Source organism: Primulina eburnea, chromosome 12 (assembly GCF_022965805.1).
Source record: "Primulina eburnea isolate SZY01 chromosome 12, ASM2296580v1, whole genome shotgun sequence".
NCBI lineage: Eukaryota > Viridiplantae > Streptophyta > Magnoliopsida > Lamiales > Gesneriaceae > Primulina > Primulina eburnea.
Window position 1 is genome coordinate 12,222,031 of NC_133112.1, and position 72,089 is coordinate 12,294,119.

The 72,089-nt window shown below is 37.9% G+C and overlaps 3 protein-coding genes across 4 annotated transcripts; 2 read left to right on the forward strand and 1 right to left on the reverse strand.

The window, feature by feature from the left end:
- Window positions 1–24,378: 24,378 nt before the first annotated feature.
- Window positions 24,379–40,763, forward strand: LOC140806666 (uncharacterized). The gene is made up of 9 exons (XM_073163217.1): window positions 24,379–24,501; window positions 34,148–34,189; window positions 34,711–34,788; window positions 34,881–34,937; window positions 35,198–36,967; window positions 37,334–38,165; window positions 38,283–38,462; window positions 38,736–39,214; window positions 40,689–40,763. The coding sequence occupies exons 1-9, from the start codon at window positions 24,379–24,381 to the stop codon at window positions 40,761–40,763; spliced, it is 3,636 nt and encodes a 1,211-aa protein (XP_073019318.1).
- Window positions 40,764–51,810: 11,047 nt separating this feature from the next.
- LOC140807567 (uncharacterized) lies at window positions 51,811–57,277 on the forward strand. Of its 2 annotated transcripts, none has more exons than XM_073164480.1 (10): window positions 51,811–52,375; window positions 52,614–52,700; window positions 53,039–54,042; window positions 54,412–54,500; window positions 54,609–54,712; window positions 54,815–54,914; window positions 55,368–55,443; window positions 55,544–55,658; window positions 55,744–56,275; window positions 56,529–57,277. In XM_073164480.1, exons 1-10 carry the CDS (start codon window positions 52,069–52,071, stop codon window positions 57,019–57,021), a joined length of 2,907 nt encoding a protein of 968 aa, XP_073020581.1. In that variant the 5' UTR covers window positions 51,811–52,068; the 3' UTR covers window positions 57,022–57,277. The 2 variants fall into 2 exon arrangements, with proteins under 2 accessions (XP_073020581.1, XP_073020582.1); XM_073164481.1 differs by having other exon boundaries at window positions 52,159–52,375; window positions 52,603–52,700.
- A 250-nt stretch (window positions 57,278–57,527) lies between these two features.
- LOC140807568 (large ribosomal subunit protein eL36y-like) lies at window positions 57,528–59,109 on the reverse strand. The gene is made up of 4 exons (XM_073164482.1): window positions 58,970–59,109; window positions 58,593–58,697; window positions 57,975–58,174; window positions 57,528–57,740 (listed from the first exon to the last, which is right to left on the reverse strand). Exons 2-4 carry the CDS (start codon window positions 58,692–58,694, stop codon window positions 57,710–57,712), a joined length of 333 nt encoding a protein of 110 aa, XP_073020583.1. The 5' UTR covers window positions 58,695–58,697; window positions 58,970–59,109; the 3' UTR covers window positions 57,528–57,709.
- Between the last annotated feature and the right edge of the window lie 12,980 nt (window positions 59,110–72,089).

Consider the following 72,089-nt stretch of genomic DNA (forward strand, 5'->3'; position numbering starts at 1 on the left):
TGTTCGTCGCATCGAGGCGGTTCTAGATCGGGTCTTCGATCGAAGACACGGTGCCGGAAGCTGCCGGAATCGGCGAAAAAATGCGGCGGCACTCTAAGGGCCTGTTTGGCCGGAATTCCCGAATTTTATTTTTATTTTTTTGAAATTCGATTTTTTTTTCTCCACTCGAATTATGAACCTGGCGGCTCTGATACCACTTAAATGTCACGCACCGAGACCGGGGTTAGTTGACACCGACGTTGTTTAACAATCACACAATTGAAACAACAAGCCTTTCGTAGCACAGTATAAACCGAAAACCAGTTTATAAATCATAATCTCAGATAAAATAACGATTGTCTTTACAATATCGAAATCCAACGAAATAGTAAATAATGCGGAAGCGTCTTACAATTCTTTAAATCAGAAATTCGAAATAAAGCCTACTACTATTCTTGCGAATCACCAACCCCAAAACTGCTCGGACTCTTCTTCTTCAACCTGTTCTTCGTTTTTATCTGGGGAGGGTCGTAAGGGGGGTGAGTATTTTGGAAATACTCAGTAAATGGGGGACTTTGAACACAACATAAAAGTTTTATAACATTTTCGAATCATAACATAAACGTAAAGCATGCTTTTTATAATCGTAACGTAAATTCCATAACATAATAACACTGCGATTTTTCACCTTTAACGGTTTACTGACGTCAGTCCCTAAGTTTTTATCCTCTAAGGGGGCGAGGCCATAAAACGGTTCTATCCCACTGTTAAGGGCCATATGTTGGAATTCCACCCATTTTCAGGGAATCCTCACAGTGCCAAACATAACGTAACAACTTTCGTAAAAACGTATAGACAAAACGACGGTACTCGACCGTATTTTTAATCCACAAAACCGAGATTTCATATGCGCAAAACCAAAATTTAAAACAGCCCACTTACAGTATATTTTCTTGCTAAAAACGTGGATGATTGGCTTCGGGAGGTGGGTCGTATCCTTGCTCCTCACTCGGTGGGACTTCGGCTTAAATTCTTGGACGATTTTGTGCAGAGTTTCGGCTAGGACAAGGTTGCTGAATTTCGAAAATATATAGCAAGGGAATTTTCGAAAATTAGTGTAGGAATGCTAGGCTTTGATGTGGTATTTATAGATGAATGAGATGAGGCTCAACAAGGTAATCAAATCATGCCCATACCTTGCCTCCAAATCACACGGTTGACTCCCCATATTTTATTCCAATCAAAGCTTATTTGGCTACCAAACTTGTGGGATTTAAACTTGATTCTTTCCCTTCTTGCTTGGCTCGAAATCATGATGCTAGGTCAAGGGATTTTTGAGCCAACTTTGATGATATAGTTTCCAATATACTAGTATCATTCCATCACAAAGTTTGGGCAACTAATCTAGGGGGATTTCGAAATTTCTTGTCATATACATTCTCAATTCCTTTTATTTGGTGTGATAGTAAATCTTGTAAATAATCTCCCCCAAATTTTCGAAATCTGCATGGTGTATGGCTATTGACTTGGCAAAACTATTTCTAAAAATTAATATCCCAAGGTGCATATCTTATTGTTATTATTTATACAAAGAATCAAATCCTAAAAATTTTCTTACAATTTTATTAAATAACTTAATGAAAATATTCGGTTCTCATAGTCGGGCTGACGACGTTAAACCAAGCGCTTATTGGGAGGCAACCCAAATTTTTGGTTTCTTTATTGCATTTCGTCTTTGGTTTTGCTTTTACTTTTGTATTCTTATTTTAAGTTGTGTATTTTTGGTATAATGTGTTTTTATATCTTACCAAATCCTATGAATCCCAATTGTGTTTTTTAGGATTAAAACTGGAGGAGAAAACAAATAAATTTTCCAGTAGCCATACCGCACCCGCAGTAGTTTATGGCGCGCACCCGTAGTGGATGTTGAAGCAAAAACAGAAAAATTCCAGTAACCAGAGCGCAACCACGGTCAGTTTTGTAGTGCACCCGCGATATATTTCCAGAAACATTGCCGCACCCGCGATCTCTGAAGATTGAAGAATCAAAAAATTCGAGTAGCCACACCGCACCCGCGGTAAGCTTATCGTCGCACCCGCGGTCGCTGGAGGTCGAAAAATTAAAAAATTCTATTAGCTTTATCGCACCCGTGGTTGATGGTTTTAAAGTCTGAAACAGGCACACATTGGACATAACGAAGAACAATTCTACTCCACCTCTCCTTCACTTTGAAATACTCATTCAAGAACACATTCCACACTCGATTTTTTTCCCAAATACACATTTCCCACTCCACACATTCATACCTTCAATCATTTCATCCAATATCCATCTTCATTTCACAAAACAAATCAACACCAAACCTATGGTTTCAAAGGGGGCTCGAAAATTTCACCAAGAATTGATTTGGGGCTTCGATTTTGTTCTTCCAAGAGCCAATTCAACACTCAAGGTTAGCAAATCCATACTATATTGGCTTTGAAATTCAGAAATTATTGGTGCCATTGGTTATTAAAGAAATATCAAATTTAGTGGAGTATATTCTTGACATTGTTGATTGGAGTTGATTGGATTGGTGTGTATATTGTTGAGTTGTAGTTTTGGTGATTAGTAAGTTTGGGGGAGTGAAGAATCATCAAGATTCGTGCAATTTGATTGAAGGGGAATTTGGTGAGTTGAAAGTGTTCGACAAAATGCCTCCAAGAGAGAAACAATCAAAGGGTGCATCCTCGTCTTCAAATTATGATGCACACAAGTTTTGGGATGAGATGGCGGAGGAGAATTATGCTAAAATTCTAAACAAGAACATTGTGAAAGAGAGGGGATTTGACTTGAGCTTCCCACGAACTGAAATCGGATTCATGCTTACTGCTAGGCATTGGGAGGAGTTTGGCAAGCCACCATCGGATGCGGTTATTTCATTGGTAAGAGAATTTTATGCTAACCTTAAGGTTAAGCATGATCACTTGAAAGTTTTGGTGCGAGGCAAAATGGTAGCTTTTGATGCTCATACCATCAACACAATGTATGGTATCCCTCCAATCATGCATGATGAATATGAAGAATATCGGACCGAAGAAGTTGATTATAATAATATTCTTCAGACTATTTGCGTCGAGGAAGCGGAATGGTGGATGAGAGACAATGTGCATTTAAGCCTGGCCAAATCTGATCTGACAAATGTTGCCAAAGATTGGTATTCATTCATTTTGGCTAGGATTAAGCCTACTGACCATACTACTACCGTCATCAAGGAGAGGAAAATCCTGACTTTTTGCATATTAACTGGAAAGACGATTGATTTAGGTCAATTGCTTCAGAACTCAATGTTAGATTATGCAAAAGGTAACTCTCCTAGTGGACTCCTCCACCCTTCTCTTATCACAGACCTATGAAGAATTGTTGAAACTAAAAAATGCCATTGTGGTAATTCAACCACATAGGTCACTGACATCTGATCAACAAGATACACGTCAAGCTCAGAGAGAATTCAATAGAAGAGCTGCTGAAAGACGTGCCCATGCTCAGGCCCAACAACAACAAACACAACCGCAAAAATAGGCGAGATAGATTAACTCATTTGGAAGCAGAGATGCGCCAACAACGACAAGACATGGACGAATATCGATTTAGGACCGATACATTCATGAATTATATGATAGATTTCACGTCAGTCTTGGCTCAACAATTTCCATCGGCTTCCACATCTGGTAATCAATTTCAACAACCTCCGCAATGGCCGCCCGCATATGATCCGCCGGAGTACCACCAACCACAAGAAGGAGAAGATGATGAGGATGGCAATGACCACCGCCGGTCATTGCCTGAGGTATGTGTATCCCCTTAACTTTCATGATCAATTACATCGAGGACGATGCACATGTTCAAGTTTGGGGGAGTTGTTATTATTTTATTTTGTTTGTACATTTATTTATTTAGTTTTATTTGAGTGTTTTATTTACTTTGAGTTATTTGCTTGTGTGTTTGTAGTGTCATAGTCATGAAAATTTTTGAAATGGCCAATGATGAACAAGATTTGTGTATTGAAAATAAAGGTTATGTATTTCATTAAGGTTCATCAATCAATTGGAAAAATTTAGAGAACAATCATGAAATTTGGTAAGTTTGAGACTTATAATTTCTAAACAACTCTGTGATTTTCATTTGAAATTGAAATAAATTTTTGCAAACACATATATGATTGAGGCAATCTTTGATTTTATTTGGGCCTATTTATATTGTTCATAAATATTCAATTGAAGCCCTCTTGAGCCTATATGAGAAAAGAATTGTGTTCTTGAAATTTCTTGGAAGCCAAGCACTTTTCTTTTGAATATATATGTATTTGGTTGATGCATTGAGACACTATTTTTCACGATGATTAGATTCTACTTTGTGTTGGTGAATTGAGATTTTGTCTAAAACTATCCAAACAACACTCGAGGTGAAATACGGACAAACTATGATTTAGGAATGATTTAAGTGATTTTTTGGATCGATTGAGCCTTTCAAGCTACCAAATAAAAATAATTTATCATTTGTCACCTCTTTGAATTTGAATGGCACACGTATATATGTGTAAACGACCCGCATTCGATATCCTTTTAAATATCCCACATTTACCAACCCTTTGAGTATCTTATATATTTATTTCCTACCTTCTCAAGGGAGTAAGAATTCAAAAGATCAAAGAAATTGAAATTCTCCTACAAAAGGAAAAAAAAATAAATGATGTTTCATTGAAGAAGTTGGAGAAAAATGGGAGAAAAAGATAAGAAAGGAATAAAAAAATGGAGATAAAAGAAAACGTGGAGTATGCAAAAGAGATAAAAAAAATTCAATTTACTCCCTTATTTGAATTCCTAATCTTCATTTGTAGCCATAAGCCAAGGCCTAACATTACAAACATTGCAAATCCTATTGATCTAGTCATAGTTGTCTAATATACTAGTGGAGAGGGATTGGGAGGATCAAGCCTATGGACAATCGATAAATATTTCCATTGAGAATGAATCTTGATCAATTTTACACACACCTCATTGCATCAAATATTTATTGGGTACTCCTTTCTTGAATGAATATTGCTTTGAACCCAATTTTTACCGGAAAAGACCTCTTGATTTTTGTTTGTAAAAAAAATTGAAATCAATTGAGAATGTTTTGAGACATGAGTTGAAGAAATTAGAAGTTAAGAAAATTAACCGATTGCATGATTATATCCGGATGAAAAATTGGTTGGATTAATTTGAATTGGGAATGCATGAAGAGTTGGTTAAATTATCTGAGGCCAAGTTCTTTAAAATATTTCATGACTTGTTTATTCGTGTTGATTTGTTTTGCTCGGGACTAGCAAAATCTTAAGTTTGGGGAAGTTTGATAAGTGCAACTTATTGTACTTTTATTAATTGTTTTTAACTTGGAATTTTATGATTCTTGAGCAGGTTTTATGTGATTTGTCGTTGTTTTGTTGTTGTAGTTTGGAAGCTTAGAATGAGAGTTTGGAGTAGTAAAGTGTTGAGTTGGAAAGTGCAAAAGATCAAAATTACAGAAGCTACAGCGCACCCGTGCTTAAACATACACCGCACCTGCGGTAAAGCAGCTCACCCGCACTTATGCATTTACCACACCTGCGCACGCTCACCAGAACCAACACCGCACCCGCGCTCCTTGCAAGACAGAATCCGGAAAATCTGTAATTTGCTGTGTTGCGCATGGAAGTTCAAGATATTGGTGTGCTGCGGATTGAGGCTTGTCTGGACTATAAAAAGGAATCATTTACTTACCATCTAGGGCATTGGGGAGCCAAGGGAAGAGTGGAGGCTGCTGCTAGGAGATTGAAGACTCAAGTTCACCAAGTTCTTTTGAGAAATCTGCAACACAACACCGGGGACGGAATCAGCACTTCAAACTCTTGTTCTAAGTTCTTCTTTCTTTTATTTTTTATTTGATATGTCTTGTTTTAAAACCATGTTTTGTTGTTTTGATTGTGTTATTATGAACTAATTTTTATTTCTAGAGGAAATATGGAACAAAACTAGAAACCATGTGTTATAAGTTATGAACTAAGCTATTTAAGTTCTTTATATTGTTCATTTGTATTGTTCTACTCTTAATGCTTTCATTTTATTGTCCATATTTTGAATGATTTATATGTTTTTTATCACTTGGAAGAGGAAAATATAAACAAGAAAAGGGAAAAATACATCAATGGTATTTATAGAGTTCGGGAGGCCTATAATGCTATTGAAGCCTATAGAAAATCTAGTGCTTGATGTGTTATTTAATTGTAGATTGTTGATGGGAACGTCATAATTCATTTTTAGATAACTAATATCTACTTAATACTCGGAAGAGGGAGTAGATAATAATAGGATTCTTGGCTAATGAATAAGAAGGATTTTTATAACATAGCTAATAGAAATTACACATGGTGGACAGTTGCGTGAAATATGACCTCTAGATCTTTTATTCTATTGTTAATTGCTATAAATTGGGGTTACATTTAAATCCATTTTCAATTTAGTTATTCTTGCAAAAAAATCTTTTAATTGATTATTCTAAATAAAGTCGAGACTATTTTAATCACAAGCACTAATATACATTTATATACATACTCCTCGTGGGGTCGACACTTGTACTAAAAAATACATTTTATTATAATTTAACGTCGTGCGCTTGCGAGCAATCAAGAAAACACGCAACAGCGACAATAGAATACATTGGAGTAGCGGGGATGAGTGAGCAGATGGAGATTCTGTGATGACAATGGATTTTGTTTAGACCAGAGGATGGAGTTATGAGTAGGGGCAGACCGTGGTGACTCGTGATTGCAGCTTGGGCGACGACCTCGGTTGGATACTGGAGCGGAAGAACTATGACATATTGTCAAAAGCATCGGCACATACACGACATGTGCGTGATGGCGTCACAAGAAAGCTTCACGATTGGAACAAGTTTGGGTCTTGCAAATGTTTTTATGTATTTTCACTTGGACAAATTCACAAACACCATTAAAGCCTAATGATGAGCAAAGTGAATTCTTGGTTGAAACAACTAACATAAGATGCAGTCATTATGTAACGTCCCAAAAATTTGAAGGTCCACGTGTACCACATGCATGCAAGTTGCTAAATTTCTTCTGTATTTTAAATAAATGGTTTTAATTGCATGTATTAAATATGTTGTGCATATTTACATGTTTAAAATGTATTTTTCTACTTGAATGCTTAAAAATGTATTTTTAAAGGTTATTCGAGTTGCGATCGAGAAACAAAGATCGATGGCTGAAAAATGGAAATGTTTTTATTAAATAATTATTTTTAATTATTTAGAATATGGTTGATGTTTTTTCTTATTTTTGAAAATAAGAGGTTTTGGGGTGATTTTATACGCCGAGAAATAATTTTTATCGGTATTTGATTTTCAACAAAATACGAACGGTTTGACAATCCGGCTAATAATTTCACAAAATTTCCTAAACGAAATATTTTATTAAAGCAATAATGGGCTTAATGGGCCTAACTAATCATGTTAATGGGCCTAAGCTATTATTGGTGTTTTGATTAAATATAAAATACTAAAACCCACCCCATATTGGAATGATATACACGCCCCTTCCGCCTAAAGTTTTACACGGACTCTTTTTCTCCCAAATCACACGGCACACGCAATTTCAAGAGAGAAAAGCTTCGATATTTCGAGGGTTTTCAGCCAAGGTTCTCTCGTCGTCGTTCTTCGCATCGTCAACAGATTTTCGTGCATTATACACTCAAAGGCACGCCATATTTTTTTTGATTTTCTCATCTATCACACCCTAATATGTATTTGATATGAATTTCATGAAAAAAACAAGTTACCTTTTTTATTAGTTTCGTTTTATGCAAAGCATGGGTTTTAAAGTATGATATTTGGTCCAAAGCTTGATATATTGTTGGAAACTGAATTCTGGTGTTTGACAAAAAGATAAACCAACTGAACTAAGCAACTGAATTCAACTAACTGATCGAAGCAACTAAATTCAGCTAACTGATCGACGCAACTGAATTATAACTGAACAGCTAGCTGCTCTTTCAGCTGAACATCTCTTCAGTCATTCTCGTCAACTGACTCTTTACCAGCTGATCTCTCAGCTGTACACGTCATCAGTTGAAAGCGACAACCGACAAATAGTACAACTACCTGCAACTGGTAGTGGAACGCCGCATTTCAGAATGAGCATTGTACGACTGTCAGAGTATATCGACGTGACAATCAATGGTTAGAATATTCAAATATCCTTTAATGTTACCGTTGAGAGAGAAGCCTATAAATAATCGAAGATAGCAGCCGAAGAAACAACGACTGATTTCAGCTATTACATTCTACTTGCTGTTACGCTGCAAAAATATCTACTCACATTCAGAAGTTAAAAGCTCACACTTACTGGTTATATCAGTAGCATTCAAGGCTACATTCTTGAGCTTAAATAGCACTGTGTAATCTTTGATAAGTTTTTCTAAGTTGTGCTAAGATCAGTTACCATCTGTAAAAGTGTTGTATACTAAGAGTTTCAGTTGTGGCAAAGTGATAAGTCCAAACTGAAGTGGGTCAGTGCAGTATCTTGTTGTGAGACCTCGAGACTAAAATAGCTTTGATGGCATTTTGGTAAATAAGTTGAAAAAATTCGATTTATTTTGATGGCATTTTCGTAAATAAGTTGAAAAATAATGAATTAATTTTAAGGGCAAAATGGTAAATAGTAGCATATCTTTGTCATATGAAGTCCAAATGATTTGAGATTTCGATATGACGTAGAAAACTCAAAGATAGAGAAGTTTCATGTTTTGAGTTTTGGAAAATTGGATCGTTTGACTGGTCCAAAGACTTATACCGGCGATAAAATTTTAAATAGTATATATTATATTATATTATATTATTTTATTAATATAATATAATATAATATTAAAAAAATAAAAAAAAATTAAAAAAAGAGATAACCTTTACACTTACGTTCATTCTTCCAATTTCAACATACAGGAACGAGAGAGGCGAGAGAAATAGGAGAAGAGGGTTTTCGAATTTTTTTTTTCGATCGTGCGACTTATCGGTTTATCCAATCGACGAACCGACTTCAGATCTGGGATCGTTGACATGAGGTCTTCGATTTGAGGTATAAATTTCATAGTTTTGGTGATGTTTGAAATTCGTCGATTTTTGGAATAAATCCGATAAATTATTAAATCATACTGGAGTTGAAGATTGTTGAATAGTGTATGATTTTAACGAATAAGAGATGATTATAGTGATGTTATTTTGAATTATTCCTAATTTATTATAATTAGAGAATTTTAATAATTGGATTGAGATTGAAGAATTATGTGTCGGTTATATATGCGGTAGAATAACCGACAATAAACTCGTATTCGAAGTCGAAATTGAATTATGATATGATTATGATTTGATATGAATTTTTGAAGTTTCAAATGATATTTGAAAATCATATTAATGATTTTGGAGTATGTTATTGATTGAAATGAGTATGTAATTGATGTAGATAAAGCGTTATATCAATATCTTCATGCTACATCAATTGGAAACGAAGAATTGAGGTATGTTGCGATCGGGTAACATACGACAGGTATCTGTATTATATGATATATGATTGGATTGATTTGATTGGATTGGATTGGAATATGTGTCTATATGCCTATTTGTTGATTTGAGGTGGCATACATGACATTATGATTTGAATATCGATGTATAAAATAAATGTTTTGTTAACACACATCATTTTATGCATACATCGATACATGACATGCACGTTGAGCTATGATCCTTGGATACCCTGATATGATTTGATTGGATTCCGGGGTTTGTGAACACAATCGCTATGCCGGTATTATATGACCCGTAAAGCATAGACAATTGTGGCCCCATATGATTGGATATGAGATGTGGGATTTGATGGCGCTTCGTCGACGCTATCATACGTGTATTCCCATATCGGCCGGTGTGCCAGCTCGAGCATTGATTTGATTTGATAGCGATTCGATTAATTCTGACATGTGCTCAGTGGATGGGCATTTGACCTGATACCTCCACGACATACATGCATTGCATACCATATATCATTGTTTAGATATCTGTGGTATATATGATTGGTTGTTCCATACGGAGCTTTGCTCACACCCAAGGGGGGCTGTTGTTGTCTTTGTGTGTGGACAATGATAGGTACTCCAGGATATCAGGAGGCCAGAGAGGGCACTTCTGGAGGAAGCCACAGCTTGGGCTGAGGTTTTTGTTTATGTCTTGTTCCCAGTATATATGTATATGTATCTATATACCGGGGCATGTCCCGAGGATATGTGTTGTTTGTATATGATTGGTTTTGATTTCGTGGGCATGTTTTATGATTTGAGATTAAATACTATTTTTAGTATTATAAATCTAGAAGAGATGTTTTGGGCTCGTCGTAAAAGAAATTTTAAACCCGTTTTCCGCTGTGATTACTTAAATCCTAATCTGATTGCATTGTAATAACGATTAGGAGCTAAAGGCCCCACACAGAGTGGTATCAGAGCATAGCTGGGAATGCTCTATTGAGTCTTGTGTACACTTGAATAGGCACAAATGAATTGTGCGTATGTGTTTGACTTATTTGTATTACTTGCTCTTATGTGATTTGATTTGAGTAAGTATCTGATGAGATTGATGATATGAGATAATGATATGAGACGATGAGATTATGAAATTGATATGAAATTGTGATATTCATCTTTTGATTTGTAGATGGATCACACAAATGAAACTGCGAGTAGCAGTACTGAGAGGATTGTTGGGCAATTTGAAGGATTGTCCATGGATGTTGTGATGGCTCGATTCCAGGATCTGAAACCACCGAGGTTCTTTGGCACTGAGAGTGCTGAATGAGCTGAGGCCTGGTTGAAGGACATCGAGCACTTGTTTAATATTGTTGAGTATTCCAAGGCTCGGAGACTGAAACTTGCTTTGTATCAGTTGAAGGACCGAGCTAAATCTTGGTGGGAAGCCGCTGAGATTGGATTGAAAGAGGCCGGGACTGAAGTCACCTGGGATGTCTTCAAGGCCCAATTTCTGGAGCAGTATTCCCCTCCTTCTTATTATACTGCTCAGGAGAATGAATTCAATAATCTGCAGCAGGGAACGATGACTGTTGCAGAGTATGCTTCGAAATTTTCGACGTTACTGAAGTATGCACCTCACGTAGCTGGAAATGCGAGGGCAAAATATAACAGGTTTGTAAATGGTTTACATCCTGCTTTATACACATATGTTGTTTCTGGATTGCCTACCAGCTACGCAGAGGCAGTTGAGCGAGCAAAGGCAGCCGAAGCTGGACTAAGGCGAGGAGGTCTACAGTATATTCCTCCACCTTAAGTGTCAGCTCAGCAGCCTGCCCTGCGACTCCGAAGCAGGAAAGATTATTATGTCTGAGAAAGTTGTGCATAATTGTGTATTAATATATGATGATAATGTGATATTTTTGAATTTGATTGTCCTCCCAATGCACGACTTTGATTGTATTGTTTGCATGTATATCTTGATGACAAATCGAGCTACTGTTGATTGTTGTCATGGAGTGGTTCGATTCCGACCGATTGATGGACCCAAGTGGAATTTTTATGGCAAGGGTTCCCAAGCCAAAATTCCATTGGTATCTTCCTTGGAAATGTCTCGATTGTTGACTAGCGGAGATGAGGGTTATCTTATCTACGCTATTGATATGTCGAAGAAGGAGTCTTCCTTGTCTGAGATTCCTGTTGCGAAAGAGTTTCCAGATGTGTTTCCCGATGAGATTCCTGATTTTCCTCCTCATCGAGAAGTTGAGTTTAGTATTGATCTTGTGCCAGGGACTGCGCCTATTTCTAAAGCTCCCTATCGTATGGCACCATTGGAACTAAAAGAATTGAAAGAACAATTACAGGATCTTCTCGATAAGGGATATATTCGACCGAGTGTATCGCCTTGGGGAGCTCCAGTTTTATTTGTTCGAAAGAAAGATGGTACGATGCGAATGTGTATCGACTATAGGCAACTGAATCGGGCTACTGTGAAAAACAAGTACCCACTTCCGCGTATTGATGATTTGTTTGATCAGCTTCAAGGTACTTCTGTATACTCGAAGATTGATCTTCGTTCTGGGTATCATCAAGTACGTGTTCGAGACGAAGATGTACCCAAAACTGCTTTTCGTACGAGGTATGGCCACTATGAATTCCTGGTTATGCCTTTTGGTCTTACGAATGCTCCTGCTATTTTTATGGACTTAATGAATCGGGTCTTTCGAGATTATCTAGACCGATTCGTTATTGTTTTTATTGATGATATTCTTGTGTATTCAAAATCGAAGAAGGAGCATACTGAATATTTGAGACTTGTACTTCAAACCCTTCGTACTAGTCACTTATATGCTAAATTGTCCAAATGTGAATTCTGGGATGGACAAAGTGGTATTTCTGGGCCACGTCATTTCGAGACATGGCATATCTGTTGATCCTGCGAAGGTCGAAGCTGTATTGAATTGGCTAAGACCTACGAATGTTCCTGAGATCCGTAGCTTCATGGGTTTAGCGGGATATTATCGTCGTTTTATTGAAGGATTTTCGAAGATAGCTAAACCTATTACTCAACTGACACAGAAGAATCAGAGATTCATTTGGTCAGATGAATGTGAAGCTAGTTTTCTTGAATTGAAGACGAGATTAACCACAACACCTGTGCTTACTATTCCCTCAGGTACCGGAGGATTTGTGGTGTGTACAGATGCGTCTAGTAAAGGTTTGGGCTGTGTTCTGATGCAACATGGCAAAGTGGTTGCTTACGCGTCTCGTCAATTGAAATCTCATGAAACACGTTATCCTGTTCATGATCTTGAATTGGCTGCCATTGTGTTTGCTTTGAAGATTTGGCACCATTACTTGTATGGAGAAAAATTTGTTATATATTCAGATCATAAGAGTCTGAAATATCTCTTTTCTCAATCTGATTTGAATATGAGACAACGCAGATGGATGGATCTCCTGAAGGATTTTAATTGTGAGATTCAATATCACCCGGGATCGGTGAATGTTACTGCGGATGCCCTGAGCCGTAAAGTTTATGATTCTGTTTTAGCTTCTGTCAGTGTCGCCAAGGTACATGAGGATATATGTACTTCTGGTTGGACTTTTCACTCGAATTGGAATTCTGTCACTGTCTCAGCATTGCAAATTGAGCCGAGTTTGATATCGAAGATACGAAAGGACCAACGAAGCGATGCTCAGATCCAAAAGTCGAAAGAACTTGTATCTGCTGGACATCAGTCTGGATTTCAGATTTCTTCTGATGGTTCTTTAAGACTTAATGGTTGGCTGGTAGTTCCTAATGATTCTGATTTGAAATATGCCCTTCTTCGAGAAGCACATTGTAGCAAATACAGTATTCACCCTGGAGGCCGAAAGATGTATTTGACATTGAGACCTCAATTCTGGTGGAAACGTATGAAGAAGGACATTGCTGAATTTATTTCTAAATGTCTTGTCTGCCAGCAAGTGAAAGCCGAGAGAATGAAACCGGGAGGATTGCTCCATAGTCTTGAAATCCCGAAATGGAATTGGGAACATATTGCTATGGATTTCGTGACTCATTTACCTCGTTCGCCCAAGGGCTGTGATGCTATTTGGGTAATTATTGATCGGCTTTCGAAATCTGCGCATTTCATTCCGTATGAGCGGACTTATCCTTATAAGAGAATGGCCCGTTTATACATTGAGAATGTTGTGAGACTGCACGGTGTGCCAGTCTCCATTGTATCTGATCGTGATCCCAGATTTGCTTCTAAATTCTGGGGTAGTTTTCAGGAAGCGATGGGTACGCGTTTGGCTATGAGTACTGCTTATCATCCTCAAACTGATGGCCAGACTGAGCGTACGATTCAGACTCTAGAGGATATGTTACGTGCGATTGTGATGGACTTCAGAATGGGATGGCAAGATGCCTTACCATTGGTTGAATTTTCGTATAATAATAGCTTTCCTACGAGTATCGGTATGGCACCGTTTGAAGCTCTATATGGGAGACGATGTAGATCACCGTTATTCTGGGATGAGATTGGTGAGAGACAATTGACTGGACCTGAAATGATACAGGAAATGAATGATAAGGTTCAGTTAATTCGGCAGCGGATGAAAGCTGCTCAGGATCGTCAAACGAGTTATGCGAATAAACGAAGACGACCCTTGGAATTCCAGAAAGGTGACAGAGTGTTTTTGAAAATATCTCCCTTTAGAGGCACTGTTCCATTCGGCATGCGAGGGAAGTTATCTCCTCGATATGTTGGTCCATACGAGATTCTCGATCGAGTTGGTGATCTTGCGTATCGATTGGCATTGCCACCAGCTTTATCTGCTATTCATGATGTGTTTCATGTTTCTATGTTGAGGAAATATGAAGCTGATCCATCACATGTACTTGCACCTGATGAGGTTGAACTGGATCCTTCTCTTTCCTATGTTGAACAACCTGTTCGCATTATGGATCGAAAGGAGAAGATATTGAGAAATAAATCGATCCCTCTGGTACGAGTGCAATGGACACGACATGGTGTGGAAGAATCAACGTGGGAATTGGAGAGCAAGATGCGAGATTCATATCCGCATTTGTTTGATTCTATGACATCTGTTCCATTGTATTCGATGTATTCTGGTCCTTTTTCTGATTTTAGTTTTCATATGTACTATAACTGGTGACATTTATATGTTTGCCAATGTTATGTATATAGAGATGTTTGAGATTTCGAGGACGAAATCTTTTAAGATGGGGAGAAATGTGAGACCTCGAGACTAAAATAGCTTTGATGGCATTTTGGTAAATAAGTTGAAAAAATTCGATTTATTTTGATGGCATTTTCGTAAATAAGTTGAAAAATAATGAATTAATTTTAAGGGCAAAATGATAAATAGTAGCATATCTTTGTCATATGAAGTCCAAATGATTTGAGATTTCGATATGACGTAGAAAACTCAAAGATAGAGAAGTTTCATGTTTTGAGTTTTGGAAAATTGGATCGTTTGACCGGTCCAAAGACGTATACCGGCGATAAAATTTTAAATAGTATATATTATATTATATTATATTATTTTATTAATATAATATAATATAATATTAAAAAAATAAAAAAAATTAAAAAAAGAGATAACCTTTACACTTACGTTCATTCTTCCAATTTCAACATACAGGAACGAGAGAGGCGAGAGAAATAGGAGAAGAGGGTTTTCGAATTTTTTTTTTCGATCGTGCGACTTATCGGTTTATCCAATCGACGAACCGACTTCAGATCTGGGATCGTTGACACGAGGTCTTCGATTTGAGGTATAAATTTCATAGTTTTGGTGATGTTTGAAATTCGTCGATTTTTGGAATAAATCCGATAAATTATTAAATCATACTGGAGTTGAAGATTGTTGAATAGTGTATGATTTTAACGAATAAGAGATGATTATAGTGATGTTATTTTGAATTATTCCTAATTTATTATAATTAGAGAATTTTAATAATTGGATTGAGATTGAAGAATTATGTGTCGGTTATATATGCGGTAGAATAACCGACAATAAACTCGTATTCGAAGTCGAAATTGAATTATGATATGATTATGATTTGATATGAATTTTTGAAGTTTCAAATGATATTTGAAAATCATATTAATGATTTTGGAGTATGTTATTGATTGAAATGAGTATGTAATTGATGTAGATAAAGCGTTATATCAATATCTTCATGCTACATCAATTGGAAACGAAGAATTGAGGTATGTTGCGACCGGGTAACATACGACAGGTATCTGTATTATATGATATATGATTGGATTGATTTTATTGGATTGGATTGGAATATGTGTCTATATGCCTATTTGTTGATTTGAGGTGGCATACATGACATTATGATTTGAATATCGATGTATAAAATAAATGTTTTGTTAACACACATCATTTTATGCATACATCGATACATGACATGCACGTTGAGCTATGATCCTTGGATACCCTGATATGATTTGATTGGATTCCGGGGTTTGTGAACACAATCGCTATGCCGGTATTATATGACCCGTAAAGCATAGACAATTGTGGCCCCATATGATTGGATATGAGATGTGGGATTTGATGGCGCTTCGTCGACGCTATCATACGTGTATTCCCATATCGGCCGGTGTGCCAGCTCGAGCATTGATTTGATTTGATAGCGATTCGATTAATTCTGACATGTGCTCAGTGGATGGGCATTTGACCTGATACCTCCACGACATACATGCATTGCATACCATATATCATTGTTTAGATATCTGTGGTATATATGATTGGTTGTTCCATACGGAGCTTTGCTCACACCCAAGGGGGGCTGTTGTTGTCTTTGTGTGTGGACAATGATAGGTACTCCAGGATATCAGGAGGCCAGAGAGGGCACTTCTGGAGGAAGCCACAGCTTGGGCTGAGGTTTTTGTTTATGTCTTGTTCCCAGTATATATGTATATGTATCTATATACCGGGGCATGTCCCGAGGATATGTGTTGTTTGTATATGATTGGTTTTGATTTCGTGGGCATGTTTTATGATTTGAGATTAAATACTATTTTTAGTATTATAAATCTAGAAGAGATGTTTTGGGCTCGTCGTAAAAGAAATTTTAAACCCGTTTTCCGCTGTGATTACTTAAATCCTAATCTGATTGCATTGTAATAACGATTAGGAGCTAAAGGCCCCACACAGAGTGGTATCAGAGCATAGCTGGGAATGCTCTATTGAGTCTTGTGTACACTTGAATAGGCACAAATGAATTGTGCGTATGTGTTTGACTTATTTGTATTACTTGCTCTTATGTGATTTGATTTGAGTAAGTATCTGATGAGATTGATGATATGAGATAATGATATGAGACGATGAGATTATGAAATTGATATGAAATTGTGATATTCATCTTTTGATTTGTAGATGGATCACACAAATGAAACTGCGAGTAGCAGTACTGAGAGGATTGTTGGGCAATTTGAAGGATTGTCCATGGATGTTGTGATGGCTCGATTCCAGGATCTGAAACCACCGAGGTTCTTTGGCACTGAGAGTGCTGAATGAGCTGAGGCCTGGTTGAAGGACATCGAGCACTTGTTTAATATTGTTGAGTATTCCAAGGCTCGGAGACTGAAACTTGCTTTGTATCAGTTGAAGGACCGAGCTAAATCTTGGTGGGAAGCCGCTGAGATTGGATTGAAAGAGGCCGGGACTGAAGTCACCTGGGATGTCTTCAAGGCCCAATTTCTGGAGCAGTATTCCCCTCCTTCTTATTATACTGCTCAGGAGAATGAATTCAATAATCTGCAGCAGGGAACGATGACTGTTGCAGAGTATGCTTCGAAATTTTCGACGTTACTGAAGTATGCACCTCACGTAGCTGGAAATGCGAGGGCAAAATATAACAGGTTTGTAAATGGTTTACATCCTGCTTTATACACATATGTTGTTTCTGGATTGCCTACCAGCTACGCAGAGGCAGTTGAGCGAGCAAAGGCAGCCGAAGCTGGACTAAGGCGAGGAGGTCTACAGTATATTCCTCCACCTTAAGTGTCAGCTCAGCAGCCTGCCCTGCGACTCCGAAGCAGGAAAGATTATTATGTCTGAGAAAGTTGTGCATAATTGTGTATTAATATATGATGATAATGTGATATTTTTGAATTTGATTGTCCTCCCAATGCACGACTTTGATTGTATTGTTTGCATGTATATCTTGATGACAAATCGAGCTACTGTTGATTGTTGTCATGGAGTGGTTCGATTCCGACCGATTGATGGACCCAAGTGGAATTTTTATGGCAAGGGTTCCCAAGCCAAAATTCCATTGGTATCTTCCTTGGAAATGTCTCGATTGTTGACTAGCGGAGATGAGGGTTATCTTATCTACGCTATTGATATGTCGAAGAAGGAGTCTTCCTTGTCTGAGATTCCTGTTGCGAAAGAGTTTCCAGATGTGTTTCCCGATGAGATTCCTGATTTTCCTCCTCATCGAGAAGTTGAGTTTAGTATTGATCTTGTGCCAGGGACTGCGCCTATTTCTAAAGCTCCCTATCGTATGGCACCATTGGAACTAAAAGAATTGAAAGAACAATTACAGGATCTTCTCGATAAGGGATATATTCGACCGAGTGTATCGCCTTGGGGAGCTCCAGTTTTATTTGTTCGAAAGAAAGATGGTACGATGCGAATGTGTATCGACTATAGGCAACTGAATCGGGCTACTGTGAAAAACAAGTACCCACTTCCGCGTATTGATGATTTGTTTGATCAGCTTCAAGGTACTTCTGTATACTCGAAGATTGATCTTCGTTCTGGGTATCATCAAGTACGTGTTCGAGACGAAGATGTACCCAAAACTGCTTTTCGTACGAGGTATGGCCACTATGAATTCCTGGTTATGCCTTTTGGTCTTACGAATGCTCCTGCTATTTTTATGGACTTAATGAATCGGGTCTTTCGAGATTATCTAGACCGATTCGTTATTGTTTTTATTGATGATATTCTTGTGTATTCAAAATCGAAGAAGGAGCATACTGAATATTTGAGACTTGTACTTCAAACCCTTCGTACTAGTCACTTATATGCTAAATTGTCCAAATGTGAATTCTGGGATGGACAAAGTGGTATTTCTGGGCCACGTCATTTCGAGACATGGCATATCTGTTGATCCTGCGAAGGTCGAAGCTGTATTGAATTGGCTAAGACCTACGAATGTTCCTGAGATCCGTAGCTTCATGGGTTTAGCGGGATATTATCGTCGTTTTATTGAAGGATTTTCGAAGATAGCTAAACCTATTACTCAACTGACACAGAAGAATCAGAGATTCATTTGGTCAGATGAATGTGAAGCTAGTTTTCTTGAATTGAAGACGAGATTAACCACAACACCTGTGCTTACTATTCCCTCAGGTACCGGAGGATTTGTGGTGTGTACAGATGCGTCTAGTAAAGGTTTGGGCTGTGTTCTGATGCAACATGGCAAAGTGGTTGCTTACGCGTCTCGTCAATTGAAATCTCATGAAACACGTTATCCTGTTCATGATCTTGAATTGGCTGCCATTGTGTTTGCTTTGAAGATTTGGCACCATTACTTGTATGGAGAAAAATTTGTTATATATTCAGATCATAAGAGTCTGAAATATCTCTTTTCTCAATCTGATTTGAATATGAGACAACGCAGATGGATGGATCTCCTGAAGGATTTTAATTGTGAGATTCAATATCACCCGGGATCGGTGAATGTTACTGCGGATGCCCTGAGCCGTAAAGTTTATGATTCTGTTTTAGCTTCTGTCAGTGTCGCCAAGGTACATGAGGATATATGTACTTCTGGTTGGACTTTTCACTCGAATTGGAATTCTGTCACTGTCTCAGCATTGCAAATTGAGCCGAGTTTGATATCGAAGATACGAAAGGACCAACGAAGCGATGCTCAGATCCAAAAGTCGAAAGAACTTGTATCTGCTGGACATCAGTCTGGATTTCAGATTTCTTCTGATGGTTCTTTAAGACTTAATGGTTGGCTGGTAGTTCCTAATGATTCTGATTTGAAATATGCCCTTCTTCGAGAAGCACATTGTAGCAAATACAGTATTCACCCTGGAGGCCGAAAGATGTATTTGACATTGAGACCTCAATTCTGGTGGAAACGTATGAAGAAGGACATTGCTGAATTTATTTCTAAATGTCTTGTCTGCCAGCAAGTGAAAGCCGAGAGAATGAAACCGGGAGGATTGCTCCATAGTCTTGAAATCCCGAAATGGAATTGGGAACATATTGCTATGGATTTCGTGACTCATTTACCTCGTTCGCCCAAGGGCTGTGATGCTATTTGGGTAATTATTGATCGGCTTTCGAAATCTGCGCATTTCATTCCGTATGAGCGGACTTATCCTTATAAGAGAATGGCCCGTTTATACATTGAGAATGTTGTGAGACTGCACGGTGTGCCAGTCTCCATTGTATCTGATCGTGATCCCAGATTTGCTTCTAAATTCTGGGGTAGTTTTCAGGAAGCGATGGGTACGCGTTTGGCTATGAGTACTGCTTATCATCCTCAAACTGATGGCCAGACTGAGCGTACGATTCAGACTCTAGAGGATATGTTACGTGCGATTGTGATGGACTTCAGAATGGGATGGCAAGATGCCTTACCATTGGTTGAATTTTCGTATAATAATAGCTTTCCTACGAGTATCGGTATGGCACCGTTTGAAGCTCTATATGGGAGACGATGTAGATCACCGTTATTCTGGGATGAGATTGGTGAGAGACAATTGACTGGACCTGAAATGATACAGGAAATGAATGATAAGGTTCAGTTAATTCGGCAGCGGATGAAAGCTGCTCAGGATCGTCAAACGAGTTATGCGAATAAACGAAGACGACCCTTGGAATTCCAGAAAGGTGACAGAGTGTTTTTGAAAATATCTCCCTTTAGAGGCACTGTTCCATTCGGCATGCGAGGGAAGTTATCTCCTCGATATGTTGGTCCATACGAGATTCTCGATCGAGTTGGTGATCTTGCGTATCGATTGGCATTGCCACCAGCTTTATCTGCTATTCATGATGTGTTTCATGTTTCTATGTTGAGGAAATATGAAGCTGATCCATCACATGTACTTGCACCTGATGAGGTTGAACTGGATCCTTCTCTTTCCTATGTTGAACAACCTGTTCGCATTATGGATCGAAAGGAGAAGATATTGAGAAATAAATCGATCCCTCTGGTACGAGTGCAATGGACACGACATGGTGTGGAAGAATCAACGTGGGAATTGGAAAGCAAGATGCGAGATTCATATCCGCATTTGTTTGATTCTATGACATCTGTTCCATTGTATTCGATGTATTCTGGTCCTTTTTCTGATTTTAGTTTTCATATGTACTATAACTGGTGACATTTATATGTTTGCCAATGTTATGTATATAGAGATGTTTGAGATTTCGAGGACGAAATCTTTTAAGATGGGGAGAAATGTGAGACCTCGAGACTAAAATAGCTTTGATGGCATTTTGGTAAATAAGTTGAAAAAATTCGATTTATTTTGATGGCATTTTCGTAAATAAGTTGAAAAATAATGAATTAATTTTAAGGGCAAAATGATAAATAGTAGCATATCTTTGTCATATGAAGTCCAAATGATTTGAGATTTCGATATGACGTAGAAAACTCAAAGATAGAGAAGTTTCATGTTTTGAGTTTTGGAAAATTGGATCGTTTGACCGGTCCAAAGACGTATACCGGCGATAAAATTTTAAATAGTATATATTATATTATATTATATTATTTTATTAATATAATATAATATAATATTAAAAAAATAAAAAAAATTAAAAAAGAGATAACCTTTACACTTACGTTCATTCTTCCAATTTCAACATACAGGAACGAGAGAGGCGAGAGAAATAGGAGAAGAGGGTTTTCGAATTTTTTTTTTCGATCGTGCGACTTATCGGTTTATCCAATCGACGAACCGACTTCAGATCTGGGATCGTTGACACGAGGTCTTCGATTTGAGGTATAAATTTCATAGTTTTGGTGATGTTTGAAATTCGTCGATTTTTGGAATAAATCCGATAAATTATTAAATCATACTGGAGTTGAAGATTGTTGAATAGTGTATGATTTTAACGAATAAGAGATGATTATAGTGATGTTATTTTGAATTATTCCTAATTTATTATAATTAGAGAATTTTAATAATTGGATTGAGATTGAAGAATTATGTGTCGGTTATATATGCGGTAGAATAACCGACAATAAACTCGTATTCGAAGTCGAAATTGAATTATGATATGATTATGATTTGATATGAATTTTTGAAGTTTCAAATGATATTTGAAAATCATATTAATGATTTTGGAGTATGTTATTGATTGAAATGAGTATGTAATTGATGTAGATAAAGCGTTATATCAATATCTTCATGCTACATCAATTGGAAACGAAGAATTGAGGTATGTTGCGACCGGGTAACATACGACAGGTATCTGTATTATATGATATATGATTGGATTGATTTTATTGGATTGGATTGGAATATGTGTCTATATGCCTATTTGTTGATTTGAGGTGGCATACATGACATTATGATTTGAATATCGATGTATAAAATAAATGTTTTGTTAACACACATCATTTTATGCATACATCGATACATGACATGCACGTTGAGCTATGATCCTTGGATACCCTGATATGATTTGATTGGATTCCGGGGTTTGTGAACACAATCGCTATGCCGGTATTATATGACCCGTAAAGCATAGACAATTGTGGCCCCATATGATTGGATATGAGATGTGGGATTTGATGGCGCTTCGTCGACGCTATCATACGTGTATTCCCATATCGGCCGGTGTGCCAGCTCGAGCATTGATTTGATTTGATAGCGATTCGATTAATTCTGACATGTGCTCAGTGGATGGGCATTTGACCTGATACCTCCACGACATACATGCATTGCATACCATATATCATTGTTTAGATATCTGTGGTATATATGATTGGTTGTTCCATACGGAGCTTTGCTCACACCCAAGGGGGGCTGTTGTTGTCTTTGTGTGTGGACAATGATAGGTACTCCAGGATATCAGGAGGCCAGAGAGGGCACTTCTGGAGGAAGCCACAGCTTGGGCTGAGGTTTTTGTTTATGTCTTGTTCCCAGTATATATGTATATGTATCTATATACCGGGGCATGTCCCGAGGATATGTGTTGTTTGTATATGATTGGTTTTGATTTCGTGTGGGCATGTTTTATGATTTGAGATTAAATACTATTTTTAGTATTATAAATCTAGAAGAGATGTTTTGGGCTCGTCGTAAAAGAAATTTTAAACCCGTTTTCCGCTGTGATTACTTAAATCCTAATCTGATTGCATTGTAATAACGATTAGGAGCTAAAGGCCCCACACATGTATTTGGTCAAAGTCTTTTAGTGGATATCCTATCTTCGTGATAGAAGGGGTGACGTAGGAGTTATTCAAGTCTCCGAACATCCAGAAACAAATTGTGTTATCTTTACTTCAGTCGTTACTTTTCAGTTAGATACTCTATCTTTCAGTCAGTTTATTTTCCGCAACTGTTTCATTCAGTTTAACTGATTGTCATTGACCGACGTGATACCTAGTATCAGTTTGTAACAAAACTGAACTCAAATTGTCGAAGTATTTTTAAATTTTGAGGAGTGTTTATTCAACCCCCCTTCTAAACACTCTTTATTCGTTTAACTGATCCTTTCAAGTGGTATCAGAGCGGTTGTATCTCGTCTCAGAATATTTATACTCAAATTTTTCATTATGTCCTCATTCAATAAGATTCATATGTTCTCTAGAGAAGACTTTGATGATTGGAAGATTAGGATGCAGTCTCACCTAGCTGCACAAGATGATGATATGTGGTACGTTATAACTGATGGACCTATGAAGATTTTGAAAGCCAACACAGCTGTTGCCATTACTGATGGGGAACCTCATCGTATAGAAAATCCCAGAGAAGAATGGACCACAGAGGATAAAAGAAAAGCCAACTTGGATAATGTGGCAAAGGACATACTATATAAGACGTTGGATAAAGTAACTTTCAGCAAATTCAAAATGTGCAAGACAACCAAAGAGATTTGGGAGAAGCTGATCCAGCTTTGCGAAGGGAACGAACAAACCAAAGAAAACAAACTTTATGTCGCTGCTCAGAAGTTTGACACTATCAAATTGAGAGTTGGTGAAACGATGCATGATTATGATGAAAGAACTAGCTGTATCATCAATGAATTAAATGCACTTGGAAAAGTGTACACAAACAAAAAAGTTGCATTGAAGATAATTAGAGGTCTTCCCAAGGAGTGGGACGTGAAGACCATGACAATGAGGGAATCCAAAGATCTGAACAAAGTTGAGCTTCATGATCTATTTGCTGATTTGAAAGCCTACGAGTTTGAGCTGCAAACTCGAGAAGGAGAATCTTCTACTCCAGCAGCCACAACTGCCTTAGCTGCTGTTAGAACAGAACCAACTGGTTCAGTTGAAAAAGCTGCTGATCAACTAAGTAATGATGCCATGTCATTGTTCATCAAAAAGTTTGGAAGATTTATGAGGAAAAATCAAGGAAACTTTCGAAATAAATATCAAAGAAGCAATTCTAAGGAAGAATAAAACGCTTGCTACAACTGTGGCAAACCAGGTCACTTCATTGCTGACTGTACCAAACCAAAGAAAGACAGTCAAGGCTCAACTGAAAGAAGAAAGAAACCATATGAGCACAAAAAGAGATCCAAAGATGATAAGAAGTTCTCCAGGAAGAAGCATGAAGTGCTCTTGGCTGAAGAGAGCAAATCAATGTGGGCAGACACTGACAGCGAGGGGTCAGAATCAGAAACTTCATGCAGTTCTAGTGACAATGAAGAGGAAGTGAAATGTCAGATGGCTGGTGACACAGAACTGGAGTCCAGCAGTCAAAAGGTATTTGACTTTAGCTCAACTGATTTTACAAGAGAAGAACTTATTTCAACATTGCATGACATAGTCAATGAGTATCATAAGCTTGCCTTATTATTTTAAAAGGTCAGAGCAAAGCAAAATGATCCTATTGACAATAAGACTAAAACTGATGAATCAGTTGACATGTTGAGTCTGAAAAAGGAGATTTCTGAACTCAATACTGAAAGAAGCAATGATCAGTTAATGATTCAAAATTTAATGCTTGAAAATTCAAAGCAAACTGAGCTTATTCAGGCTTGGAACAAATCATCTGTTGCATTGACTGATATACAGAACTCACAAAAATCAGTTACTGATAAAACTGGTTTAGGGTTCAGTAACCAAGATGAAATGTCTCCCAAAGATACTCGACCAAAACTGAATATGGATAAAGGGAAATACATTCACTTTGTCAAATCAGTTATGGTACAAGAACAATCTGAGCCAAGTAAACTGATTGAACAGCCAACTGTAAGTATGAACAAGGGCAAAAGATGTGGTATTGGTTATAGCCCAAAAGTTGTGACTGACTCACGAAGTCAGCCACCAAAAATTTTCAGCAAAAATTACTCAAATGGCCACTCAAATTACTATAACAGGAAGCCAGTTCAGAAAAGATACTGGCTGAACAATAATTTGAAAAAGGGCAAATCACATGTTGTTTCTTCTGCACACCATACACCAAACACACACAGATCGGGAAAAACCATCTGGAATACAGCAACTGGACGGTCAGTTAGATTGATCCAAGTCTGGATTCCTAAAGGACTAATCAACTTTGGACCCAAGTAGAAAAGGGTACCAGAATCTTATCTTGTGTGTGATTGCAGGTAACAGGTACAAGGATTGAATCTATATGGTACTTGGATAGTGGATGTTCACGCCACATGATAGGAGATTCAGACTTATTATCTCAACTGATTAAGTACACTAGACCAAACATCAGGAGATAATTCTAAAGGTAAAACTGCGGGTAAGGGTAAGCTTATCCATGGTAACTTCATCATTAATGACGTCTTATTAGTTGAGAATCTCAAGTATAATCTGATCAGCATCAGTCAATTATGCGATAATGGATTCTCAGTTCAGTTTGACAAACATTCTTGTTCAGTCAAAAGCTCAACTGAAGAGATCATCCTAACTGGCAAAAGGTGTGGAAACACTTATAAAGTCAGCTGGAATGATCAACCTTATGCACCAGTATGTTTTATTGCTTCAAAATCCTCTAAAAACTGGTTGTGGCATAAGAGATTAAACCACCTGAACTTCAAGTCTATTGCATATTTGAGTAACCACGATCTTGTTACTGGATTGCCCAAAATGGATTTTATCAACGACAAAATTTGCTCAGCATGTCAGTTTGGTAAACAAATCAAATCTTCTTTAAAGAACAAGGGTCGTAAATCTTCTTCCCGATGCTTAGAGCTGTTACATATGGATCTATTTGGTCCAATACCAGTCATGAGCTTAGGGGGAATGAAATACACCTTGGTGGTTGTAGATGACTTTTCAAGATTCACTTGGGTTATATTTCTCAAGTCCAAAGACCAAACTGCTGCTCAACTGATTAAGCTTTTCAAAAGATTATTAAATGAAAAATCAGTTGGAATTGACAGAATCAGATCCGATCGAGGAACTGAATTTATCAATCAAATTCTTTCAAAATATTTAGAGAATGCCGGAATCAAGCATGAGCTCTCAGCAGCTAGAACTCCTCAGCAAAATGGTATAGCTGAAAGGAGAAATCGGATCCTCAAAGAGACTGCTAGAACAATGCTTGCTGATTCTAGTATCTCTCAAAGGTTTTGGGAAGAGACAGTGAACACCACGTGTTACACTCAAAACAGATCAATGATTAATAAGAATCATATGAAAACACCTTATGATATCTGGCATGGAAGAAAAAGTGTGGTTTCATATTTTAAAATATTCGGCTGCAAATGTTTTATACTTGTCAATGATAAAATTCATTTAAAAGCTTTTGATGCTAAATCTGCAGAAGGAATATTTCTTGGTTATTCTTCAGTGAGTAAAGCTTATAGAGTTTTCAACAAAAATACTTTAAATGTTGAGGAATCTATCCATGTTATTTTTTATGAAACTGTACTAACTGACAAGCCAACTGATCAAGTTGAGCTAGCTGATAGATTTACAGATATAAGCTTGGATGATGATGATGATGAAGACATCCATATTAATCAAAGCAACCTCCAAACACCTGAACCAGAAGTGTTACATCAACCAGCTGAACAAGAAGCTGTTCCTAACGATCAGTTGATAGAGCAACCAAATGACATTCAGTTACCAACTGAAACTTGTAGTAGCCCGATCCAACTGGAATAACGATTATGGTGATAGAAGTTAAGGTGTAATTTGACGAGTCATACGGACGGACCGAAGTGGTTCGGAAGCACCGAAGAGTTCGAAGGTCCGAGTGAGTCGTTGGATCGATCATTAGTGTCAGTTGATCACGTGGACCGTTCCGAAGTGTAGTTCGGTGGATCCTCATGAGTTCAAGGCAGCTGAACGCCGAGTGTATGACGAGATCCGTCATGAGCTGTCAAGAGCCGATGGACACGTAAGAGTTCGGACGTTCCGAAGAGGGTTCGGACGATCCGAACATGGCCTATAAATAGTGGTCGGATTTCCTCATTTTGACTCGCCAATTCAGAGAATTCCGTAGCATTTCAGTCGTTTCTGACAGGTTCTAGTCTTGTTCCGAGATTTGGGCACTAGCGGGGAGCTGCTGGTCTTGTAGCAGAGCTGTGCTCTAGTTGGGAGCTAGCGGCATCAGCGGGCTAGCGACGGACGAAGGTTTGGAATTTTATCAGTATTTATCTCAGGATTATCTAGTTAAGTCTGGTAGATAAGTTTAGTGATGGTTTTCACTTGATGAATAGGCTTGGATTAGACCTGTTGTCTGGTGGTTCCAGTGGATTAGGATTGCTGTGATAGAGGTACGAAAGTACTATCCGAGATATCCTGGTTGAGTATACATTCTTATATGTGTTGCATGATTATGTGGTGCATTGATATATGTCATATGATGCATGCTATTATGTCACGTTTATTACTGCACGTTGCATTTCATGTTGAGCCGTATCTTCTTCGAGATAGCCTTTACTGTTGAGCTGTATCTCTTTCGAGATAAGCTATATCTTGGGGCCGCTCAGCCCTGTCTTGTGGACGCATGGACACCGAGAGTACACAGTGGCCGACGGGTCGGGAGGGCTTCGGTGGTCCGGGACATTTTAGGTCCACGTCTGTCTTGTAGTGGATGCAGTGACCCAGAGGTTGGACCGCGCGGCACTATCCACTTGGCGCCTCTAGACTGAGCATTGTTGAGATCCTTTTGTGACTCCTGTTTCTTGACTACCCCGGTATCATGATCATAGCATGTGCATTTCATATAGGTCTGTATACTCATACTTTTGTACTGGGCGTTCTTATCGCTCACGTCCTCGGTTTTTGTTTATCTTGGACACCCCATTTCCACGGGGCAGGCCTCAGGTTGGACAGCTCAGGAGGAGCAGGAGGAGGACGTTGAGTAGCTGGTTGGTTTAGTTTATCGGTATTTTTGTTGACTTTTCCGCTGTTATCTCTGATTATTGTTAATTAGGTTAATTGCATGCTTAGTTTTTGATTAGTAGGTGATTCTGGAACGGGTCACTACATTTATGGTATCAGAGCATGCGTATGATTTTGGGATATAGATTTCTGTTTTGGGATTTCCGTTGACCAATTTACTAGTTCCCCATTCTTTGTTGTAGCAAGGGCTGACCACTTTGGTGATGAGAGTAGTCAGGGAAGTGTAAGTCGTTGGGGTGACCAGGACGAATTGTTAAGCGTCATAAGTTACCGCATGTTTCTCTAGATGTCATTCTTTCCGTTTCTACTCCGATGGGTCATTCGGTTTTAGCCAAGCGTCTAGTGATGGGTTGTCCCTTAGATTTGGAGGGTAATGATGTTGTTATTTTCGTTTTGTTCATTCTCTTGCCTTGATTTCGAGGACGAAATCTTTTTAAGGGGGGGAGAATGTAGTAGCCCGAATCCCAAATTGGGTAATTAACGGATTATTGGTGATTAAGAAGGTTTAAGGTGTAATTTTGACCGAGTCATGATCGGACGGACCGAAGATGGTTCGGAAGCACCGAAGAGTTCGGAAGGTCCGAAGTGAGTTCGTTGGATCCGATCATTAGGTGTCAAGAGTTGATCGACACGTGGGAGTTCGGACGTTCCGAAGTGTAGGTTCGGTGGATCCGATCATGAGGTGTCAAGAGCAGCTGGACACGTGCATGTTCGGACGGTCCGAAGTGTATGATCGGAGGATCCGATCATGAGCTGTCAAGAGCCGATGGACACGTAAGAGTTCGGACGTTCCGAAGAGGGTTCGGACGATCCGAACATGGCCTATAAATAGTGGTCGGATTTCCTCATTTTGACTCGCCAATTCAGAGAATTCCGTAGCATTTCAGTCGTTTCTGACAGGTTCTAGTCTTGTTCCGAGATTTGGGCACTAGCGGGGAGCTGCTGGTCTTGTAGCAGAGCTGTGCTCTAGTTGGGAGCTAGCGGCATCAGCGGGCTAGCGACGGACGAAGGTTTGGAATTTTATCAGTATTTATCTCAGGATTATCTAGTTAAGTCTGGTAGATAAGTTTAGTGATGGTTTTCACTTGATGAATAGGCTTGGATTAGACCTGTTGTCTGGTGGTTCCAGTGGATTAGGATTGCTGTGATAGAGGTACGAAAGTACTATCCGAGATATCCTGGTTGAGTATACATTCTTATATGTGTTGCATGATTATGTGGTGCATTGATATATGTCATATGATGCATGCTATTATGTCACGTTTATTACTGCACGTTGCATTTCATGTTGAGCCGTATCTTCTTCGAGATAGCCTTTACTGTTGAGCTGTATCTCTTTCGAGATAAGCTATATCTTGGGGCCGCTCAGCCCTGTCTTGTGGACGCATGGACACCGAGAGTACACAGTGGCCGACGGGTCGGGAGGGCTTCGGTGGTCCGGGACATTTTAGGTCCACGTCTGTCTTGTAGTGGATGCAGTGACCCAGAGGTTGGACCGCGCGGCACTATCCACTTGGCGCCTCTAGACTGAGCATTGTTGAGATCCTTTTGTGACTCCTGTTTCTTGACTACCCCGGTATCATGATCATAGCATGTGCATTTCATATAGGTCTGTATACTCATACTTTTGTACTGGGCGTTCTTATCGCTCACGTCCTCGGTTTTTGTTTATCTTGGACACCCCATTTCCACGGGGCAGGCCTCAGGTTGGACAGCTCAGGAGGAGCAGGAGGAGGACGTTGAGTAGCTGGTTGGTTTAGTTTATCGGTATTTTTGTTGACTTTTCCGCTGTTATCTCTGATTATTGTTAATTAGGTTAATTGCATGCTTAGTTTTTGATTAGTAGGTGATTCTGGAACGGGTCACTACAAAACTGCTCCAACTGAAACTGAAAACATTCAGTTGCCCACAGAAGCAGTTGCTGATTTAGAAGCAATAAATGCTGAACTCATATGGAAGAAATCACATACTCCAGAGTTGGTAATAGGTAATCCATCTGATCCAGTAAGAACAAGAAATCAGATTCTCAATCTATTCATTCATTCAGCTTTCGTATCACAACTAGAACCCAAGAAAACTGATGAAGCTCTTGCTGATCCAAACTGGATAAATGCAATGCAAGAGGAGCTAAATCAGTTTATCCATAACAATGTCTGGAACTTAGTTCCAAGACCAATTTAAAAAACTGTTATAGGTACAAAATAGGTGTACAGGAACAAACTGAACGAAGATGGTTCAGTTGTGCGAAACAAAGCAAGGCTAGTAGCACAAAGATATAGGCAAGAAGAAGGAATTGATTATGATGAGACATATGCACCAGTTGCAAGACTGGAGGCAATCAGAATATTCCTTGCCTATGCTTGATTCAAAAACTTCAAAGTCTATCAAATGGATGTAAAGAGTGCATTTCTGAATGGCCAGTTGCAGGAAGAAGTCTACGTTGAACAACCTCCAGGTTTTATCAATCATCACCTTCCTGATCATGTCTACCATTTGAACAAAGCCTCATATGATTTAAGCAAGCTCCAAGAGCTTGGTATGAAACACTTTCAAAATTTCTAACTGGTCACGACTTTTCTGTTGGATCAGTTGATAAGAAATTGTTCAAATTCTCCAAGAATGATCATATTCTACTCGTTCAAATTTATGTTGATGACATTATTTTTGGGTCAACTAACCCCAAATTATGCGATAAGTCTGCTAAGTTAATGCAGGAGAAATTTGAAATGAGCATGATGGGTGAACTGACATTCTTTCTTGGATTAAAAGTGAAACAACTGGAGTCGGGTACTTTCATTTGTCAAACTAAATACACGAAGGAATTACTAAAGAAGTTTGGCATGGAATCGTGTTCAGCTGCAAGTACTCCCATGAGCTCATCAGTAAAACTGGACACTGATCAAGGGAGAATATCACTTGAGACGACACTTTACAGAGGTTTAATAGGTTCATTATTGTATCAAACTGCTAGTCGTCCTGTGTAATGCCCGAGGATTTGATTATCGTAATTTGCTATGAGATTAGTAAATTAAATAGATATAACTGTAAACGGGCCACTACGAGACCAGATTGGATAAAGAATATACATTTCACCAATTGCGTGCAGAACTAGTGGCGCCCGAGCGGTAGAGAGTGACCGCCCGAGCGCCAATGTTCCATGGCATCACGTTCGGGCAGAAGGTGTGGCGCCCGGGCGGTAATTTATGACCGCCCGAGCGCCAGAATCTCGCATGGCGGGCAGAACCTTCCGCGCCCGGGCGGTAGATCTTTACCGCCCGAGCGCCGAGCTCGCGTCCGGGCGGTAAGTTTCGACCGCCCGAGCGCCAGCAAGATTTGGCCAAAGGAAGCCACGTTTCATTGGCATGCAAGGGGCGAAATATATAAACGTTAATTGCCTCATAATTCATCAGAAACAAGAACGAGAAAGCTCCGTGAAGCTTTTAGAAATTCTTGCGCCGGTAGTTTGCAATCCGTCCGTTAGATTTGAAATCCGATTTCGGTACCGTGTTTCTATCGTTACAGGCTACGCGTGGACGTAAGTTTTACTATGTTTTGGCATGGCTTGAAATTATGATATTGTAGGAATCAGATATGATTCATATATGTTGTTTCTGACATATTAGACATCGTATAATTACAACCGGATTTAAGAACGGACACCGTATAGAATTGTTATGAATTTTAGAGTTGAATTGACTGGGTTTTTATACCAGATTTATATCATTATCAGTTATGAATTGGGGAAATTGATGTAATTGTTTATTATAGAGATTGTGTGCAGTTGAAATGATACTGAGATCAAGTAGTGACTTGGATAGGTGTTGATTAGATAAGAGATTGATAGATTTTGTGTCAACATTTCCATTTCAGATTCGTATTGTCAACCGTGACAGCAACTGTGCGACGAAAGGTATAGTACATGTTTTGTTTGGGGAATCACGACTCAAATGAGATCACATTTGAGTTTCCCAACCAAAATCACATACTTGTTTTATTGTTCATACCTTGATATGATTATGATTGTTATAGATTGGTTTATAGAACTTGTATGCAGATCTTGCTATGCTTTGTTTACAGATCGTGTAGCATTGCATTATGCTTGTTTACAGATTTTGTATTCATGCATTAAGATAGGGCAGTCTGGAGATCAGGCAGACTACTAGATGTTCGGCGATATCTCAGCTTAGGGGAAGATCACCGCCCCTATTGTAGATGTGGATACAGATCAGGCCGAAGTCTAGGAATAAGACGTACAGCACCTCGATTGGTAGGGTAGGTGACAGCCAGTGACGTCTTATTCACAACGGGATCCCTAGAGTTCTAGTCGAGTCGAGTCTAGACATGATTAGATTCGCATTGCATGATTTTATATGAATGATATTCATATTAGCATGTTCCATGTGTTTAGATTGTTTTAATGCATGTATACATGTTTATACTGGGATTTGTTCTCACCGGTTTTCCGGCTGTTGTTATGTCTGTATGTGTGCATAACAACAGGTGGGGCAGGATCTGGGTCGAGACAGAGATGATCAGGATAGCGTGGTGATCTCGGGCGCAGCAGAGGACTAGTGGTTCTTTTGTTAGACTTGTACTACCGTTTGTTTATAGATGGTATTGAACACTAGTTATAAGAACAAGACTTGTACTTCATGTTTATATTGTATGTTAAGCTAAGAATTATGTTTGTTTAGTTACATTTGATTTAATGTAAAAAGCGAAAATTTGACCCACATTTTATATTAATGATCCATTTAATCCCAAGAAAAAGAATTAGAGCCCGGGTCCCCACATCCTGATATTGTATTTGTTGTATGTATGTGTGCTAGATTTCAATCAAATCCTATGCAATCACACTTTACAGCTGCCAAGCGTATTTTGAAATATCTTAAGGGCACACAAAATGTTGGGTTATGGTATTCTAAAGATTCATCTTTCAATTTAGTTGGATATTCAGATGCAGATTATGCAGGATATAAGCTTGATCGTAAAAGTACTAGTGGATCATGTCAGTTTCTAGGGGACAGACTGATCTCCTGTGTAATAGCCCAACCTTTTATCATGTTAACCCTTGTGGGTTATTATTGTTATGATCATGTTTTATGCTTTACTGGTTGAGATTATGTTGAATGGTTATTGTTCATGGATATCTTTATTGAAACGGTTATTGTTTTGACATTATGTTCATAGTTGGTGATAGTTATGGAAATGAATGGGTAGAATAGAAAGTTGATCTTGAGCTAAATAGAAAATGGAAGTGCATAAAGGGTATGACAAATGTGGCGGTAGTTGTGGTTTTTAGTATAATGTTTTGTATATTGATCCAATTGATATGAGGCCACCTCCATTAGAAAGATAAGATATAAGGCTATAACTTTCTTATTTTGAGTTTTGTTCAAATCCTTAGGGAAGACGAGCCAAAAGCGGCCCGAAGTGTGTCGTGTGTTTCGTTGTTCCTGCACTGACACATGTTGGTAGAATGGGCATAACTCTTTGCTCAGACCTCTGAATGACCTGAAATTTGGAGGGGTTAAAGAAAACACATAGGGCTACAACTTTCATGTTTACCACGTTGGCTAATTCGGAAGAAAAATTGCAGTTTTGGCCCCTGGCAGTGGGTACACGGACCCCTACACGGGGTCCGGGTCGTGCCACGAAAAATAAGTGATTTACAGTTTGTACACGGACCTATACACGGAGGGGGGCACTGGGTCCGTGTCTATGGCAGAAAACACGTTTTTGATGGATTTTGGGGCTTTTTAATGTGATTCTAGGGATTTCTCTTCATTCATTCCCTTCTCTCTATCGCTCAAGCTTTCTCCCTCCCTTCAAAGATTTTCTTTCCTCCAAATTATACTTCAAGTTAAGGAAGCCTGATAGAATTCTTAGCTTATTCTACCTCAACTTCAAGCTACAAGGTAAGGGTTTGATTATTTCTTTGGATTGGAAGAGTTTGAATGGATGAAGGGTGAAGTTGAGGTTTATGATTCATTGGATTAGTGGTGTTAATTGTTGATTATCATTGTGTTGATGCTTGTAGGAATTCAATCAAGGTCTCATAGCCATCATTTACTTGTTGGTTGTAAGTGAAAGCTTTTCCTTTGTGCTCACATGATTGATATATGTATCAAGCCATATTATTGTTCATTAGCTCCTTCCATTGGCATATAATTGATATGTATATTGTTATATATACTTATTGTTCAAAGATTACCATTGAATTCATTGATTAAGGAGCTAATATACTATTGTGTCTACCAAGTGTTTGATATATTGCCTCAATGAAATTTCCTATAATTAAAGCCAAGGAATGATAGTAATTCATGCATGTCATTGGCCAATCACATGATTATAAAGTATCTCTCACAGTTTTGATATTTATATCAAAGAAATACTTGCCACAGGTCACAGGTCATAGAACTGTCATTTCTTTCCTTTAATTCATGTTATGATACCCTTTACATTGATTTGAGATTTATGATTCATTCTTTATCGCCATTGCCATAGCCATGTTCTAAGCCAAAGTTATGTATATGTAATTGCTATGTACAGCTTCTTACTTACTGAGTTTATTCTCATTCCAGTTAATATCATGTGATGCAGGGGATAAAAAGGACTGAAATGGATTGTCCGAGGAAGGAGAAGTCATATAGAAAGCAATGGGGGAAAACTTTTTATCATGTCATTTTATTTTGGGTGGAATGAACATGTGATGTTTTTAAGTATTTTGTAGTTTGTTATATGAATAATGGAATATGTTGACTTATGGTTAGGTGTTGGATGTTATTTTGCGAACGAACATGTATATTAGTATGGATAATGTTTATGATGTAAATGATATATTGTACTTTCCCTCGTAAATGCTAAGGCTTCCGCATATGTTAATTAGTTAATTTAATTGCCATGGGAGTGGGTTGTTTTAATTGGTATCAGAGCGAAAGTTCTTGGACCATATATGACTTCTTCTACCTAGGTTAATCCGGTATGTTTTCGATTCTGCATCTATTGATGTTAACATTGAGAGTTGATCATATTCCATTTTTATTGATGTATTTTCTTCCTATCTATGTTAAAGTGAGCTTATGTGTAGGAAATGCCTCCTAAACGAAAGGTTACTGAAGGGGATGATAGGACCCCTACTACTGATAGGACTACCAACGTTGTAGATGAATTCAGCAAATTAATACAAGAACAGGCGAAGGTTCACGGTGAGCAAATTCAACAGTTGTTGAGCATGCACACCTCGACTCAGGTTCGTGGTCGTGGTAGAGTTCTAGGCACAACAGAAGGTTCTGAAGATGGTGCCTATGATCGTTTTAGAAGAATGAACCCTCCTGATTTTGTTGGTGGTTCTGATCCATTGGTGGCTCTAGAATGGATCAAGTCTTTGGAAGCCATCTTCGACTATTTGAAGCTCAATGATCAAGACAAGGTTAGTTGTGCAGTTTTTATGTTGGTCAAAGCAGCACGTATTTGGTGGGAAGCCACCAAGGTTACAGTGAATGTTCGTGAATTGAAATGGGATGCATTCAAAGAGCTTTTCTACACCAAATATTTTTCTCGAGAAGTTAAAGCGAAGAAGATGAAAGAATTTCTCGAGTTGCGACAAGCTGCCATGACTGTCAATGAGTATACTCTTAAATTTGAAGAAGGTTGTGTCTTTGTGCCTTTCATCGCCGAGAATGATAAAGATAAAGGAGAGCACTTTATTCGCGGCTTGAGACCCGAGATTCGACGAGATGTTCACATGGCTAAAGTGGTTTCTTATCAAGATATTGTTGAATGGGCACTGCTAGCTGAACTTGATGAGCAAGAGATTGAAAAGGAAAGGCAGTTGAGAAGACAAACCTTTCAAGCCAGGAGTCAAGGTGCAAGTCCTTCTAGTCGAGGTGGCTTCAAAGGAAAGGGCAAAATGGAGCAACGCAATAAACCTTCTGTGCCTTCTTCAGATGTGGAGAGATCGTTATGCCCTAAGTGTGGCAAGCCACACAAAGGTGAGTGTCTGGTTGGAAGTGGCCGATGTTACAGGTGCAAAGAAATGGGGCATACCGCACAAAAATGTCCTCTCTCCTCTGATAAAGGAAAAGTTCAAGGAAGAATCTTTACGATGACAAAAGAAGGAGCCAATCCTGATTCTTCAGTCATATCAGGTAATATTCTAATATCTGGAAAGGAAGCACTTACATTGATTGATACCGGTGCAACACATTACTTTATGTCTGAAGTATTTATGCACTCCTTATCTCGCGAGCCTACTATCATGCCTTTACAATTCAATATTATGTTGCCTTCTGGTGATGAGATTTGTCCTACAAATATTCTTAAGGCATGTCCGGTACAGATAGCTTTGAGATTGTTGTATGCTGATTTTATTGTAATTCCAATGGTTTCTTTCGATGTTATTTTGGGTATGGATTGGTTATACGCTTATCATGCTGTGATCAACTGTGTGGAAAAGACCGTGAGGTTTGTAACTGATGGTCATGAGGGTGATGAATTTATTGGGCTAGGTTCCTCGTTAAGTATTTCCATTATTTCTTGTCTCCAAGCTACGAAATTATTGAATAAGGGTTGTACTGGTTTTCTTGCCTTAGTATCAGATGTGAATAGGGACAGTAATGTGCAAATTCAGAATATTGATGTAGTTCAGGAGTATCCTGATGTATTTGCTGATGATGTGCCTGGCTTACCTCCTGAACGAGAGGTAGAGTTTGTTATTGAATTGAGTCCAGGTACAGCCCCAATTTCTAAAACTCCATACAGAATGGCTCCAACTGAAATGAAGGAATTGAAGAATCAATTACAGGAGTTATTAGATAAAGGATTCATTCGTCCTAGTTCCTCCCCATGGGGAGCTCCGGTTTTGTTCGTGTAAAAGAAAGATGGATCGTTGAGGTTATGCATTGATTATCGTGAACTCAACAAGGTAACTATTAAAAATAAATATCCTTTACCTCGAATCGACGATCTTTTTGATCAATTGCAAGGGGCCACTGTATTTTCAAAAATCGATCTTCGATCCGGATATCATCAATTGAAAATGAGAACGGAGGACATACCGAAGACTGCTTTTAGAACAAGGTATGGCCATTATAAATTTTTGGTGATGTCGTTCGGGCTAACTAATGCTCCTTCAGTGTTTATGGATTTGATGAATCGTGTCTTTAAGCCGTATTTGGATACTTTTGTCATTGTTTTTATTGATGACATTCTGATCTACTCGAAGACACGAGAACTTCATAGGGAGCATTTGAGGATCGTATTACAGACATTAAGAGAGAAGCAATTATATGCGAAGTTAAAGAAATGTGAGTTTTGGTTAGAGCAAGTGGCGTTTTTGGGCCATATTGTGTCAAAAGAAGGAATAGCAGTCGATCCATCCAAGATTGAATCTATTAAGCAATGGTCCATTCCAAAGACAGTTTCAGAGGTACGGAGTTTTCTTGGTTTGGCATGGTATTACAGACGATTCATAGCAGACTTCTCGAAAATAGCATTGCCATTAACAAGCTTGACACGAAAGGCTATCAAATTTGAATGGACCATAGAATGCCAACAAGCATTCCAAACCTTGAAAGATAAGTTAACTTCTGCCCCTGTATTAGTACTTCCTTGTGGTACTGAGGATTTTGTTGTATATACAGATGCCTCAAAGCAGGGTTTAGGTGCTGTGTTGATGCAACGTAGGAAAGTGATTGCTTATGCTTCTCGTCAGCTAAAAGAATACGAGAAGAATTATCCCACGCATGATTTGGAGTTGGCGGCTGTGGTATTTGCCTTAAAGATTTGGCGACATTATTTATATGGTGAGAAATGTGAAATTTTTACAGACCATAAAAGTTTGAGGTATTTGTTTTCGCAGAAGGAATTGAATATGAGGCAGCGGAGGTGGTTGGAGCTGCTAAAAGATTATGATTGCACGATTAGCTATCATCCTGGAAAAGCTAATGTCGTTGCAGATGCTTTAAGCCGTAAATCCAGTTATTTATTGGGCTCCATGATTCAGAAACCGTTAATACTCGATTTGCAAAGGAACGAAATAACTCTAGTATCTCCAGGTACAGTAGATCAGTTATCTGCACTAGTTCTTCGCTCTACTTTGATTGATCGTATTCTAAAGGAGCAAGAGTTGGATATTCAGTTATTATAGTTGAAGAATAAAAATGATTTAACAGGAGTTTCTGAATTTGGTTCGAATCGTGATGGTTTATTGACCTTTCGAGGTAGAATTTGTGTTCCTAGGGGTGATGACATTCGGAAGGATATACTTATTGAAGCTCATACAGCGCCATATTCAGTTCATCCTGGCAGTACCAAAATGTATCAAGATCTTCGACGTCTTTATTGGTGGCCAGGTATGAAGAAAGATATCATGTTATTTATTTCTGAATGTCTAACCTGTCAGCAGGTTAAGATTGAGCATCAAAGACCTGCGGGGACTTTGCTATCTCTCCCTATACCTCAATGGAAATGGGAACACATCACTATGGACTTCGTAACGGGACTTCCAAGAACACCAAAGGGTTACAACTCCATCTGGGTGATTGTTGACCGGTTAACCAAGTCGGCTCATTTTCTTCCAGTCAAGATAACGTTTACAATGAACCAATATGCTGAAATCTATGCAGCTGAAATTGTAAAACTTCATGGGATACCTGTATCAATTGTATCTGATCGTGACCCAAGGTTTACTTCTGAGTTCTGGAAGAGTTTGCACAGAGCCTTGGGCACCAAGTTGGCCTTTAGCACAGCATATCATCCTCAGAGTAACGGACAATCCGAAAAGGTAATTCAAATTCTGGAAGATATGTTACGAGCTTGTACAATTGATTTCCCAGGAAGTTGGGATTCCAAATTGCCTCTTGTCGAATTTACGTATAACAACAGCTACCAATCTTCAATCGGCATGGCACCCTATGAAGCTTTATATGGAAGAAGGTGCCGATCTCCATTATACTGGGAAGAAGTAGGTGAAAGGAAGATGTTGGGCCCGGAGTTGGTTCAACAAACAGCAGATGTTGTGGCATTGATCCAAGAAAGAATGAAGACCGCTCAGTCTAGACAGAAAAGTTATGCTGATGTACGACGACGGCCATTGGCATTCGAGGTTGGTGATCATGTGTTTATTAAAATAGCTCCTCTCAAGGGAGTTATGCGATTTGGCAAGAAAGGCAAACTAAGTCCTCGATACATTGGGCCGTTTGAAATTCTCGACAAGATTGGAGACCGAGCCTATCGTCTTGCATTGCCACCAGACTTGGATCGAATGCACAATGTCTTTCATGTGTCTATGCTACGCAAATATCTTCCCAATCCATCTCATGTTCTTCGACATGAATCATTAGATCTTTTGCCTAATTTAAGCTACGAAGAAGTGCCGGTTCAAATACTTGATCGTAAGGTTAAGGTGTTAAGAAACAAAAATATTGGTATTGTCAAAGTCCTTTGGAGAAATCAAGTGATTGAGGAGGCGACTTGGGAACCGGAAGAAGAAATTAAACATCACTATCCCAATTTATTCAAAGGTAAGTAAATTTCGGGGACGAAATTTTTATAAGGAGGGGAGATTGTAATAGCCCAACCTTTTATCATGTTAACCCTTGTGGGTTATTATTGTTATGATCATGTTTTATGCTTTACTGGTTGAGATTATGTTGAATGGTTATTGTTCATGGATATCTTTATTGAAACGGTTATTGTTTTGACATTATGTTCATAGTTGGTGATAGTTATGGAAATGAATGGGTAGAATAGAAAGTTGAACTTGAGCCAAATAGAAAATGGAAGTGCATAAAGGGTATGACAAATGTGGCGGTAGTTGTGGTTTTTAGTATAATATTTTGTATATTGATCCAATTGATATGAGGCCACCTCCATTAGAAAGATAAGATATAAGGCTATAACTTTCTTATTTTGAGTTTTGTTCAAATCCTTAGGGAAGACGAGCCAAAAGCGGCCCGAAGTGTGTCGTGTGTTTCGTTGTTCCTGCACTGACACATGTTGGTAGAATGGGCATAACTCTTTGCTCAGACCTCCGAATGACCTGAAATTTGGAGGGGTTAAAGAAAACACATAGGGCTACAACTTTCATGTTTACCACTTTGGCTAATTCGGAAGAAAAATTGCAGTTCTGGCCCCTGGCAGTGGGTACACGGACCCCTACACGGACCCCTACACGGACCCCGGGTCGTGCCACGAAAAATAAGTGATTTACAGTTTGTACACGGACCTATACACGGAGGGGGGCACTGGGTCCGTGTCTATGGCAGAAAACACGTTTTTGATGGATTTTGGGGCTTTTTAATGTGATTCTAGGGATTTCTCTTCATTCATTCCCTTCTCTCTATCGCTCAAGCTTTCTCCCTCCCTTCAAAGATTTTCTTTCCTCCAAATTATACTTCAAGTTAAGGAACCCTAATAGAATTCTTAGCTTATTCTACCTCAACTTCAAGCTACAAGGTAAGGGTTTGATTATTTCTTTGGATTGGAAGAGTTTGAATGGATGAAGGGTGAAGTTGAGGTTTATGATTCATTGGATTAGTGGTGTTAATTGTTGATTATCATTGTGTTGATGCTTGTAGGAATTCAATCAAGGTCTCATAGCCATCATTTACTTGTTGGTTGTAAGTGAAAGCTTTTCCTTTGTGCTCACATGATTGATATATGTATCAAGCCATATTATTGTTCATTAGCTCCTTCCATTGGCATATAATTGATATGTATATTGTTATATATACTTATTGTTCAAAGATTACCATTGAATTCATTGATTAAGGAGCTAATATACTATTGTGCCTACCAAGTGTTTGATATATTGCCTCAATGAAATTTCCTATAATTAAAGCCAAGGAATGATAGTAATTCATGCATGTCATTGGCCAATCACATGATTATAAAGTATCTCTCACAGTTTTGATATTTATATCAAAGAGATACTTGCCACAGGTCACAGGTCATAGAACTGTCATTTCCTTCCTTTAATTCATGTTATGATACCCTTTACATTGATTTGAGATTTATGATTCATTCTTTATCGCCATTGCCATAGCCATGTTCTAAGCCAAAGTTATGTATATGTAATTGCTATGTACAGCTTCTTACTTACTGAGTTTATTCTCATTCCAGTTAATATCATGTGATGCAGGTGATAAAAAGGACTGAAATGGATTGTCCGAGGAAGGAGAAGTCATATAGAAAGCAATGGGGGAAAACTTTTTATCATGTCATTTTATTTTGGGTGGAATGAACATGTGATGTTTTTAAGTATTTTGTAGTTTGTTATATGAATAATGGAATATGTTGACTTATGGTTAGGTGTTGGATGTTATTTTGCGAACGAACATGTATATTAGTATGGATAATGTTTATGATGTAAATGATATATTGTACTTTCCCTCGTAAATGCTAAGGCTTCCGCATATGTTAATTAGTTAATTTAATTGCCATGGGAGTGGGTTGTTTCATCCTGGTTCAGCAAGAAGCAAACATCCATAGCAACTTCCACAACTGAAGCAGAATATCTTGCTGCTGGAAGCTGCTGTGCTCAACTGCTTTGGATTCAGCAACAACTGAGAGATTATGGAATTGATGCTAAAGAATCGCCCATATTCTGTGATAATACAAGTACGATTGCTATCACCTACAATCCAGTTCTTCACTCCAGGACCAAGCATATAGATGTCAGGCATCAGTTCATTAGAGATCATGCCTTGAAGAAGAACATCAAACTGGAATACGTCTCAACTGAGCAGCAAGCAGCTGATATCTTCACCAAAACACTGGCTGAGACTAAGTTTTCTCATTTTCGCAATATACTTGGATTAATTGATTTATCCTAATCAGTTTTTGCTGTTGTCTTGGTTTTTAATTCCCCTGTCAGTTTTACTATCATTTACTGATCATTCAGTTAGTTCTTTATTGATATGACTCTCAACTGATGTCAGTTAATCTTCTATTAGTTCATTGTATTCAGTACTTGTGTTTATAATTTACTTATCGACTGATGAAATCAAGTAATGCAGTAAAATAACAAGACAGAGATAAACTGATAACATCATTTCATTCATTTGAAGAAATTGTTGCGAATTACATCATACAATTCGTCCTGAACAAAAGCCCTCCACTTGGCCATCCATTGATTTAAATCTCCAGTGCAAGTCTTATGAAAGCTGTCAGACTGAGATATGAGCTCCAGGATCCTCCTCTCCTTGTAGATCATCAGCTCGTAAATATTGTCTGTTTCGAAAATATTCACAGCATGGGCAACGTGCAAGCGTTCCCGATATTTCTCCAGTTTTTCCAGCAAAATGGGAGTGTTTGTCATCTCATTCTCCCAAAGAAACTGAAGTTCTTGGAGATTCCCCCAGTAGCGTATCATTTGATGGAAAACATCATCTTCCATCTCAACCTTTCTCTTCTCCAGAGCTGCTTTCATAAAATCTTCAGCAAAATGTCCGGAGATTTTGAACTGCTTGCACCTGCCAATTTCTTTACTGAATATAATTTGCTAATATGCTTGCAACTGACAAAGCTACTCTTATTTATAGAACATGACAAAGAAGATGAAAGGACTATTTCATTATGACATACGTTTACACTACTAAGCATCAGGATTTCTTTTAATTAATCTTGTTTATTTTTCTCGAAATTCTCTTTTATGCATCTATTAAGGGGGAATATTGGTTTTAAAAGGTTAACTGAGAAAACAATTGTTAGTCAACTCTCAACTGAGGACACAGTCTCACAACTGATCATTTAGTTGAGTTTTTCACTAATCTTCTCATATAAGTTAACTAATTAACCATATTATATTCCAAATCAAGTGACGTGACTGTTCTTCAAGCATTAAATGCTATCCTTTAGCAAATGATTGGTGGAAACGTGGACACCTTTTGAACCGTTTAAATTACACACGCTTACAGCACACGTACACACGTTGTAATTCAGAATTTCTATGGACTGACACGTGTCCAGAATTTGAATAGTCACGTACATATGTACCATTCCACGCTCCATTTCAGTTTTACTTTACGTTTATCTACAAACTCTTGAGAGCAAAAACAAATCTCATCCTTCTATTTTCTAGGAAATCATTCAGTTCCAAATGGCGAATCAAACTCCCGCTTATATGTTGAATGCAATGGCTATCAACTTCGGATCGATTCTATCCTTCGGCGACGCTGATGTCAAGAACGTATTTCAAAAAATCGAAACTGCTGGGTTAAGGATAGTCTTGGGACAATCATCACAAGAGATCTACCCCAAAGAACTTCAGGAATTCTACTCTAGCGGTATGATCAATTCTGATGGAAAAATCACTTCTACTATCAATGGTCAGTTGCTGACAATCTCTGAAGATTCCTTCGGAGAAATCTTTTCTTTACCATCTGAAGGACTGGCACACCTCTCTGATGTAAAAGCATCTGATGTTGAAGAAATGCAAATCTCACTTTATGCTGATGGACGGAAAATCAAAGTTTCCGATCCAAAGAAGGAGCTGAAGCACGAGGTTCAGTTACTTGCTGATATCATCGCCAAAGGGATTTTGACGAAAGCTGGATCTTTTGCTGCACTTACGTTGGAAAAATTTCAGGCCATTTCTATCATTATGGCCGAACGTCAACTCAAGTGGAAGCATCTTATATTCAATATTTTAAAGAATATGTTTCTATCATCCAAACAGTCCAAAGGCTTTGCAGTGCAACTGAGCTATCTGCTGAAAGTGAAGGGGTTAGTGGCAGATGATTCAGAAAAATCATCCAAATTCAAAGTCTTCAATGCGAAGAATACTATGCCACTCAAGACCAAATTGGACATTTCTCCTGCTCAGTTTGTAAAGAAAAATTAGGAGATTGGGACTCAACAGGCGGCTCCTAAATCAGTGAAAAAGGCCAAGACATTAGCTCAACTGAGGTCAGTAAAAAGGAAATTAGTTGTGGGTGAATCAGATTCAGAGAAAACTCCTTCCCCAAAGATAGCCAAGAAACCGAGAACCCAGAGGATTAAGCCAAAAACTACAGAGGAATCTATTCCTACTGACAAGCCAATTTCTTCAGATGCTCAGCAGCCAATTGAAGCAGTTCCTCTGAAGATCATCCCACCAGAAAAATCAGCTGGTGCAAAGAAAGAAACAGTTAGAATCAAAGCTCCTCTGATTAATATTGCTCGTCCTACTGTTCTGGCACCTGCCCGACCCAAAGGCATCACTATTATAGAACGGGTGGATGCTACTCGAACTGTTCTGGAAATTCCACACATCCTCATTTCTGATAAAGGTAAGGGCAAATTGATTGAAGAGCCCAGGCCATCCAATACCATTCAAACCCACATTGACCTTGTTTGGATAGGGTTAATAATTTTGCAGCATCAAAACTTCAACTGTATGATGCTTGGACAGCTTATCGTACTCATATTTTTGCCAAGCAACTGAGAAAGAAATCCCAGCTGAACAAGTTCATCAAACTGGAAGCTTTTGTCCTCAAGATGGTCAAAGCGGCAACAATTGTTCAAGCTCTGGAGAGAAAAACTTATTTGTTTGATCAGAATTTGTTTGATCAGATGAGAGCGAAGAAGTTAGCACAAATTCTTGAAACACTAAAGGCTGACTACGTTCCAACAAATCCTACTGCCTATGCTGATCATGCGATGATTACTCAGCTAGACACCGATCTGATTGGCTTGCTATCTCAGATAAAGTTTTGGGAAATGGATCAAGAGTTAGTCCTTCATCAAGGAGATCCAGACGATGATGTAGAGGAAATAGTTTAAGAACCTTCCTCTCAACAGAAAGAGTCACCCTCAGAACAGGCCATTTGTGGGGACCCGGACGCTAATCATTTTCTTAATCATCTTTGGGATTTAATTATCAATTAAGATAAAACAGGGTCTAAAAAAAAATTTCTTTTAAAATGTAAGTGCGGAAGGTAATGGCATCTAATAATATACATATCTGTATAAAACTACATTTCAGTATAAAGGTACAACACGGTACAACCTAAATCTAAGGTTTCAATACTAATTTCAAGTATTAAAATCAAATCTACAATAAGTCCGGAATCACCACGCTAAACTCGATCTCTCATCATCTTCTTGACCCCGATCTTGTCCCACCTGTTGTCATGCACACATACAAAACAAGACAACAGCCGGATACTCCGGTGAGAATAAATCTCAGTATAAAACATGGTAAACATGCATATACATAAACATATCATGAAATCTTCTATCATGAATAACAATTAAAGCAATAGATTTCATAGTCTATGAAAATTAAATCAAAATAAGCATGCAACTCAAATCAGCTAAACATGCTATCTATATCAAATCATATAAACATAGGCTATCATGTCTGAAAGCACTAAACATGGGTTTCATAATCTATGAAACCACATTTCTAAACACATGCAGTTCTAGTCAATTCATGTCTAGACTCGACTCAACTATAACTCTAGGGATCCCGGTGTGAATAAGACGTCACTGTCTGTCACCTACCCTCCCAATCGGGGTGACGTACGTCTTATTCCTAGACTTCGGTCATATCTGTATCGAATAATCTACAATAGGAGGGTGTCTGCTCCTATGTAACGATACACCGAACGTCTAGAAGTCTGACTATCTATCAAACTTTCCTATCTCAAATGCAATGAATACAATCTGTAAACAAAGCATGTTTTTTTCAAAATATTTGAATATAAATCTATAAACAAATCATAATCATATCAAAAGATAAACAATAATCAAGTATGTGATTTTATTGGGAAACTCAAATGAGATCTGATTTGAGTTATATCTTCCCAGATATCACATGAATTATACCTTTGTCGTCCCTGTCTGACGAAGACGATGACCTGTATTCAACTCTGTCCATCTCGAATCTGAAATGACAATATTGAATACGCTGTATCAGTAAATAACTCAATATACCATCTGTTCTGATCAATACTCAATTCAGTATACAATCTGATCAATGTCTGAACAAGATATAATCTGAGTCGTATTAATAATATCACAGTCTGATCAAAATCATATCTGAATCGGGTCAATCTAAATCAACTGAGGTTTCGACGGCATAACAATACAATCTGAATAACCCCGTCAATCTGAACATCACAAATAAATACTGAAACTCATAATTTGTGTCAATACAATTCCTACTCTGAATACTAACACAATTCTGATATAGAATCTCAGTCAATATCTTTCAAAAGTCATAACAATTACAGAAACAGTCTGTTCTTCAGTCTGACTTCAATTATACGATATCTACGGTAGTAGAAACATCATATCTGAGTCACATGCACTTCTAGCAACATCATATTTTCAAAACATCTCAAAACGTAACAAAACTTACGTCCTTGTATAGCTCTTGGTGAGAGGAGCTCAAAACCGAGATCGAAATTAAATTCTGATAAACGGTTCACACGGAATCACAAATCAAAGCAACCAAAGTTGAAAAGATTTCTGAAGGAATTCTCGGCTGTCATGTTCTGATTCTGAAGGGAAAGGACAATATATATATAGTTCAATTGCATGCAAAACAAGTGGCAACATCTTCCTAGTGCACGTCGCACCGCGGGTGCGGTAATACATGCACCGCAGGGTGCGCTCAAACGGTGATTCCTATCCATTCTCTCAAAGCTGAGACCGCGGGTGCGCTGCCTACACGACCGCGGGTGCGGTGTTATCAGCGCGGGTGCGCTCCGTCTAATACCGCAGGTGCGGTGTGGCTACGGGATTTGCACTCCATTTTCTGCACATGCACCGCGGGTGCGGTGATGTCTAGCACCACGGGTGCGGTGCTGCATTTTCAAGAATTTCTTATTTTTCCATCCTGGCAACACTTTATAATCTTGTTTTATCATTTCTCATAATTTCTGGGCATTACACCATTATTCCAACTGAAGAGCCAGTTCAGGATATGCCTCAATCACCTACTGGTGAACATCAAATGTACACTGAAGCAGAATTATCTTTCGCAAGCATTGATAAAATTATCCAAGCAGTGGTGCAAGAATCCAAATTGAGTGAACCTATTTCTAATCCAGTTGATCACATCGTTGATCAAATCCATCCAGAGGTTCCTATCTCTTTAGAAGCACCAGTTCAGCAAGCTCTATCTGCTGAACAAGCTATTCCAACTGTTGTGCCAACTGATTCCCAAGATCACCCTCTAGAAGCACCAGTTTTGGCTTCATCAGATTCTATTATTCTCCTAGGCAGCTCATCTGCTGATCATAATACACCTTCTCCACATCCAATTCCAGAAGAAGTTGCTGCAATCACTTCAGTTCAGAATGTTGCTGAAACAGTATCAACTGATCAAGAATTGATTATCTTTGATCAAACTACAAGAGGACCGGAAACCTCTCATCAGTCTCCTCCTCCATCCTCATCAGATTTTGATCTTGTTCTCGAAGAAATTCAGAATATGTAGGATAGTATGAATCAGATGCTCTCAGCCATCTCAAAGATTCAGAATACGCAACTGTCACACCTTAAAATTGGAAGACTCTCAACAGTTCAACTCCGAGAAGCTGAAGGCTATCCAAATTGTTGTTACCTCTCTCTCATTTGCAGTTGAAGAAATCCAGAAGAACAAGGGGATAGCCTTGAGTCTCACTGCAACTCAAAATTCTATTAACAAACGAGTTGACAGTGTCGAGACACTCGTCTCCAGAAAGATAGATTTGCTACAAGTCACAATGACCTCTGCTATTGAAAACATTTCCACCTCTGTCCGGCTTCTATCTACTGACGTTCGGAAATTATCTGTCAAGATGGAGCTGTTTGAAAAAAAAGGAGAAGAGCTCAAAGAGATTTTAGATCAGCAGAAGAAATCTCAATAAGCAGCAGTCTTTCTTGTATTTGTGAAGTATATGAGTCCAATTGTTCTACCTCTTATTTTATCTACTATGAGTTCAGTTATTCGATTTTCTTTTACTCTAGTTTTGTCAAAACATCATAAAGGGGGAAATTGTTGGAAACTGAATTCCGGTGTTTGACAAAAAGATAAACCAACTGAACTAAGCAACTGAATTCAGCTAACTGATCGAAGCAACTGAATTCAGCTAACTGATCGACGCAACTGAATTATAGCTGAACAGCTAGCTGCTCTTTCAGCTGAACATCTCTTCAGTCATTCTCGTCAACTGACTCTTTACCAGCTGATCTCTCAGCTGTACACGTCATCAGTTGAAAGCGACAACCGACAAATAGTACAACTACCTGCAACTGGTAGTGGAACGCCGCATTTCAGAATGAGCATTGTACGACTGTCAGAGTATATCGACGTGGCAATCAACGGTTAGAATATTCAAATATCCTTTAATGTTACCGTTGAGAGAGAAGCCTATAAATAATCGAAGATAGCAGCCGAAGAAACAACGACTGATTTCAGCTATTACATTCTACTTGCTGTTACGCTGCAAAAATATCTACTCACATTCAGAAGTTAAAAGCTCACGCTTACTGGTTATATCAGTAGCATTCAAGGCTACATTCTTGAGCTTAAATATCTTGTATTTGATCAAAGTCTTTTAGTGGATATCCTATCTTCGTGATAGAAGGGGTGACGTAGGAGTTATTCAAGTCTCCGAACATCCAGAAACAAATTGTGTTATCTTTACTTCAGTCGTTACTTTTCAGTTAGATACTCTATCTTTCAGTCAGTTTATTTTCCGCAACTGTTTCATTTAGTTTAACTGATTGTCATTGACCGACGTGATACCTAGTATCAGTTTGTAACAAAACTGAACTCAAATTGTCGAAGTATTTTTAAATTTTGAGGAGTGTTTATTCAACCCCCCCCCCCCCCCCCTTTCTATACACTCTTTATTCGTTTAACCGATCCTTTCATATATACATACATGAAGGGGCTTCCATGATTAGGGAATGGTTATGGGTTGTTTTTACAAGAGTTAAGGGGTCCTATAATGCACTAGATAGGCTGCACACGCACACGAAAAGTCTTGAACGTAATCTACAAAATCATGATACAATAGGGTTCGGCTAGGAGGGGGCTTGGGTCGCGGCTCATTCAGGGCAGTACTGGGGCTCGTACACGCCATGGTGTGGGGTTACGAAGGGTCCTAGCAGGACTAGGACTCTTGGGCCGCAGCCAAAGGAGGAGTCCTATCGGGTTAGGACTCTTCCCATGGCATGCTTGCGGCGGTTTGGGAAGAGGGAGTAGTTGGTGAGGTTTAGGTGAGCTAGGCTGGCTCTAGAGGGTTCTGAGGTTGGTCCAGGGTTGGCTGGGCTTGGGTGTGGCTCGGGTGAGGAGTCCAAGAAGCGAGGCAGACCTACACGCATGCATGAAGGACTCGCGCGGCTCTCTTGTTTCGTGCAACAGGGTTGCTGCGGGTTAGGCTCGAGTCATAGGGGTAAACATGGGTCCAGTAGGTTCCTAGGTGGTCTGGGAAGGGGTTGGCTGAAGGTGGCTCGGGCATGGCTCGACAAAACTGAGAGTGGGCTCAAGGGTATTATGTTAGGGTTCAGTCCTGAGGGTTTTAAGGGCTAAGGGTTTAAACCATGGTCCACGGGGGTCCAATCATGCTTCAAGAGGGAAAATTAAATATTAAAGGTCTGAGTTTTTTAATTTGGGATTTTTATAATAAAGTTTAAATAACTTCGGAATTAAAACGCATTAAAAATGAATAATTAAGGATTAAATGAAAAGTGTAGAATTTAGCTAAATGAAATTATGGGATATCTACCTTAAGTTTAACTAATTATTTGGGACATGTTAGAGTCAATGGAATTAAGAAAAATTCAAATTCGAGGATTTTTACGTCTAAGGATAAAACGATAACTTTACACCTAGAAATTAGTAAACGTCATGACAGTGCTCTGATTGCTGTTTTATATGTTAAAATGTTTATATTAAATGTTTATGGATTTTTATGATTTAATATGGACATTTAAAAGATATGATGCATTCTTGGTTTAAAAGAAAAAAAAAAGATATTTATATGCATGTTTTTATAAAGTGATGGAAATAAGAAATGCTGAAGGATGTGAAGCGGTTGTGACTAATATGATGACACGTGATTCGATGATATGTTATACGTAAGGTCAAGGCTTAGTTGACGGTTAGATTGTCGTTGATGTCCCCGCCGCCCAGTACTGTGGTAACATGTAGATGGATCCATCGTCCAATACGAATACGAATACGAAAGTCACAATCAACGATCTGAATTCAACGAATATGAATATGAATACGTCTATAACATTCGCATATTTTCATCGTTGCATGTGAGTTGTATATGTAGTACTTGTTATCAAGATTATGGTGTGTTGAATCTTTAGACTAGTAGGTGTGATTGATGCATGTGATTATGAAAATAATGACAATGGAGGTTTTGATGGTTGACTTTGCTGGACTGAAGGTGCCCCGAGGACCGGTGCTAGTTTTCTGTACTAGTGATTTTACGTTTATCATTTATGTTAATGATTTTACGACTATTTATTTATGCATTTGAGAGGTTTTGAGAGGTTGGTAGTATGAGCTATACTTTTCAAATAATGCTTTTAGGTTTGGTAAAATGTTCGATGATTTTATGTTTGGATTATTTCCTTTGATTTTCAAATGATAGTTAGTTGATTTATTTTTAAAATTGGTGCAATATATTTTATAGATATATATATTTATATATATGTATTTCGGTCGTTAGTAAAAGGATGTAAAAAAAATCTAATACTTTTTAAAAAACCGACTAGTGGACGTTTCACATTACCTTGTAGGGATTGACGGTACTGGTCATGGTCGACCGGGAGTTAAGCTTGGTGGAATAGATGGAGTAACAATGGAGGAGTTGAGGAAGTGTTGAATTTTGCTTGTGAAGTGTATTGGAGATCGGAGATTATTCCTGAGATTTTTCTATCAAAGTCAAGGTCCAATTATAAAAGAAAGTTTGGGCCTCATTATTGTAAATGAATAAAGTAAGATAGAATATGATTTTATATACAAACATTTTGGCCCAATAAGCCAATGCTCCCTGAGGCAATTGTCTGAGCTAAATTGGACAATTATGAAAGTCCAATTAAATTATGAAAGTCCATCAAATGTGGTAGACAAATTCCCATCTATTCAAATTTATTTAGATAAGTCAATAAGATCATGGAAAAAGGAGAAGATCGTGGGATGAAAGAGGAGAAGATCGGGAGTCATAGGGGAAGTGGAAGAAACTGCACCGCACAATGAAGAAAAAGAGGGAATCGGCCAACACAAGGTACAAACACAATCTCTCGCACAAATTCTAGCAAACTCCTTACAGAATTCTCATAACTTTAGTAAATTATTTTTATAGTTTTCACTCTAAATTTCAGTAGTTCAAGACATTGTTTTTCATATTTCAGCAACGTTATTTAGTATATATCAATCTTTTGTGATTTCCTACATTTTATCTAAAATATAGAACATGTTAGAATTTTATCTCTCAATTTTCAGTAGTATCTCTCTATTTTTCTTTGTTTATGGCGTCATATTTGTCTAGGAGATTATAACGGATGGTCAGATTTAGTATCAATCGATGTGTTTTCAGAAATTAGATTTTTATCAATTTTTACATAAATTGATGTATCTTTACACCTGACACGCCTGCAAATCGAAATATTGTACGAACAGTTTTATTATTTATGATTATTTGAATTTTATTTGCGTAGAATAATAAAAGCGTATTCTAGACTACAAAAATAAATAAATTAATTTCAGTGTTTGGTGGGGCTTGTCTGTGTTCATCTAGAAATCGCCGCGGAGGGTATTTCTGTTCTCTTGCCCGTTGGATAATGATAGATTGCGTGTTTACATACCAGGTACAGTGTAAGCCGTAAATTTTGGCCAAGTTAAGAAACACTAATTTTCATTCCGGTTCAGCTCCCTTCCCAAATTCGCTTCCGAAATTCAATAATTAGTAGGTAAACGAATAATAGCCCCGGCTACTCCTGTAATTTGAAGGAATCGTTAAGATGAATGCTTTGATTACCTCGACGGCGTTTTGCCCGAGTTCGTTTCAGCTCAAATTCTCATTCAACCGCCAGAAATCCCCGTTGTTGGTTTTCCGCTCGCGCTTTTCGGAGCTTGACCGACGTCGTGTGAGCTTGGTGTGGGTGGTGGTAAGGAGCAGTGGGATTCATGGCTATGGATTGGAGCGACGTCGGACTCAGGTTTCTTCGTGGTTGAATTCTAAGTCTTCGTCTGATGATTTCTCCGGCTGGGCCAATGCTGATGGGGAACTGCATCCCGGCAATTCAAAGCGCAAGCAATCTTTAGTCGGTAAGATACTTTTTTTTTTGGGTGTTTTGTAACTGTTAGGAAACATCAGAAAACCTTTTCGTTATTTTCGTTTATACGTAAGTAAGTTTCTATACTCGTTTTTTAATGAACCCGTTTTTGGTTGCATGAAGGTTTTGTAACGGTTATTTATGTTAGCGTTTATTGTTGCAATTGAAAATTCTGCCACTGGCGTATGTCGTTGTAGACTAATAATTCATGTGCCGTAGTTTAATTTCAGGAATAATGAGGGCTGGAGCTGCTGGAATTCTTTTGGTTGCAGGCCTCACGTTTACTGCATTGTCTATAAGCAATAGAACCACATCAAGTGAGTAATTTTTCTTTCATACCTTGATTATCTAGATTTTGTTCCGTGAAATTTGGGCTGATATAGATCAGTGTAGTCTCTTTATTATGATCTGTTAGCTGTTGCTTCCTGGACAATTGTATAGACAATGATTAAGAACACGTGCTTAAAACAAACTCTCATTAGAGTTGCATTCACAATTGATTTCTTATGAATGTTATATTTCCAAAAATAAAGGTATGTGTTCACCCCTTTTTCACGCTAGTTGAGTATATCTTTGTCTAGAGCTCGTGTTTCTTTTAATGAATAAAATAATTCAGTACTTCAAAATTTTGAGTTCATATGTTTTTTATTTGCAGGAGGTAAACAACAAATGGAGCCCTTGACAACACAACAAGAAGAGTTAGTATCCTCTGATAATCAGCAGGATAGCTTCGGAGAGGAGAAAAGTGAGGAGAAAGTTGAGATACTGCAAAGTGAAAGTGAAGAAAGTAAAACAGGTACAAACAAGGATCTTCTTCTGCATGAAGAAAAAAGTGAAGCTAATGAAAGTAGCAATAGTGATGATGTCGGTGCTAGGCAGTCATCTGAGGCGGTTGATCTCACCAATATTCACTCCAATGAGAAAGTTACCCAAAAGGAATCAGTTCTTACTGGCATTTTAGTTTCTGTTGTAGCCGTTGATTCCTTAGGTGCGCGAAGCATTCAAACTGAAAATGGTGGTCCAGCTAATGAGAATACCAAGGTGAAGGAACCAAAAGCAGAGGGTCAGGACGATGGGAACCTAGCTGCTGAAAATACCAGTGTACCAAAATCAGATGATCTTGTTGATGCCAAAATCTTGGTCCCATCTGTATTGGATAGCAAGCGAGAGAATGTAATGGCTGACTATCCAAATGGGCTCTCTAGTTCAGTTGAGTCACAGGTGGATAATGTCGTTGAATTAAACACTATCCCTGAAGAATATGAGGAATCCAGAAGCTTGCCTTCGACAGGGGATGTTAATATTGGAAGCAAACTTTTGACAGTGGATGATGACTCATTCAAAATTTTGGGAGTTTCTTCAGATGGAGATGATAAATATCTGGAAAATTTAAATGGAATTGGCTCAGCTGGAGTGTCTTTGGAGCCAGAAATCGCTAATCAATTTGGAAATGAACTGCATGAAAATGATTTTAATGATATCAACGTTAACAGATCCTTTTTTGATTCTACAAATCCTGGAAATTTTTTCACTTCAGCTGGCATACCTGCTCCATCTGTTGTCTCTGCAACTCTGCAGGCTCCACCAGGTAAGGTTTTGGTTCCTGCTGTTGTTGATCAACTCCAAAATCGGGCATTATCTGCTTTGAAAGATTTGAAGGTATGTTATGGACCACTCCAGCTATTTATTTTGGCTATCAGGCTATGTAAATTGCATACCCCTTAAGAATTCAAAACTGCAATTTCTTCTTTCATTCTATTTTTGGCTTCCAGCTGTACCACACGCATTTTTCAGCTAGCTCTTGAGAAATGTTGAACAAAAAAAGAAAAGAAAGAAAGAAAAACCAATCTAATACCAACTCACAGTGGCTTGCACATGCAGACACATGCACACACAAGAGCATCATAATCTTAATGTTCAAGACCATGATGGTCTTTCCGACGATCTAGAGATTGAGTTCATGAGCTGTAAATTTAAATTCTTGTGTGAAGATTTGAAACCCAACTTTTAATTTCGTAGCTCTTTTAGGTGATTGAAGATGATGTTCAACCTGGAGATTTATGTACTCGACGAGAGTATGCTCATTGGTTGGTCGTAGCAAGCAGTATTCTTTCTAGGTAACGAGTCTTTCTTTATTGGATGTGATATGAGATATTCACAGCCTGTTAGAATATCAGGGATGCAATGATATGGCTATGCATTATGATCTATTGATTTTATTTTAGGAGCACAACATCGAAAGTCTATCCTGCTATGTACATTGAAAATGTTTCTGAACTTGCATTTGATGACATTACACCGGATGATCCTGATTTCCCATCAATTCAAGGTGAAAACTTGACTTTGGATAATGTTTTAAAAGTTTTCTCGTGAAATTTTATATTTTGGTATTTTGCATTATTATCTTCTAGATGAGTTTGGCTTTTGTTAGGCTTGGCAGAAGCTGGACTTATTGCCAGCAAGCTTTCAAGCCATGACATGCGGTCATCTGTAGATGAAGACTCGAGTCCTTTATTATTCTCTCCTGAAAGGTGTGCATATTTCTTGTGAGCCCATTGTCACTGTTCTGTTAGTTTACTGTTATCTCGAAGACTAGTTAAATTTTATAGCAATGTAATGTAAATTATAACTACTAAAGAAGACAATCAGTTATTAAATGAGACCCCCATTATTGGTTGTGAAGATTAATTGATTTCGTGTGGTTGCTCAAGTAGTCAAGTATTTCTTCCCTTCACTTTTCGTAAATCAAACGTCCTAAAAATTACATGGTTCTCTGGGTTCATGGGTGGGTTAACTGAAAAAATATTTGAATTGTTTTCCAACTCAGTGTGTTTATACTTCTTGGTGCTGCTCATTTTTAACTTGACCCCCTTATATCTCATATTTTTCTGAATTTTAACATGAAATTGTTCTGTTCTTAAGAACGAGCTTTCTTACAAATTTTAGTTGTCCACCTTGTCACATTCTGAAAAAACGCTTTGTAGTCCTTTATCTCGCCAGGATCTTGTGAGTTGGAAATTGGCTTTGGAAAAAAGGCAACTACCGGTTGTCGACAGGAAGGTTATTAGAAGTTAATGTTATTTAATTTGACTTCCCTATGGTAGATAGCATTGGTATAACTGATTAATTGATAAAGAAGCTTGTGTTTTGCTGGAAATAGACCTTGCAGCAGTTATCTGGTTTTATAGATATTGACAAGATTGACCAAGATGCATGGCCTGCACTGGTAGCTGACTTAGCAGCTGGAGAGCAGGGCATTATAACCCTAGCATTCGGTTAGTTTCTTCGATGTGATATGTTATCTTCTTCTGGCGATGCTCTCTTAGATGTCAAGAATTAATATGCTTTGCTACATAACAGGTTATACAAGACTTTTTCAGCCAGAAAAGCCAGTGACAAAAGCCCAAGCTGCCATGGCCCTTTCAACTGGTGATGCTGCTGCGGTGGTTAGTGATGAACTTGCACGTATCGAGGCTGAATCAATGGCAGAAAATGCTGTTACTGCTCATAATGCTCTGATTGCTCAACTTGAAAAGGATCTCAATGGAAGTTATGAGAAGGAACTTTTACAGAAAAAGGAAAAGATTGATGCGTTTCAGAAATTGGCAGAGGATGCTAGACGCGAAGTGGAGATATTGAGGGCTGAGCGAGAGGAAAGAAATCTTGCGCTAATGAAGGAACGTGCTGCTGTTAATTCTGAAATGGAAATTCTTTCCAGGCTGAGGCGTGAGGTAGAGGAACAGTTGCAGACCCTTATGTATGATAGGGTGGAGATTTCATATGAAAAAGAAAGAGTAAGCAAACTTCGGAGAGATGCAGAAACTGAGAACCAGGAGATTGCCCGTCTACAATATGAGTTGGAAGTTGAGCGGAAAGCCTTGTCCATGGCCAGGTACGAAAGTTAATTTCATTGTCATATTTAATTTGGTATTTATTTCAGATTATGGTTGAGGGATTTAATTTCGTTTCTGGTTCAGATTTCTTTTCTTTGGAAATTGACTTCATAGTTTTGATTTTATTTTTTAAAAGGCAACAACTGAACAAGTTAATGTAATAATTTGTTTAAAAATTATACCTAAAGACAAGGAAATGTGGAAACATATAATTCTTATTATCTCTACTTGTGCATGTCTCTATTTTTGCAGAGGATGGGCAGAAGATGAGATGAAGAGGGCAAGGGAACAAGCTAAGGCATTGGAAGAGGCTAGAAAACGCTGGGAAAGTCAAGGCTTAAAAGTAGTTGATAATGATCTGCGAGAGGAAGAAAACTCCAGTGGAGTCGCACGGCTTGATACAAGCAAACAGTTCTCAGTTGAAGGAACCATTGAAAGGTCTGAGAACTTGGTGGACAAGCTTAGGACTATGGCAGCCCAAGTGAGTGGGAAATGCAAGAATACAATCAATAAAATAATCCAGCAGATTGTTTCCTTCGTATCAATTCTGAAAGAGAAGACCTTGAAGGCAGGTAAACGTGTTGGAGAGCTAAAAAACACCGCCAAATCAAACTTGAGTGTCTCATTACAAGGAGTTCAGAGCGGCTCTGTAGAATTTGCTTCATCCGTCACAGAAGGGACAAAGCGAGTTGTTGGAGATTGCAAAGATGGGGTTGAAAGGTTGTCACAAAAGTTCAAGGCTTGATTTCGTATTGTGCCGTTCAATTTTATTTTGGCGCATCAGTAGAATTTGCTCAAACTGCCTTATTACTTACTGCTTTTCGGCTCTTTTCATAAGTAGCTTTATGGCTAATGAGAATAAGAAGAAAGAGTAGCATAGAATAATACCGATTAAGAGAATATTTTATCACAGTTACCTCTGTTGAAGATGACGTAACGTCGTTACTTTACTACATGTACTGAGACATGAAATGCAGAATTTATTTCTGCCATTCTCATTAGCCCAGTCTTTGATCTTATAATTAACTGGAAAACCTTTCAAATTTTGTGCTTCCTTTATGTTCATTATTTCCATCTAGGTTGATGTAATATAGAATTGAGTTGTCCCAAGAAATCAAATATGAGCAAGAAATTGCGTTGTATAGTAATTAAAGCACGAGTCTTGCACATCAAAGAACAACAATTAAAAGCTTCTCGTACATGCGAAAAAGCTTTTTAGAGAAACAAGGAAATTGTTTAATCTGGAAAATGAAGAGGCAATATAAGATTCGTTAAAGCAGCTTCAAGTCAAAAAGTTCCCAACAAGACAAGTTTGTATCGTAAGTTCCATCTTAAAGTCGAACCAAAATAAGACAGGCTGAACCGAAGTGTTACCAAAATTTGAAATAAATGACCAATTTTGCTCTCTCAACAGAAACCCAAGAAAACAGATTTCACTTCTTCTTGTCGCCACCTCCAGCAGCCCTGCACATCACATACCATTTAAGCGAAAGGAAGAATGAAGCACAGCATTATTTATACCCAACAAATATAAAATAGGAAAATCGGACACATGTACAAATATAAAACTCAAAATTGGAATCACGTTTACCAATCATATGATTATGCATAATAATTCATTATTAGTCATTAGATTAAAAAACAAAACACGATAATAGCATCGGAGTAGGATAAAAGAATGTCAATCAAGGAAATTACCTCATCTTCCTGAGCGCGCTAGCCATTTCCTCTCTCTTCCTTTTTGCCCTCTTGTGAGTGCCCAATTTTCTCTTGGCAACCTTCAAAGCACGCTTGTCCTTTCCAACTTTGAGAAGCTCAGTGATCCTCTTCTCATAAGGTGCAAACCCAGCAACTTCCCTGATGAGGCTCCTCACAAAATGCACTCTCTTGCTTGTTTTCTGATCAGTTAATATGGATCAAGTTAAGAAATAGAAACAAGCAAACAAACATGGATTGGTACAGAAAAAGGATACATATAACTGCAATGTTAACTTATAATATAGAACATAACTTAAGAAACCATGATTCAAGTGGACAAAAAAGCCAATGATGTCATCATGCATACTCACATCCACACTATAACGTGTTACACTAGCCACAATTGCTAGATAACTCTTTCAATAGCATCAATCCTCAAATACAATAATTACAATAGCACTCGGAGTCCAAGCCCAATCAAAATACTAATCTACTCTATGCTTCTGGCGTACAGAGTATAGGGGTGGCAAATTATATATTATTTGAAAACGTAACAAAGACAACATCTGAATCAGCAAAAAGTACACATTTCAATGAAAAATAATCAACGACACTTACGCCTTTCCTATCAGATGGGCGTGGAGCTAATTCCTTGGGCGTGACAACATGACCTCTCTTCAGGCCCACAAATAAACCGCTGTTTGGCTGCTTTGGAGCCATTACCTACAACACCTCCAACAAACAAAAAATTTATTCTTCCAAATATCAACGTCACAAATTTCTGTATATTTCTGAACTCCAATTTTAAACAAGCAGTAAAGAGAACAAGACAATATAGACCTAAAGGAACACAATTATTGCAGAAACAATGCGAAATACAAATCTCAATTCTCAAAATAACATCACAGTGCTGAAGCCTATGCAGTACACTAAAAAAAAGATAAAAGCAATACAATTTTCTAATCTAAACCTATGACGAAATGAATCTGGCTCACCTTTCTGCAATCTGTTCACCCGGCTGGGGGGAAAACCTGCTGCTGCGAGTGCCGAAATTAGGGTTTCGGGACGGGTCAGAATTTATACATCGGTGTTCTGATAGTGTGTGGAATAAGAATCGTGGAAAAGGGATAAAAATGGAAATTCGCATCTTTTCAATTTTAGCAGATGATGGCGTTTAAAATTAGGGCTGCCAATTTGCAATTTAGCCCAACTAAAAGAACATGGGCACGGCAATTTTAGGGTTTGTTTGGGCTTCAACAAAAGGTGGACTCGGAACCGAATCGTTTGCATGAGATTTCGTTTTGGTTTTCTGTGGTTGTGTTTTTATTTTTAGCAGTTTAGCTTACGGTTTGAATCGATTTAACTAATTTTTTTTAAAAATATTAAATCCAAAAAAAAAAACAATGAAATTAGTTTCTCTACAATTATGCTTTAAGATGTTATTAATGTTTAGTTTTTAATTATGAGAAAAGGAACAAGGGGTTAAATTTAATTTTATTTTTGCATAATTTAATGTATTCGTATTACATTCTTAATATATTATTATGGCAGAGACCATTTAATTAACTAGTTTTAAATTAATTGTTGATGTTTGAGATGATTATATCCTAATTTAATTGTAATGTTCAAAATACGATAATGTAATCCAACTGCATATAAATATATAAAAATGGAAAATGCATAATTAAATTATTTTAATTGCATTACTTAAATGTGGTAGGCATGTTTACATGTTAAAATATGGATTTCTATTAGAATGCATAAAACAATGTTTTCAAGGGTTATTCGAGACGCGACCGAGGAACGGAGACCGAGACTGTAAAGAACATTAAATGCGTAATTAACAGTCACATTACTTATTAGGGAATATTTAACGATTTATCAGTTAACTTATTGCAGAAGATCAGTTAGGTCAGCAACTGAGTGACCAGTTATGAGCTGAATCATTTCAGTTAACGACTAACTGACTATTGTCTTCTAAGTTAACCATTTATATTTGATATTCTCCCTCAATAAATGCATATAAATAAAAAAAAAAAAGGTAAGAGAAACTTAGTCTGGATCAGTTAAGTCCATTTTGGTAACTGATGACTCTTCGTCTTCCTTCTGTCTCTTTAAGGGCTGTCTATAAATAAGACCATTGTTATTTGATAATAGCATTTAAACACTGATGGATTATTAAAACAGTTCCAACGTCCTTCATCCTCCATTGACACCTTATCGTTTGGATAAACTGAAGAAGGCTCTTGAAAAGTTCGTCTTTTCAAAAGTTATGTCCACTTGGACCAAGGTTCATGACCTTCAATCAATTCAAAGTGATGAGTTTCCTGCTACTGCTACACAGAGATCAACTCCAAGGAAGTATAAGAGAAGTGCTGAAGTCGATCATAGTTCCGAGCTTGTTAAAGATGATGTGCTGATTCATCTAATGCTCATGAAGGAATGGTATGTGCTTGAAAGTATTTCTTCTTCAGAAGCCTTCAGGAGAATCAACAGTCACGATTTGACTAACTGGTTGACTGTTTGGCAAGATGCCGCTGGAGAAGAAATGAAACGTGTAACTTGGTTTAGAATTTATCAATAAAATTTTATTTCGATTCATTGTTCTTTCCTTATCTGCAAATGAACTGATATCAGTTGACAAGTAATTATCTGACAATAACTAACAGAACATTTATTATTTAAATAAAAATGACAACTCATAATGACTAACTGAACAGTTATAAAAATGTCAACTGATAATGACTAACTGAACAATTATGTAAAAGAGAATGACAACTAACATATCATCATAAAAGATTAAGATAAATCAATTAAACCAAGAATATTGCGAAAATGAGAAAACTTAGTCTCTAGTAATGGTTTGGTGAATATGTCATGTAGAGCCCAAAATCAGTACACGTAAAAACCCATACATTTATTTAATTGTTAAATCATTTATTTAAGTTTTAAATGATTTTAGCGATACATAATTTGTGAAATTTCATTATTTTAAATTATTTATGTTTATGTGATGAACGTTAAAATATTTCTCGAGTTTCATGTTTCAGGCGATTATTCGATGCGGGATCGAGGATAAGAGACCGACGACGATGTTGGAAAATATTGTATGTGGTATTTTATTTTAAGTTAAGGATGAGACATTTTAAATAATTTATTAAGTCTTAGCATTTTAAAAACCTAAATTATTTATTTAGTATTTTATGATCTTTAAACTTTTAAAAGTTTTGACACTTGTGCAAGGGCAAAAACTTGTGTGAGACGGTCTCACGGGTCGTATTTTGTGAGATGGATCTTTATTTGGGTAATCAATGAAAAAGTATTATTTTTTATACTAAGAGTATTACTTTTTATTGTAAATATTAGTAGGGTTGACCCGTCTCACAGATTAGGATCCGTGAGACGGTCTCACATGAGACTCACTCTTGTGCAAGTTATTTTAAATTTAGAGATTTTATTATGATTAGGGGAGAGTTAGTATTTTAAATTGGTTCCTAATTACTAATTAAGCAATTTATTTCCCTAATTTACTACCTAAACACGCACACACCTATTTTCACACACACCTACACGACACAACAGACACACATAATTCAATTCAGATTTTTATTTTTCTTAAAAGAGAAAACCTAGGGTTCTTGGTCTAGAGAGCAGCCGCCCCCTTCCTCTGATTTCCAGCAAGATTTCGTTGAGTTTTCTTCAAATAAAATCGCGCCCCGTTCGTCCCGGATCGTCCCTCGCTTCCTTCCCACGTCGGTATCGTAGGTTCGGTAAATTTTAATATCAAAGGCATGTATATTCTTTCGTTTATGCATCATTCTCGTCATAGTATTTGTTTTTATGTTTATTATGCGTAAAAATACATGTATGTTATAAAAAGTTTGAGCAAAAATTTTTTGGATCGGTTTTGAAACGATTTTAGATCTGAAAACTCGAAATTTGCTGTTATTTTAAATACTGCGACTTTTTGGTCGATTTTCAGGAAAAACTTACAACATGTAAAGCATAGAAATTTTCGATACCTTCGATTGTACAGTAAATTCAAATATTTGGATAAGAAAGGAGTGAGTTATGGTTGTTTTCGTGTGGCTGCTCAAACCTACGATCTTATGAAAATAATGTTCATCATGTTTTGAAGTTTTTGAGTTGAAGGCTTCGTTGGGCACCGCCGAGCTTGTGCTACTACATTTAAATATGTTATGAGATGTATTTAGGTGTTATTTGGTGGTTCGTTTGGCTTGGGATTGGCTTGGTATGTAATAGAAGTCATAAGAAGCGAAACAGTGTCGAATTACGGGTTAGTGTTGTATTGAAATTGTTTGTCAATGCTTGGGGAAGTTTGGGGTATTTTACGAGTTTGAATCAATGTAACAGCATCCTAGGATGAGTCTCGAGGTGTTGGTTCATGGTCCGTAGGCTTGTATTGGAAGAATGAATCAATAAGTTAGTGAATTTTCATGAGTTTGCAAGTCCAGCATGTACCCAGACCCCTACACGGAGTCCGTGTCCTTTTTACTTCAAAAATACAAATTTCCAGCATGTGCTAGGACCGAGATCCAACAAATCCCTCAACGCCAAGTAAGTATGTTCGACGTGCAAAGAAAATATTTTAAATTTTTGAGGTATGCTAAATGTTTTGTGACCAAATTATGTATGGGATTGGAAAGCGGTAAAGCATGACCAGGGACCAATCCACCCGTTAAAGCATGAACGAGTTTTAATCAGGATTGGAAAGCGGTAAAGCATGACCAGGTACCAATCCACCCGTTAAAGCATGAACGGGGATCTCAGGTATGTGGCAGTGGTTTTTTCCTGTCAGCCCAGTACTATGGTTTAGTCTGATCAGGCGCATTTATGTATGAGTCACTTGCTTTGAAACACGCCTCTACGCAAATGATGAACTTTATGTATGTTCAAGTATGTACAAGTATGCAAGCATGTTTAAAAAAAGTTTCACGTTCTGGCACGTCTATGTTATGTATGTAATTTCAAGCTTTTATATGCAAGTTCAAGTTCCAGTATGTACGTTCTATTTTAAGCTGCATGTGATTTTATTATGTAGTACTCGTTACTTCCAGTTTATACATGTTGAGTCTTTATAATCACTAGACTTGATCGATGCAGGTGAGGATGAGTTTGAGGAGATAGAAGGTGGGGACCAGTGAGCTGGCTTGGACTGAGCGGGAAGCTAAACCTGAGGACCGTCCATGTTTTAAGTTTTATGCAATACTCAAAATACTTTTATTCCACGTTTTGGTTTACGATGTTTAAACAAGTACTTTCTTTAGCAGTTTTATTTGACATCTTTTGTCGCAAATATTTTGGATGAACAACATATTTTCATTGGAATTTGAAGGTTGAGTACTCATTTAAAAAGATTTTTATTTTTCCGAAAATTTTAAAATAGTTTAAAATTATGGTACGTTACATGTCAGCTGCTTGTTGTTCAATTGAAATGTATTCCAGCCTTATTGCTTTCTTCAGAGCATGATCTCTGATGAAGTGATGCCTGAAATCAATGTGCTTAGTCCTGGAGTGAAGAACTGGGTTGTATGTAAATGTAATCGTGCTTGTATTATCACAAAATATTGGTGATTCTTTTGCAATGACTCCATAGTCTTTTAGTTCTTGCTGAATCTAGATCAGTTGTGCACAGCAGCTTCCAGCAGCAAGATATTCTGCTTCAGTTGTGAAGTTGCTATGGATATTTGCTTCTTGTTGAACCATGAAATCAGCTTGTCTCCTAGAAATTGACATGATCCAACTGACGCTTTTACGATCTAGCTTACCATCCTTCATAATCTGCATTGAATTATCCCAAATAAATTGAAAGAAGAATTCCTTAGAATACCATTAACCCACATTTTGTGTGCCTTTAAGATATTTTTTAAAATACGTTTTTGGCAGCGCTGAAAACTGTATGCTTAGGATCTGCCTTGAATCTTAGACACATGCAAAAACAAAAATACACTATTAAGGACGATTAGCAGTTTGATAATAATTAACATATAAATCTATGTATAATGTCGTCTCAACTGATATTCCCCTTGATCATTGTCTATTGGTGCATAAGTTTTCATCGTTAGTTTAAGTTCTGAAAGATTGCCATAGGCAAGGAACATTCTGATTGCCTCCAGTCTTGCAATTGGTGCATAAGTTTCATCGTAGTCTATTCCTTCTTCTTGCCTATACCCTTGTGCTACAAGTCTTGCTTTGTTGTGCACAACTGAACCATCTTCGTTCGGTTTTTTCTGTATACCCACTTTGTACCTATAATGGTTTTAGAAACTGGTCTTGGAACTAAGTTCTAGACATTGTTATGAGTAAACTGATTTAGTTCTTCTTGCATTGCATTTATCTAGTTAGGATCAACAAGAGTTTCATCAGTTTTCTTAGGTTATAGTTGGGAAACAAAAGCAGAATGAACAAATAAATTAAACATTTGATTTCGAGTTCTTACCGGATTAGATGGATTATCTATCACCAATTCTGGTGGATGTGATTTCTTCCATCTTTATTATGTATTTGTTGCATCCATCTCAGCAACTATTTTAGTTGGAAACTGAATGTTTTCTTCAACTTCAGTTGCTACTGTATCAGTTGGTAACTGATTGTTATCATTTTGCTCCACCAACTGATTATCAATAACAATTTCTTGTTCAACTGATTGATCCAGCACTTCTAATTCTGGTGTTTGAAGGATGTTTCGATTAATATGATTCTTCTCTTCATTATCATCCTCCAACCGATATCTGTAAATCGGTCAACTAGCTCAACTGGATCAGTTGGCTCATCAGTTAGCACAGATTCATCAAATACAACATGAATAGACTTTTCTACATTCAAAGTGCATTTGTTAAAAACTCTATAAGCTTTCCTAACTGAAGAATATCCCAGAAATATTCCCTATGCAGATTAGCATCAAAGGCTTTTAAATGATTTTTGCCATTGTCAATAATAAAACATCTGCAACCGAATATCTTGAAATAAGAAACCACACTTTTGTGTCCATGCCAGATCTCATACGGTGTTTTCACATGATTCTTGTTAATCATTGATCTGTTCTGAATGTAACATGCAGTGTTTACTGCTTCTACCCAAAATCTTTGAGAAATACCAGAATCAGCAAGCATTGTTCTAGCAGCTTCTTTAAGGGTCCGATTTCTTCTCTCAGCTGCACCATTTTGCTGAGGAGTTCTTGCTGCTGAGAGATCATGCTTGATTCCAGCATTTTCTAAAAATTGTGAAAGATTTTGATTGATTAATTCAGTGTCTCGATCAGAACTTATTCGATCAATCCCAATTGATTTTTCATTTAAAATTTGTTGAAAAAGTTTAATCAGTTGTTCAGCAGTTTGGTCTTTGGATTTGAGAAAAATAACCCAAGTAAATCTTGAAAAATCATCCACGACTACTAGAGTGTATTTCATTCCTCCTAAACTCATGACTGGTATAGGACCAAAAAAATCCATATATAGCAGTTCTAAGTATCGGGAAGATGATTTACAACCCTTGTTTTAAAATGAAGATCTTACTTGTTTACCAAACTTAATGCTGAACAAATTTTATCTTTTGATAAATCTATTTTGGGCAAACCGGTTACAAGATCATGGTTAGTCAGATAGACAATAGATTTAAAGTTTAGGTGGTTCAATCTCTTATGCCACAACCAGTTTTTAGAAGATTTGGAAGCTTTAAGACAAACTGGTGCATAAGGTTGTTCAGTCCAACAGACTTTGTAAGTATTCCCACAATGATTTTCAGTTAGGATGACTTCATCAGTTGAGTCTCTAACTGACAAGTGTGTCTGTCAAACTGAACTGAGAATTTCTTGCGCATAATTGACTGATACTAATCAAGTTATACTTCAAATTCTCAACTAATAAAACATCTTTAATCGTAAAATTACCATAGATAAGCTTACTCTTCTTACCCACGGTTTTACCTTTGGAGTTGTCTCCAAAACTGATGTTTGGACCAATGTATTTGATCAGTTGGGATAGCAAACTTGCATCCCCTATCATATGACACAAGCATCCACTGTCCAGATATCAGATTGATTCTTTGTTTGTACCTGTCACCTGCAATCACACACAATATATAATCTTGATACCCACAACTATTTGGGTCCTAAGCTGATTAGTCCTTTAGGAACCCAGACTTGGACAAGTCTAACTGACTTTCCAGTTGTTGTGTTCCAAATAGTTTTTCTCGGCTTGTGTGTGCTTGGTGTGTAGTGTGCAGATGAAGCAATATGAGTTTTAGCATTTTTCAACTAGTTATTCAGCCGATATCTTTTCTGAACTGGCTTGCTGTAATAGTAATTGGAGTAGCCATTTGAATAGTTCAAGTATTTATTACTGAACCTTTTTTATGACTGACTTTGTAGGTCAGTTGAAACTTTTGGGCTATAAATAATAACATATCTTCTATCCTTGTTCTTATTTTCAATAGAGTATACCTGATTTACTTGGCTCTAGTTGTTCTTGTAACACAACTGATGTTACAAAGTGGATATATTTCCCTTTGTTCGTATTCAGTTTTGGTTGAGTATCACTGGTGGAATTTTCATCTTGGTTGCTGAACCCTAAACCCGTTTTATCAGTAACTGATTTTTGTTTCTCTTGTATTTCAGCTAATGCAACAGATGATTTGTTCCATGCTTTAATAAGCTCAGTTTTCTTTGAATTTTCAAGTATCAACTGTTGAATCATTGATTTATTCTTGCCTCTTTCAGCATTGAGCTCAGCAATCTCCCTTTTAAGAATCAACAGATCAACTGATTCATCAGTCTCAGTTTTGTTGTCTATGGGATCAGTTTGCATTGTTATGGCCTTTTCAAAAGATAAGGCAAGCTTGTGATATTCATTTACCATGTTAGGAAGTGTAGAAATGAGTTCATCATGTGTGAAATCAGTTGAGCTAAAGTCAAATACTTGTTGAATGGTTGACTCCAGTTCTGTGTCATCAGCCATTAGACACTTGACTTCTTCATCGTCGTCACTGGAGCAGCTCAAGCTCTCAGAATCTGAATCATCACTGTCAGATTCTGCCCATTTTGACTTGTTTTCCTCAACTAGAAGTACCTCATGCTTCTTTCTGTAAGATTTTTTGTCATCTTTCGATCTTTTTTTGTGCTCATAGGATTTCTTTCTTTTCTCAGTTGAGCCACGACTGTTCTTCTTAGGCTTGGGACAGTCATCAATGAAATGACCAATTTTGCCACAGTTGTAGCAGGCATTAGGTTCTTCTTCGGAATGATTCTTCTGATATTGTTTTTGGAAATTTCCTTGGTTTCTTTTCATGAATCTTCCAAATTTTTTAACTAATAATGATATAGCATCATTATTTAACTGATCAGCAAATTTTTCAACTGAACCAGTTGACTCCAGTTTGACATCAGTTAAGGCAGTTGGTGTAGAAGGTTCTCCTTCTATAGTTTTCAACTCAAACTTGTAGGCTTTTAAGTCAGCAAACAAGATGAAGTTCGACCTTGTTCACATCCTTTGATTCTCTCATTGCCATGGCCTTAACATCTCATTCTTTGGGAAGACCTCTGACCACCTTCAGTGTTACCTCTTTGTTTGAATACACCTTTCCGATTGCATTTTGTTCGTTTATAATGCTGTTGATTATTTCATCATACTCATGCATGGATTCACCAGTCTTCATCTTGATGTTGTCAAACTTTTGAACTGTAAGGCTCGAGAATTATCAGCTGTTATGGATGTGAGATTCACAAGTTGGAGAATGCATGACATTTAAATTGAAATTGTGAGGTTTGGGCCGAAGCCACACAGCCACCCGCGGTACATTGAGAAGAAATTAGTGAAATTGTGCGAACAGACACCGCACCCGCGGTGTTAGCACGACCGCACCCGCGGTGTGAGACCGCACCCGCGGTCATGCAAGGACCGCACCCGCGGTCTAAGTGTTACACTTTAAAATGAATTTGCCGTGAGCACAGCGCACCCGCGCTCTTGAGTCACCGCACCCGCGGTTTGCATGCGAAAATGCCACCTTTGAATTTCGTGTTGACACATGGCTTGGGGTATATAAGCTTGCATTGGCACCTCATCTATTCTCCATTTCAGCAGCCGAGAAGCAAGAGCAAGGGGAGAGAGTTCACTTCTTTATAGTCTTTGCACTTGAGATTTTGAGTGGGTTTGTGTTCCGATTTAAATTTCGAGGCCGGATTCATGATCCTTGCAACGAGGGCTAGCTAAGGATATTTATATTGGCTACTTGGTATTCGAGACTTCGACTACGACACAGACAGTGCGACGAAAGGTATAATTCATGTGGTCACGGGATTGCACAACTCGATTCAGATTTGATACGAGTTTCCCTAAATCACATACTAGATTGTTATTACATTTGATTATGTAATGCTTTGTTTATTGATTTATATTCGAGTCCTGAGATAGGAGAGATTGGCAGACTTGCCAAAACTAGACGTTTCGGTGTATCGACGCATAGGAGCAGATTTGCTATATGTGTAGACCCTCGATACAGAGTTGACCGAAGTCTAGGAATAAGACGTACCGTTGCCCCGAGTGGTTGGGTAGGTAACAGACCGTCTTATTCACACCGGGATCCCTAGATTAGAAAGAGTCGAGTCAAGATTTGAATGTTGAATACAGATTTGTATTCTTCTACATGTTTAGATTTATATTCATGTTATTTGATACATATGCTATGCTCTTGTACATGATTATTACATTGCATGCATCCATGTTTTATACTGGGTTATGTTCTCACCGGAGTTATCCGGCTGTTGTCGTGTCTGTATGTGTGCATGACAACAGGTGGGGCAGGATCGGGGTCACGAGCTAGATGAGAGATGATGATAGCGTGGAGATTTCGGGCATTGCAGATTACTAGTGTTTTCTTATGAAACTTGTACTACTTATGTTTGTAGTTGTCATTTGAACACTAGTGTATGTTTGTACGAAGCAACAGATAGCTTATTCTCTTTGGTTTTCTATTGCCCTCACAAATTTGTATCAGTTCTCTCATATTTCCTTGGCAGTTTTGCACATTTTTATCTTGCTGAAAGTGACTTTATCCAGCATTTTGTATAATATTTTTTTAGCCACGTTTTCCAGATTGGTTTTTCTCTTATCTTCAACTGTCCATTCATCTCGGGGTTTTTCAATAAGATGTGGTGCCCCATTAGTTATGGCAACAGCTGTGTTTGCCTTCAATATCTTCATGGGTCCGTCTATGATCACGTACCACATGTCATCATCTTGTGCAGGTAGATGAGCCTGCATTCTGGTTTTCCAATCATCAAAATCTTCTCTGGAGAACATTGGGATTTTGTTGAATGAAGAAATATTGATCAGTTTGTATATGGAAGAATTCTATAACAAGATTCAACAGCTCTGATACCACTTGATAGGATCAGTTAAGGCTGAAAGAGTGTTTATAAGGGAGGTTTGAATAAACATTCACAATTTTCAAAATCTTTTTGACTGATGAGTCAGTTTAGTGATAAAATGATGCTCGGGAATTTTGTAAGTCAATATCAAACAGTTAACAAATAGTTGTGTGGAAATAAACTGAATGATAGATAGAATAAAAACTGAAATAATAAGACACAAGATTTTACGGATGTTTGGAGATTTCAAACACTCCTACTCACACCTTATATATCAAGGATAGGATATATACTAATAGACTTTGATTGATACAAACACTTGTACAGACTCACTTCAGTTTTGGACTTAACAATGCAAACTGAAACTCTTAGTTACAAACTAGTTTTCAGAACTCAATAGAACTGAATAAATCTAACACAACTGATCTCTTCTAGATCGAGTAATACAATTTGTATTGAAAGCTCGAATTATAGCTTAGCAGCTATGAATGTATACAATGAGCGTGAGCTTTTCTGTTTACAAAATTTCAGCAGAGTAACTGAATATATTTTGAGTGCTCAAGAATTCAATTATTCAAATGATTCAGTAGTTCAAGAGTTTTTGAGAGAGATGTCTTCAGTTGTTCTTCTCTGCTATTTATAGGCTTCCCTCCAGCAGTAATATTAAATACTATTTGAACCTTTCTATCCATTGTATGCCACGTCAACATTCTTCTGACAGTCGTACACTGCAGCTTTTCTGTAATGCGGCGATCCCACTACTTGTTGCAGTCAGCTTTTGTCGGTTGAATGTCTTAACTGATGACATGTTCAGTTGAGGGATCAGCTGATTGAATGTAGTTCAGAAGCTCACAACTGTTTGTAGTAACTGATCAATCATTTGTCTGCGTAGTTAATTTGCTGGTTCAGTCACCTTCGAAAGTCTGCATGTTTTTCTTCAGTTAATGGCAACATGTTTTAGATCAGTTACCATATTTTTTTAGATCAGTTAGACGCTCAGTTTGTCAAACATCCGAAATTCTATTTCCAAAAATAGCATCTTTTGAAATGTTTTTACTTGTCGAGTCATATTTTAAAACTGATAATAGATTTTAGACGAAAACAAGGACTTTTTGGAGACTCGATTAATATTTTCGAAAACTTTCCTAAACGAGATATTTTCCCTAAGTACTAATGGGCCTATTATATTAGGATTATTGGGCCCAATTATCTACCTTATTATTAATTACCCAAAGCTTTGATTCCAAGCCCTTTTTCTCCCAAAAATCACACGCCCAAATCAAAAAAATACCTAGGGTTCTCTCCCTAGAAGACACACCTACACGAAACCTAGGCGAATTCACTTGATTTTGAAGGATAAAATGCAGCAAGTTCTTCTCCGGCTCTCTGTAAACGCTCCTTTGCATCTAAACTCGAATTTTCGTGCGTGAATCACACAAAGGCACACCTTATTCCTTCTTTTCTCATCATTCATACCATATTATGTGTGAATATATTTGTTTGCAAGAAAGATCTTATCTCCCTTTTAATATTTTCGTTGTTATGATATATACATGGAAATTCTTGGGTTTCTTGCCATATAATTCATGATATAGAAGTTGTACAAAGAGCAGCTAGGTTAGGGATGATAGGGGCTCGATTTAGGGGCTGTTAAGGGGTCCTAGATGGGGCGGTACAAGGCTGGAAAGGAAGGGCATGGGGCTGAACGAAAATTGGGTTATAAGGGAACTAGTGTTCGGTTTTTGGTTCTTGAATGGGTTAGGTGTGTGCAAGGGATTGGGATACATCTATGTGACCTAGGAGGGCTGTGGCGTGGTCCTAGATGGGTTGAGGGGTGGCTGGTGCAAGGGCAAGGGCAGGAACCGCAAGGCTTGGCCGCGCAACCATGCACGTGAGGGCTTGGAGCGAACCATGTATGTCCCTCATGCATGGCGCGTAGGGCTTGTCGAGGAGGGGTCGTATGGGTTTATTCTTCATCCCAGGATGGCTGGTTGGGGTCTGGTGTCGTCGGTTTGGGGCTAGGATCGAAGGAACTTGGGATTTTTTTAGGGCCAGGGTTTGGGCGAATTGTGCAGAAAATTCCAGCTGGTTTCTAAGCGTTTTCAAGGGTTCTAAATGGCTTGAATTGCGTTGGAAAGGGGCTGGTTAGGTGTTTGGAAGGTATGGTTAAAGTTTGGTTATGATTCAGGTTGATTCAGGTTAAAATCGGAACATCGGTTCAAGTTTTTAAAACGAATTACAACAGTTAGTCAACGAGCTTAAGTTTACGTCTATTAAATGTTCATGGGTGTGTTTTAAAGAGTTATGGTAAGTTCAAATGGATTCGGGTCGAAGTTTTAAGTTCCATGGGTAAAATGGGGATAACTATTCAGGGGCAAAACTGCAAGGTCCAGGAAATTAAATTACGTGACTAAATGCATGCAATCTAGGGTTTTAGTTAAAATATATGTTTATTTATTTTTATGCATAATTATTTCATGATAGGGATTATTTCATGATATTTTAAAAAATTTAATGCATTAAAGTTTCTAGATGCATTTCGCGCTCGAACGAGGAACGGAGACCGGAGATTTATCAGAAAAAAATATTTTATGAAGGGATTAATTTTTATTAATCAATATGGAGTGTTTTTAAGTGTATTTTTCCAAAATGGGCTTTATTGGGTATTTTTACCCCCAAGATTTTATTTTTATCCGGTACACAAATTTTATCGAATCGAGGGACTTTTTGAG

Bases quoted from the DNA above. Each gene is read 5' to 3' on its own strand.
- LOC140806666 (XM_073163217.1), top strand. From the start codon at position 24,379: ATGTGGGCAGACACTGACAGCGAGGGGTCAGAATCAGAAACTTCATGC. The intron at 36,968-37,333 runs GTTTTGTTCGTG...ATCTACTCGAAG, and splicing joins CCTCCCCATGGGGAGCTCCG to ACACGAGAACTTCATAGGGA. The intron at 38,463-38,735 runs GTATGAAGAAAG...AAATCTATGCAG, and splicing joins ACGTCTTTATTGGTGGCCAG to CTGAAATTGTAAAACTTCAT.
- LOC140807568 (XM_073164482.1), bottom strand. From the start codon at position 58,694: ATGGCTCCAAAGCAGCCAAACAGCGGTTTATTTGTGGGCCTGAAGAGA. The intron at 58,175-58,592 runs GTAAGTGTCGTT...TTAACTGATCAG, and splicing joins GCCCATCTGATAGGAAAGGC to AAAACAAGCAAGAGAGTGCA. The intron at 57,741-57,974 runs GTAATTTCCTTG...TGTGATGTGCAG, and splicing joins AGCGCGCTCAGGAAGATGAG to GGCTGCTGGAGGTGGCGACA.
- LOC140807567 (XM_073164480.1), top strand. From the start codon at position 52,069: ATGAATGCTTTGATTACCTCGACGGCGTTTTGCCCGAGTTCGTTTCAG. The intron at 54,501-54,608 runs GTAACGAGTCTT...ATTTTATTTTAG, and splicing joins GCAAGCAGTATTCTTTCTAG to GAGCACAACATCGAAAGTCT. The intron at 54,915-55,367 runs GTGTGCATATTT...AACGCTTTGTAG, and splicing joins TTATTATTCTCTCCTGAAAG to TCCTTTATCTCGCCAGGATC.